The sequence below is a fragment of the Miscanthus floridulus genome, chromosome 17 (assembly GCF_019320115.1).
Source record: "Miscanthus floridulus cultivar M001 chromosome 17, ASM1932011v1, whole genome shotgun sequence".
NCBI lineage: Eukaryota > Viridiplantae > Streptophyta > Magnoliopsida > Poales > Poaceae > Miscanthus > Miscanthus floridulus.
Window position 1 is genome coordinate 18,586,387 of NC_089596.1, and position 72,089 is coordinate 18,658,475.

The window sequence follows — 72,089 nt, forward strand, 5'->3', positions numbered from 1 at the left end:
TGGTAAAGCTCGCGCTCTCTCTCTCTTCCCTACCCTTCTCCCTTCTTCTCCCCAGCGCTCTCTGTTCTTAGCAACGGCTCGAAGGCAGAAAAGGCGAATGCAGGCATGGTAAGGAGGAGAAGGACGAGGCTCATCACGTATTTATGCAGAAAGGGGATAAAATAGACGGGCGATGAAATCGGGGAAGTTTCCCTCAAATCTGGCACAGTTAATCCAGATCCGATTTAACCGCCCATGCACCCACCTTTTCCTTATTAATCGCACGCACAGTTATGTCCCATCCGCTGACACCACATCGCATCTGACCACAGCAACGGCAGGCACTGTTCTGTCTCCCCGAGAAACTACCTCAAAAGGCGCACCTGCCGTTGTCAGCCGATGGGAGGGGAATATCCCCCACCCGATTCATTTCAGACGAAGGAACTAGGCACTGAGCCCGTTACGGTCTAGGGGTTCGAAGGCTGGGCCCTGAGGGTCTTGACAGCTGCCCTAGGACAACAGAGTCAGGGATGACTATGGGTGAGCCCGTAAATGGCCGAGGCCCAAGCAAGCGATCGCTCGGGATGCCCTAAGTCATGTCCGAGACCAGCAGGGAGGTCTCTGAATGGGATCCCACCGCAGGGAGGCACCGAGCCCCCAGGGCCCATCGAACAGCCCTAGGACCCACTGGAGATGCCCTCTGGTACTTTTGGAGTGCGTCTCTGGACCACCAGCCGACCCCTATCGAATGGGGCACGGGCCTCCACTCGGACTTACCCGATAACAGCTCACCGGAGGTGTCACTGCTCGCGCCCACCGAGGGTAGCCTGGCATACTCCACCCCTCCTTCTGAATGAAAAGGATGCGTGAGGGTTGCACAAAAAAGCCAGGGGAACTCTTGATCGCCCTCTCGCTCCGTGCAGAGGCTCAGGGGCTCCTCCCGCAACCAAGCCGAGACCCAGCGACCCAAATTCGCACTCAAGGGCTCGGCAAACAAACCCTCCTTCCGAACGAAAAGGATGCGCGAGGGTCGCACAAAAAAGCCAGGGGAACTCCTGATCTCCCTCTCGCTCCTTGCAGAGGCTCGGGGGCTCCTCCCACAACCAAGCCGAGACCCAGCGACCCAAATTCGCACTCGAGGGCTCGGCAAACAAACCCTCCTTCCGAACAAAAAGGATGTGCGAGGGTCGCACAAAAAAGCTAGGGGAACTCCTGATCGCCCTCTCGCTCCTTGCAGAGGCTCGGGGGCTCCTCCTACAACCAAGCTAAGACCCAGCGACCCAAACTCGCACTCGAGGGCTCGGTAAACAACCCCTCCTTCCGAACAAAAAGGATGCGCGAGGGTCGCACAAAAAAGCTAGGGGAACTCTTGATTGCCCTCTCGCTCCATGCAGAGGCTCGGGGGCTCTTCCTGCAACCAAGCCGAGACCCAGCGACCCAAACTCGCACTTGAGGGCTCGGCAAACAACCCCTCCTTCCGAACGAAAAGGATGCGTGAGGGTCGCACAGAAAAGATAGGGAAACTCCTGATCGCCCTCCCGCTCTGTGCGGAGGCTCGAGGGCTCTTCCGGCAATTAAGTCAAATACCAGCGACCTGAGCTCGCACTCGGAGGCTCGGCAAAACGTGATAAAGGGCATCGAGCCCGTTACGGTCTACGGGTTCGAAGGCTAGGCCCTTGAAGGTCTCGACAGCCGCCTCAGGACAACAGAGTCAGGGATGACTATAGGCGAGCCCGTACATGGCCGAGGACCGAGCAAGCGATCGCTTGGGATGCCCCAAGTCGTGTTCGAGACCAGCAAGGAGGTCTCCGAATGGGATCCCACCGAAGGGAGGCATCGAGCCCCCGGGGCCAATCGAACGGCCCTGGGACCCACTAGAGAAGCCCTCTGGTACTTTTGGAGTGCATCTCTGGACCACCAGCCGACTCCTATTTAATGGGGCATGGGCCTCCACTCAGACTTACCCGATAACAGCTCGCCGGAGGTGTCACTGCTCGCGCCCACCAAGGGTAGCCTGGAATACTCCATCCCTTCTTCCGAACAAAAAGGATGCGTGAGGGCCGCACAAAAAAGACAGGAAAACTCCTGATCGCCCTCTTGCTCCGCGCAGAGGCTCGGGGGCCCTTCCTGCAACCAAGCCAAAGACCCAGCGACCCAAACTTGCACACATGGGCTCAGCAAACGCAATAAAACCCCTCGCACAACATGAGAAAAGCCCCTAAAGGAATAAATCCACTCCTCCAGGGCCTCAGGGGCTACACCCGGCGGGTGCGCTCGCGCGCACCCACCGAGACCTTGAGTACGAAACACCATCCCGTCAGGAGCTGCCGCGAGCCAAGTCTCATCAAAACCTCAGGGAGAGCGCTCACACTCTCCCCAAGGCTCGGGGGCTACTGTTGGGTACCATAAAAAGGGGTCCCCTAAGCGAAAACCGAAAAAATCGTTAGACCCTGTCAAAATTAAAGCCAAGAGACAACTACTGGCCAACCCCTGCCTTGTCCGAGGCTACCGATTCTCCGTCTCGCTCGAGGCCTCGCACGTAAGGCATCGGACAGGGTATCGATTCTCCGTCTCGCGCGTAAGGCCTCGGACGAGGAACTGATTCTCCGTCTCGCTCAAGGCCTCGCACATAAGGCCTCGGACGGGGGACCGATTCTCCGTCTCGCTCAAGGCCCCGCACGTAAAGCCTCGGACGAGGTGCCGATTCTCCGCCTCGCTCGAGGCCGGCTCGGCAATAACCCCGTCGCCTCCGCCTCGACCAATCTCCCTAACAGAACGTCACGTCCAACTAACGGACCAACCACTCCCATGACGTTAGCCGGACGATGGCTCGACACAGCGGAGTGGCCGATGAGATGGGAAGTCGCATCAACACCATGCCGTCCGGGATAGGACGGGGCAGGGGTTACCGGCCGTTGTGCTCGGTACTATGCCCACGACTGACGCCCGCGCTGCACTGTGCTACCTAACCCCTGCTCCAAGAACAATGCGGCGAGAGGAGTCAAGTCTGGGTTACTGTAGCCTCGGAATCAGTGTACTGGACCAACTGCTCCCTCCGAGCCTCGGCAATCCACTTTAGGGTCTCGGTAGCCTCGGGATTCGCGCCCGCCGTGCCCCCCATGATGGCTCGGCCTCGGTACCAACTGAGCCTTGGCTCTTTACGCTGTCGACATACAGCGACCGGCACGTCGCCCGCCATGCCCTGTGTGAAGCTATCACTGGAGCTCCCACGTCGCACAGGATCGGGCGTGACCGGCGCGTCGCTCCAGTGCATCAAGGACAAAGACCGCTCCGTCGACCATGCCGCCACAGTGACAAGCTACAGGGCTCGGAAACGCCACCTCCGCTCACAGGACGCCGCGTAGCGAACGCATGTATCACCCTTGTCCCCCCCCTTCCACTATAAAAGGGAGAGACCGGGGCCGTTTCTAGAGGGGACAGACGGACAGAGGGTCATAGACAGAAGGTAGACTTAGACGCTCAGACGAACACACGCTCTACACTCTGTAACACGCACGCTTCCCTGCTGCCTGAGATCAACATCTCAAGCAATCCACACCGCTCCACGCAGAGACCTGGGACTAGCTCACTCTCTCGCCCTGCTTGTAACCCCCTACTACAAGCACTTCGATGCAAGGAATACAAGATCGATCTCTCAGACTAGACGTAGGGCATCTATCGCCTGAACCAGTATAAACCTTGTGTCTTTTTGCATCAACATCCGGGATTAGAGGCACGCAGTACATTTTTACTAGTTGGTTGAGGGCCCGTTGGCTCAAAACACCAACAATAGTCTACAACTTTATAGTTGAAAAGCTTTAGATTTGAAGTCATTTAGAATCCCAAATATGAGTTTTAAGTTTATATATTTTGAAATTTAAAATTAGAATTTCTAAAGGACCTTGAATGTTCACATAGTAATACCAAAGTTACCGTGGCTGACTTGACCTACATGTTTGCTATTGATAATTTTTTGATTTGAAGTTTTTATTATCTCAAATATTTGTTTTAAGCTCACATATTTTGAGATTAAAATTTTTGAATTTTTTTTCAAACAATCCCGGATGGACACACCCTTTATGAAAATTGTAGAGCTCAACGAGATATAAAACTTTATAGTTATTTTTTTCATTTGAAATCATTTAGGTGCTGAAATATTCAATACAAGATTATGAAATGTTGATAAAAAAGATAGCTATCTAGATATACTCACAAAAGAGAGTGTAGCCCACTAGTAGAGAAGTGTCATATGTGTGCCGAAGGTTCGATTAATAGTGACCATTTAATAGAGGTGGATGCGTGTGTTAAGCATCTTTGAAAATAGATTTTAACCGTCTCCAAAATCCTTTCTGTAGTAGTGTTTAGCATGCTTTAGAGCTGAGCCGTATGGACGTTATTAGAAGAAGATATATGGTAGCTAGGGATTAATTGGACGAGTGGGATATAGGCATGCAGCTATGCCACAACTAGTTTTTTCAAACTTTCCAACTTGGAACAGTCTCCCTGGGGATGTCAATGTGAAATTCTCCATCGGGGATAGCTCCCCATCTCTGTCGTCGTAAGGAGAAAAATTCTCCGTCGCTGTCCTCACGAACACTCGTGGGGGCAGGGGGTTGGAGAGCAAAAGCAAATTCATGATATCAAATCAATATAAATTTTAACATGCCAAGGAGCTAATTTAGAGTAAGAGTGAGTTCGCGAGGTAGGTACATTAAAAATAGGACAGAGGATGGTTTCCCATCCCCATCCCATGAATCAGACAGCTATTAAATTTTCCCTGCTTCTATCCCCGTACGTGAGGATTAAATCGTCTCCATCTCCGTCCCCTAATCCGAAATTTTATCCCCTTGAGTTGTTTCATGAGGGGTACAGTGATCCATGGGATCACTTGTTTCAGCCGAAGGACACTCTTCTACAAAAAAGGAGCCCCGTCCGTCTACTTTTCACCACATCTCATCTTGCAACTTTGTCAGGTTCTTCCCTTTCTACCATGGCCGACAAGACTCCTTGCTTCCCAAAGGCCACCAAATTGCTTCCCAAAGGCCACTACAATAGTCCCTGTGTCAAAAACTCATTTCGTCTCTCTTCATTAATTTATTACCACATCATAAAAACCGCTGACGCTCTATTTACCGAGGATGAAACTTCCATTGGCAGTGACAGTGTATGGTTAAAGGACGTATGTGCATAATTATTGTTAGTTAATTAATTCCATGAGTTTACCAGGCTAAGCAGCTGTTAGGTCTAGTACTACACCTGTATGTCTATTCTAGATCTAACAGCTTTTTGATATGCTCAACTTTTTCTGATCGAGCGCACTTGACCAGTAGTTTATGAACTTATTATTTCCTAACTCAAGTCAAAGGCGCAAATAGGAGTTTGACCTCTTAAAATTATAATACACACCCAAATGACACAATAAAAGGATGGGAGTACCACCTAGATGTTAAGTGGGGGGATGTAATTAAGTTATGATATCCACTGGTACCCGCTAATAATGCACTTGAGTTTATTCATTTTACAAATCTGAGCAAGCAGTTCATTTTATTTTACAAGTCTAAGCTGGGAAATGAACTGGGTGTAGCACAGTTAGTTAGCTCCATGACCACTAAAGTTATATTCATTTGTTCACTGATGACGTGGATTATTAATGACCCTTAAGCTCAGTTTACATATTGAATCCTTGTCGACAATCAGACATCATAATTAGTGGAGGCATGCAATAATTTCAACAACCAATAAACAACATTATACACATCTTCTGTCCAAAAATTTTAAAATATTTTAATATAACCATATTGTGACCTTGTTAACGTGTCAGCAAATAAAAGCTCTGCTATCCGTTCGGTTGCTTGGTTTCTTGTTCATGTGCAATTGTTCCGGCCTGGTGCATGCCGATGGGTAACAAGGCATTCCAATGCACATAGTCTCTCTCTCTATCTCTCTCTCTTTTTTTTGTTCCAGATAGGAGTATGCCCAGAAGTATCCATGATGTAATTATCTAGCTAGAGATTTCATTGAGCTTCATCATGTGAAACTTATGCTAGCAGTTGACGTAGAGTGCGTTGATGTACTACGCTAGAAGTAACGTGTAGCACCTCTGGTGTTACAAGCTCGTTTAGCACTGAGATTATGGTTTGAGAAATAGATCTATAAATACAGTGAGTTAGTTACTTAAATGTGCTAATAAAAATTTTAACAAGAAAAATAGGAAAAGTACTTTTAATTGTTTGGCACGAGAAGCAATTTTTATAAACAAAATAAAATATAACTTGTATTTAGTACTTGAATAAAATTTGGAGCGTAAGTTTAATAGATGAAAAATGCAACTCTTGTTTTGGTGAATAAAAGTTGTTCAATAGTATATCTGATAGCTCAGAAATCGAATCCGATATTTAAACTAGACCTTTCGTGAATTGGCAGGAAGTTGAAATTATAGTTAGCATGCTATTTTTGACAACTTATATTAAGCAAAATAATGAAGAGGCGTTCAAATGTTTTGCTTCTGTGGGTTAGTATGGAGTATGGGCTATGCCATGCTATGTTTGTTAGTTGAAATCGTCGAGGTTTAGACCTTGCAATAATTACGGCAAAGTGCTTGGGAGTGTTATTTCTAACTGGAACGCGCTGCGAATTCAATCTGGTGCTCGTTCACGAACCAGTGTTCAGCATCGTTTACGGCCGTTCATTTCACCTACCACGGCCTGCTCTGTCCTTGCGACCTTCCCGCCATAGCCACAGTAGCAGTGAACAGCAAGGCAAGCAAGCACGCGCGCGGGCAGATAGCACAATGCTGAGCTCGCACTAAAGCCGGTGACCGCTCGACCCACCTCTGCCGCGCCATTACTCCGCATGCACGCTCCGTCGTCTTAGCGCCACCATTGTCGCAGGCAAGCGACGCTCGCAAGCCGACGCCGGGCTGCTCTCCTCCACTGCACCGAGCTGCCGAAGCCACTAGCATGCATTTAAGTAGTAAATATGCATGCATCATTAGCAGCTCATAGTACCAGCAGCGCTCAGCGGGTACACCCTATCAGCAGCACGCCATCACAGCAAGAGCAAGCCTCAGTTGCTGCCGCCCCCGCTAAGCGCCACCGTCCAACTATCAGCTTCGTCATATTACCTTGTTGCACCATCAACGCCTCTGCGCCATGTCCGCCCGGTGCCGAGGAGCCTGCCCTCGCCAGCCGCCGCGCCCCGTAGCACTACCACTGCCTGCTACCTGGAGCCGGCGAAGCAGCCGCCGGCCGTCGCGCCCGTCGCTGCGCGCGGCCGCGTCTCTGTAGGCCACGGTGGAGATAACCTTGGCCACACCCGTGCGCGTCCAGGTCTGCCGCTGCCCTGTGCCGTCTCCCCACTACCGGCGGGTGCGCAGGATGGCCAGGATTTGGCTAGCCAAGCCCGTCCCGTGCCTCCTCTATTCGTAGAAGAAGAGGAGGTGAGAAATAGAAATAGAAACTTTTCCTTGGGTCCAGATACAAAACACTAGACTCAGATGAATAGTACCACGTAGTGCCGGATGTAGTGTGGATTGAATTGTTAAAAGCTCAGGGGCCTCTTCGCAAATGAGCCGGTGCCACTCGGGTTGGGCCACGTGTGGGCTGGCCGCTTCTGGCTACTGGGTCGCCGCCTGCCCGCCTGGGCCGCCCACGCTGTTACCGCCACCGCTGGGCCGCGCCTGGCTAGCAGGCCATGCGCACGCCTGCGGGCCGAGCTTGGTCGCTTACGCCTTTTCTTTTTGTGTTGTTTTTGTTTTGTTAATTCAGTGCTCTCCAAAAATTAAAAATAAAGTGTAGAAAAATCATCAAAATATCAAACCAATTTTGTTAGGCTCCTAAAATTATGATCTATCTATTAGCGTATTTGGTTCGTCTAGTTTTAAAATATTTCAAGGGTTGCTCTAATTATTTTAAAATGTTTAATATTTTTAAAATGTGAACTTGTGGGAATTTTTGTGAGAAAATGGTGATAGTGTTGACCCTAAAAATTTTACAGTAAATTTCTAATATTATTAGCTGCTCACTGTAATTTTTGTAGCTCCAGAATAATTAGTTTGCTAGATAAATAATGATGCCCTATTTCGCATAAAGATTAAATCAATAGGATGAAATAAAGAAACACCTTAGAATTATATAACTAAAACACTTGTTGGGAAATGACATCTTTCTCGATGATGTTGATATGTAGATCAGTACGTTAGTCATTAGAGCTAGCTCGTTAGTTTGTAGTATGTGCTCGGTTTTAAGAGTTGTTGTTGCCTTGTTAATTAACTGTTGCATCATCTCTGTATCGCATTGCATACCATAATAGGGACGATGATGGATCGTGGAGTCATCTGGAGTATTGGAAAAGATGGTGTCTCGATGATCGTGTCACCAAGATGGAATACTAACTTTTGGTTATATGTTACCCAGGTAAGCCCCGGTGCATAACCCTTATTTTGAATGATCACTGAATATATATATGATGTGCATTTACGTTACAGGTATTTTATGGAAACTACATGCATAGATATACCTACCTATGAGTCCTACTAGTATAGGTCGATTAGCTGTTATGTTTAGAATTTCGGTAGCGTGAGTAACCTGTCGTTACTCACAATAGGTGATTATTAAGATCACTCATGATAAAATGGTGAAAAGAAAAAATGGAGACCAGGCAGGGATATGGTTTAGAATATTGGTGGGTGTAAGAGGTTGTGTCGTGCGGCCAACGGGGCATAACTTGGTTACACTTTTTCCCTGTCTGTGTTGGTTAAGGATCGACCGTTGTATTGGATTCTAGGCAAGTCACAGACTTATTATCCCGAGCGCCTACTTGTGTAAGGGCGCAGGGAAGGCTTGTTGCTCTCTTGTCGTGGGTTCCAGCTCTTTCCGGACCGACTGATTAGAGGCTGGGATGGTGGAGGTCTAAGCACCACACTGAGTCCGGGACTCAGGAGCGGGGGCTTGGGGTCCAAGTTTGGACGGGGACCTGGACCCCGTGACAGGAGAGTAGTGGGTTGGTCCTACTTGTGCCTAGGGTACAAGCGGAGCGTGTGTTTCGGGGTACCTAGCTGGGCACATTGATTCACGAATCGCCGGGCGATCCGGTACGACTTGTCTACAATCTAGCACCGTAGTAAGAACTGGAAGATGAAAGATGAAAAAATAATTCTGATTGTTTACCACCTGCTTGAAAGTAGCACATGTGCTTACATGGAATGGTTAGTTAATGAACTAATGATGACTGCTAATAAAATTAAATATAAGGACACACGTTTAGTAATGCTTCCTGCAGATGCAATAAACCTACAAGCCAGATAGCATTGCATATCCTTGGAGTCTTTTCTTTTCTTCTATCGGGTAAGTCTTGCTGAGTACAGTTGAGTACACAGGGTTTATTTTTCCCTGTTGTAGGTGACAGGCGGATGCTAGAGCTGACCCTTGTGTGTGGATTCCCCTGGTGGGCTCAGAGATGATTCATTTACGCTGCGATCTTAGTTTTTATGTATAACTCTCACTAAAAGGTATTATAAATAGAAGTTTTATAATCTGTTGTCATAGTTTATATATCAATGCTTCATCATGTCATAAATAAATATTTATTCTGCTGTAACTATGATCACAGGTTTATATTTCGCTGTTAAATTAAATCGTTCATAACTCTGATAACATAATAATATTCCGCTATTATAAACAATAAATATTATACTCTGATGTTACATGGAAAGTGATGCAAGAAATGATTAATAATGATGTAAGCTTTATTATCTCATTTATGATCCTGATGGAAAAATATGAATTTTTTGGTTCTCTCTTGGGGTGTGCTCGACGGAACTACGTAATTTGGTGTCCTCCCTTGAGTATTTAGTGTCTAATGAAAGACAAGTACTCCTGAGAGACCTTAGATTAGACGGTTCTGCCACATAACCATGATGTAATTATCTAGCTAGAGATTTCATTGAGCTTCATCATGTGAAACTTATGCTAGCAGTTGACGTAGAGTGCGTTGACGTGTACTACGCTAGCAGTTGAGTCGACCACACGGCTTAAATAGTTGTTAGCTGATGGAATGAATCATGTCCTAACAAATCCCCATATCACCTATATATTTTCTTATTCGCGGATGAAATTAGCACGTATATACTTGTTGCCAAGTGGAAAACTGGCAATGTCAACAGGGCTTGCAATGCAACTGGATCGCCAGCTACAGCGTATGTTGTACCAGCCAACTGTGTGCTAGTAACGACCTCCCAAGAACATAATTGTTGCAGTTAAGAACAACATGTTAACCAAAAACAAAATAGAGGCATGCATTCGTCTCTATAAATACCCTAACTAGGTGCCTCACATTGCCACCACACCAAGCATTCGCGTCTCTTTCAGCACTAGACATCACATCCTCCAATAGCAGCTTAGCCTCCTTCTAATATCCTAGCTAGCATTCTAAGATCGATCTTGGGTACGTTAATATACAAGGATTAAGGAGAGCTAGCTTGGGGAGATCATCATATATATAATAAGCTGAAGATCGATTTAAGTCGCAGCATATCATGGCGATGCCGACGTCGACGTCAACATGCAAGGCCACGCTGCTCATGGCGTTCGTCGCCGCTGCTATGCTGAGCACGGCGACGACGTCGTGGGCACAGTCGCCGCTGCAGATCAACTTCTACGGCCCGTCGTGCCCGCAGGCGGAGGCGACGGTGCGCAACGTCACCGCGGGGATCATCGCCAACGACCCCACCATGGGCGCCGCCTTCATGCGCCTCTTCTTCCACGACTGCTTCGTCAGGGTATATTTATATATGTATATATAACTTTCTTTTTAGATATATAATAAAGTCGTCAGGGTATAACTACACAGTACGTACTACTGATCATCGTCACACGAGAACACCATGTCGTTATTGCAAAATGACAAGCAGATCCCCTAAAAAAATGACAAGCAGATATGCCATGTTTGGCAACTCTCTCAACATATTTTAGTACTCGCATAGTACAATCAGCACGTACGTTGTACGTAGTATGCTAATGCATGGCTCCGGCGGCTTAATTTGCACTGCAGGGCTGCGACGCCTCCATCCTGATCGACCCGACCAGCAGCAACACGCAGGTGGAGAAGAAGGCGATCGCGCTGCGCGGGTACGCCGCCGTGAACACGATCAAGGCGGCCGTGGAGGCGGTCTGCCCCGGCGTGGTCTCCTGCGCCGACATCCTGGCCTTTGCGGCGCGGGACACGGCCGTCGTCTCCGGCGGCTTCGCCAGCTTCGATATGCCCTCGGGCCGTCGCGACGGGACGGTCTCCAACTTCATCGAGGTGCTGCAAAACATCCCGTCGCCGATCTTCAAGCTCCAGGATCTCATCAACAACTTCGCCAAGAAGGGCCTCGACGTCGACGACCTCGTCATTCTCTCCGGCGCGCACTCCTTCGGCCAGGCGCACTGCTCCTTCTGCAACGGCCGGCTGTACCCTACCGTCGACCCCACCATGGACGCCACCTACGCCTCCGATCTCAAGACGGTGTGCCCGGCGCCGGGCAGTGGCAGCAGCAACCCGATGATCAACAACAACCGGGTGACCGACCCCAACGTGCTCAGCAACCAGTACTACAGCAATCTGCTGGCGGGGAAGGTGCTCTTCGTGTCGGATCAGCAGCTCATGAACACCACCAACACGGCGGCCAAGGTGGCCAACAGCTCCGCTGACGCTGCCACGTGGATGACCCAGTTCCAAACGGCGCTGGTGAAGATGGGCAGCATCCAGGTGCTCACCGGGACGGCCGGCCAGGTCAGGAAGTTCTGCAACGTCGTCAATAGCAGCTAGAGGATCGGCCGGCTCACTAGCCTGTTGTACAATTGGTTCTAAAGATAGAACACATTTTTCCTTTTGCTTATAACTATATATATGTACTACCATGTGTCAAATTAAGTTCATACATACAGTAATATACAACCAGTTGCAATCTAAGAACCGTCACTACTACATATATACTATAGAGAACAAACCGTGGAAATGCATTATTGTTGTGGCCGCAACGGGGCGGTTGGAAGCAGCAAATGGTGCCCAGAAATATGGTACCGGAATGCACTTTAATTACTCAGTCAAGTCCAGAACTTCCACACATTTAATTTCTAGAAAGTTCCGCACTTGTGCGGAAGCTACTTTACTAAGCTACAAATACACATGACAATAGTGATATCAAATATGATACAAAGTATTAGAAGCCATTATGGTTACCCAAATGAGACAAATGCAATGAATTTGTCGACACAGAATTTTCGTCCCGTGCCGAGGACACACGCAACAAGCCGGAAGGGTCCGCTCGATGGAGCAGATCCGCCTAGCTTCAGCGCAGGGGTGGTCGATCCTGCGCAATCCTCCCGAGGCGTGCCAGTCAATTTGACCCTGCAATTGACAATGAGAGAAAGTTCATCAGTAATTAAGGGCGGAACTTGCCGGTGTTGCCAGACAGTTTCGAATGTACGGTTGTGAGAGCCGATATGAGAGGAAATCGATCAAATAGCCGATTCCAGTATGTTCATGAGAATAAGTCAGTTAGAGCTCATGGGGTTGTGTGAAGAGAATCGGTTATCATTCAGGATAAACATCATTTAAACGAATATTAATCAAAGGCAATAAGATATCAATGATGATCGGTCCATACTGAGCCAATGATTACGAGTAACCGAACTCCTTCTTATAAATAAAACAATTCAACATCACTTAATCGTTTAATAAAGATAAATCTAATAAACATGTTAGATCTCATCTATCACCATGACCAGTGGGGCATGAGGCAGAATCATGCAGGCCGTAGAAACAATAATAGACTTGACGACCCTAACTCATTACTAATATCAGTGGGGCATGAGGCAGAATCATGCAGGCCGTAATACAATAACAAGATCATGGGGCTAACACATCTTTCAACTTATATCTACTTCAACGATCTCGTGATGTGAACTGTTCGTGAAAGCATTCGATATCGGCTAAACAACCGATTCAGGCATAGCGCACAGTTAAGGTCATACCTTCTCAGGAACGGATCTATCAACCAACGATCCCCACTCCACGGTGCCAACAGTGGGGTGAGAGACAGAATCCCACAGGCCGTGATGACAGGCCATGAAACGGTTCTCGCTAACCGATAGATCTACTCAAGATCGAACATACCTTAACCGCACGCTATGCATGATTAAGATTGACGCAAAACAGCCGATAAAAAAACATAACCCATCGCTTAAGATGCAAATTAGATCAGTTCTAGATTAGCAAACGATGAGTTAAACAAGATATAAGGCCGATCCAGATCAATCTCAATCGGACAGAGTGATATTGCTGTAATTAGATAAACAATGAAAGCAATAAACAATATCGGTAACTTAATGAATCTATCAAAGACTGTCACTCTAAGATAGAGCCGATAACTTGACCTTGATCCAATTCAAGCAGTGGGGTGTGAGGCAGAATCACATAGGCCATACTTGAATTAGACAAGAGTCGATAACTAGCTTATACCAGAGCCACAGTGGGGGTCGACCGGATCGATACAGCCATACGAACAGAGGTATAAACCATGACGGTACTTACAACAAGCAGTGGAGGTCAACCGGATCGATGCAGCCATACTTGCCGAAGAAGTCACCGAGATCTACTCTACTCCTACTCCTAAGGGGTGGCCGAAGCCGAAAAAAGTAATTGACTTGTATTTGATTGATTGGTTCTCCTTTTTACAATAGCCGGTGTTTGGTATTTATACCCGGAGCCTAAAACGAACCCTACTCGAGTACGACTTAATACAATCTTTGGCATAACGAAAACATTCATAATTTAAGATAACTTGGACTCTAATCTTTTCCTTTTTGTAGAGTCCGACATGTAATTTTCCGATGCCAACCGTAGTTCATCATTGTTGTCTGCTGTCGTCACCCTAATACATCCGATTCCAGAGTTGTATTTGAATCGGCTGACATTGATCTTTCTTGACTGGCACAACCTTGAAAGCCTACGAGTTCCTGTGTTCTTTCTCCCAAATTTTGGTGTAAACACATGCCCCCCAATTTTGGGATAAAAATAGTTTTTTCCCAAAATTCCGACTCATCTGTTTATCGTGCCGCAACCATCCTTATCCGAGAAATACGCAAAACTCCTGACTTTTCGGTCTGAGCCTCACATAACATCAATAGTGCCTCTTTCGACACACTCAGCCTTTTTGTTTTCCCCTCTTTCCTGGAGCCAACTTCAACAGCCGATGCCGCCATCACCGAGGACCCAAACCCTAGCAAATCCGCCGTTCCGTCAAACCATTTACTCGAGCTAGCTCTGGCTGTGATGGAGACCTATGATCATGTTCCTAAGGTATGTTTCTAGTTTCCGTCCTCCAGGTGTCGGCCGTTACCCTATATTCCTGCTCTTTTTGAATTTATTTTATCCGATTTCTTGGAGATGAAGAATGAGATCTTGATTCCATCGGTTGTTGTTCCTAATGCTTACTTCCTCGGGCCGATGGGAGACCCTAATCCATCTAATTTTGTCCGCCACAAAACCTACCAGATCCCTTTTAAAAGGTCCGTAGTGGACTTGTCTTCTTGGAACAAAACTCCCTTCAGAAATTGGCCTAAAGCGCCTAAGGGATGGAGCGACTGGTTTTGTAGGGTGTCCACGAAAAAGGGTGGAGATTGGGAGCTTTATGATCTAAATCAGTGTCTGACACTTTCGTTGTTTGAAATGGAGAGAAATGATTCACTTCTGATCTCTGCTTCTTATTTTTGGTCCAATGCTCTAAATGCTTTCATTTTTGTCCATGGCCCGATGACCATTACCCTGGCCGATGTATACATGTTGACCGGCCTTAGAACTACTGGATCAATGCAACCTTATGAGTACTTGAGTGCTAGTTCTAAAAGACTGGCCAAGATAGCAGACTGTACCGGATGGGCAAGTTACATTCTGAATCATGTTGAGGATGGATCATCTCTTAGTGAACGAGAGTACGTGGCCTTTCTGAATATGTGGCTGGAGAAATTTATCTTTTGTGGGTCGTCTTGTGGCCCGACTTATAATTACAAACTTATGGCAGAACACCTGGCATTAGGTAAGGATATCCCTCTTGGAAAATATCTACTAGGAGCTGCTTATCATCTGATGTACCAAGTGGCTGCTCAACTGCTGAAGAATGAACCAGTATAGACTATTAGCGGCCCTTGGTGGCTGATACAATTGTGGCTCAATCTATACATGCATAAGTCGGTAAGGTCTGATCTCAGAGATCTGAGTTTTCCCTCCTCTAATTTTGATGAGGAATACAGAGGCGAAGAAGGAAGAACCCGATAGTGAATGAATTATGGTGAGGCTGCATCGGCCATAACCATTGACTTCGATGTTCGCCACTTCTTCAAAATGCTTTACAGAGGGTTTGATGTAGCCGTCCTAACTTGGCTACCTTACAAGGAGGATGATGAATTGATCTTTCCATTCAAGTTCCGATTTGAGTCTGGCTGCTCGGACGAGATAGCGGCTACGATCTTTAATACCTTTATCAAGCCCTGTGTTCTTCCGGCCGAATTTTGTCATGGTCGTGGAAAAATGGTCAAAGGCTCCTCCACTCCGGGCAATCCTCCGACCTACGAGTTTTACAACCCTTCTTTTGTGGCCCGTCAGTTCGGCCTCAGCCAACTTCCCCCCCCCCCCCCCCCCCCCGCCTATTCTTTGAGAACATCTTGAAGCCGAGGGAAGATGTCAGCGATGTGCCGGAAGCTTCCAGAATCTTTCAATTAGGGTCAGACCTTCCTTCTTTTTCTTTGCACGACTGGGTCATAGCCAGTTTCTCTTCCAGCCTCTTCGACACCTTGTGGCAAGAGTGGCATTCCCATCTTTTCTGTGGGCCAGTCCACCCTCTATGTATAGCTCTAGACAATGAATTTGCTTCTGGTAGTGAGGTAATATTTTATTTCCCTTTTTAGATAGACTACTTTGGCGAATCCTTCTACCAATCATTCCGATTGATCCTTTTAGGACGTCGAATTCGACCCTCAAAGCCTGGACAGGAGAGGGCATCCCATAGATTATCAACCCTCATGCCCAGTTTCAAGGATGGGATCAGCAGCACCTTCCTTGAAGAGGTTGATGAGAACCCCTGTTGCTCCCACAATTGTGACACGTCACCCCCAAAGCGCAAGGTGTCTCCACGAGTAACTCAGAAAGCTACTACTTGGAAGAGACTACGTAGAACGAGACCATCAGCTGTTCAGGTAATCAATTCGCTTTTTCCTCGGATTGGTGTTTAACTTTCTAACCTCGTTCCTTCATAGTTATCGAGCATTGCGTCACAGTCTACTTTGGGCGCCGGACTGCTATCCCAGGCTTTTGATTCAACCCCAACTGAACGTTCATCGGCTGATCCACGAGTGGAGCCAATCTCGACTAAAATAACCAATACTCCCATAACGACAGAAAATGTAAGTTCCATCTTTGAAATTTACTGGAGCATCCTTCTTGATTTCTTGATTCATTGTTATCCCCACCTCTTATTTGGCTATTCATTTCTAGACATCCTTTGATGAAATATTCATGCAAGAACAGGAATCTAGCAGTTAACCTATTAGCAATGATCCAATTGACATTGGGAATAATCCTGTGGTCGGTGTTCAGACTGTCGATTCCCCAATCCAGCACACACTTGATGGTAAGGAAACTATATGTCTTTTCCATCGCGACGATCGTGAACTGAAAATTTCCCCTATCATTGCAGATGCCAATGCTGGAAGTTTAGAGCCGACTCAGCTGGATGTTATTAGAGCATCATCAGCTGCCCCTCCTCTCCGACAGAGGCTGCTATAGAGAAGGTGCCATATCTTCTTCGTTGTTCACTTTGCGATAAATCGAGCCAAACCTTCTAATCAAGTTTTCTCTTGTACATAGGCATCCAATCTTCCAGCCCAGAGCCATTCTCTCAATTTTGAGGAATATTTTGATGAGGATGAAATCAAATCGTCAGCTACTTCTCCTAGTGAAGCCCTGTCGGAAGAGACCAGAAAGTGGCTAAGACATATATTGCCAATGCTCGAGAAGGACATAGCCGATCTGATCCAAGACACCGACTTGATGCAGAGAGTCTTCTTGGCTGTAAAGGGTGATCCATCTCTAACCCTCTCCAGAGTCTTGTTATATTTGTCTTCTTTTGAAGATCAAGCTCTGAAGGCAAAAAAGATTCAGAGAAACCTGTCCAACCGCGAAGCTTTGATGGCCCAAGATAGCGCCAACAAGCAAGAGGCTAAAGAGTTGATTTGGCTAATTGATGATCTGAAAAATTCCTCCTCTAGGACCGATCTGGAGCTTTCCCAGCTAGAAATCAAACGTGCTAAACTTGAGAAGGAACTCAAAGCGTGAAAACTGTCATTGACCGTCGCAAGTATACTCTGGCCCAAATTCCCGATGTCATCAAACAGAAGAAACATGAATTGCTGGCCAAAGTAAAAAGAAGCAGAGCCATTCATAGCAGCCTTGAGAACACTCCTAGAACAGCCGAAGAGTACGTGCAAAAGATTGCAAAAGTTGATGTCGTCTGGCTAGAACTATTGAAAATTATCCAGGATGTCTTGAACTTGTAATTCATAAGTTAATGCATGTATGACTATACTTTCCTGTTGTCTCGTTGTATCTTTGTTTTGACTAAAGAGCCGATTTAAGACAACTGACCTCATACTTTTGATCTTAATCCAGTTGAGTCTGCAAACATGACTTCTATTAAGAGAATCCTTCAATTTCCCTCCTTTAGCCATTTAGTACCATTGCGTATGACTGCTTTTTCTTTTGTCTTTGTCCTATAGGCGATACACACCATATCGGCTATTACTGTCTTTGAAGATTTTTCCTTTTTGAACTAGGGGCGGTACCCTCCTAGCACCGGCTATTAGAGCCGAAAATGAATTAGCTATCGAATGTTGCCCGAGTGTCAGGACAACGTACCATAGAAACTTTCACATCAAAAGTTGAACGAGCAATCAACCTAGGTCGAACATCCTGTTAAGTGAAACATGACTTCTTCAAATCCATTAACTCCGAGTCGCACTTACACTTTAACTCAGCATTCACATACGTCAGCCTAAAACCCATCTCCAAAACTTAATACTTATTTTTCCTTTGACCCAACAGCCGACGTGAAGCTGTCACTTTTCCACTAAAACAAACTCTCAGAGCCGATCGCCTGTTGGCTTTCATTGCTGATCTTAATGAAGCCTCCTTCCCATGTCTTGCTAGAGAAACATTCAAAATCTCCTAGTTCCCAAAAGACTGGATCAGCTGCTGCGATGCTTATGGACTCATCAGCACGAACCAGTTCGACATCATCTCCATGCCATTGAATCAAACACTAATGCATGGTCGATGGTACACAGCAATTCGCATAAATCCAATCTCGACCGAGGAGTAAACTGTATGATCCTTTTCCATCAATGACAAAGAATGTGGTGAGCAGAGTTTTACTCCCGATTGTTAGTTCGATGTTTATTGCCCCCTGGGTCTTGGATGTATTTCCTCTGAAGTCTCTAAGCATCATGTCGGTCTCAAGCAAATCCCCTGGTCCCTTGCCAAGCTTACGAAAAGTGGTGTATGGCATAAGATTGACAGAAGCACCTCCGTCCACCAACATTTTGTTCATTGGCTTCCCATCAACAAAACATTTCATATATAAAGCCTTTAAGTGCCGATGCTTGACTGGCTTATCAAATATTGCTTGCTACACAACTGTTAACTTGGCAACCATCTCTTCATACTCTGACTCGTCGTAGTCTGAATAAACTTCCCGATCTGCTGGAACTTTGAATTCTATTGGTAACAGAAAAACCATTTGGATATTAGCCGATGGTTGCCTCTTATCAGCTATCTGCTTGGTACGCCATACTTGAGTTTTATCGAGTGCCTGAGCCTATTCCATCTCTCTATTCCTTAGGCGCTGCACCCTCCTCTTTTGGCTTCTCATCAAATCTCCTGGGCACCACTGGCCTTTCTGCCACGTGTATCTTCTTTCAGTGCCTTCCTCTTTATGATCAGCCCAGTCCTGTCCAATGACTCTTTTTCCCAACCGATCATGAACACTTTCATTTTTTAAGCATCGATCCATGTTGTTATGATGATATGCATCTTGAGCATGGATAGACCGGTGGTTGGTTCGAGATTGCCTATACTCCCGATATTGATTGATACATTCTAGACAGTCGTGTCTGGTTGGCAATTTCAAACCTTCATTCCAGCAATGCCTAAAGAAGGGACAATTTCAATGTAATTCAGCTTGTTCCCTTTCATACCTCCCTTCTTCTAATTGATGCTGGTATGCTTGATCTTTTAACCGACGTTGATAATCCTTTTTCCTTCTGCCGCTGCCATTTATTCAACAGAATCCGAGATGTGACCCGCGGCTTTGACGTCTCTGCTTTCGACGTCTTTCTCTGCTCGTATCGGCTCTTTTGTTCGGCACGACGTCTTCTAATCTCTCTATACTCATCAGCCGATATTTGCATTTCGGGATCGACTGTCCCAGCTTCTCTCGATTTGGACGATGTTAGGACCTTGGTTTTTCCTTTGAGCAGACTAGCATCAACCATGCTCTGATCTCCTGGGAAAGGATTATCATCGATTTTCATCTTCTGAGGTGTATCAAATTTGAGCCTCCCTTGCTGAATAGCTCTCTGTATATGCTGCCTGAAGATTCTGCATTCATTAGTGGAATAAGAAGTAGCATTATAGAATTTGTAGAACTTCTTGTTCCTCAACTGATTAGGGGGCAACATGACATGACCATCGGGCAACTTGATCTGCCCCTTCTCAAGCAAGAAATCGAAGAGCTTGTCCGATTTGGTAACATCAAAGTCATAACTCTCCTCAATTCCTCTTCCCCAAGGATTTGTCACCATCACTATCTTCTTGCCCCAATTCCATTCAGCTACAGCAACCTCTTTTTCTTCATCTTCATAGCCGTCATTGACCGAATATGGATCGTAAGCTTTGGCTACTGTGGTGTTCTTCTGAAATCGGGTATCTCTGCACATACTCTGGAATTGGCTATTGAGCGCTACTATCCGTTGAGCCAATTGTCCCAAGTTGTCAAACTCTTGTCCTAGTAGCCTTTCTTTCCACATTGGCAGCATTCCTTGGACGGCTAAAGCAGCCAGTTGATCATCGGCCAAGCTTAATGAGAAACACAGATTCTTAGTCTCTCAGAATCTCTGAAGAAACTTAGTGCCCGATTTATTAGTCCTCTATCTCATGGTTGTCAAATCGGTTATTTTCTTCTCTCCAGTCCTAGTGTAAAAATATGTATGAAACTTCTTCTCTAAGTTGGCCCAATTGGCAATGGAGTTGACTAGTAATGACGATAACCAAGTGAAGGTCGGCCCTGACAAGGACAAGGAGAAGAAACGAACTCGATGGGCATCCTCAACTGATGCTTCGCCCAAATGTGTAAGATACCGACTGACATGTTCTATTGTGCTTGTACCATCTTGACTAGTGAACTTGGCGAACTCTGGGAGCCTATAATTTGCAGGAAGAGCGACCAAATCATACCATTCTGGATATGGACATTTGTATAAAAAAGTCATTCCTTTTGGCTTTAGACCGAACTGATTCTTCATCATCTCGGTCACCTTGAGCAGCAACTCGTTAGCTTGCAGATTTGGATTTCTTGGTACCCTCTGACCCATCTGTGGATTGAAATCCCGTGTGCCTTGATATCCTAGATTTGGTATCATGTGGAGGGTGTTATAATCTGTGCCATAATGATAGCCTTGTGGAATCTCAATTTGTTGGGTCCTTTGCTAGCTTGCTGCTTGAAGTCTCTGATTATAGACATAATGATCTATATCTCTACGGATCCTCTGAACGGATGGTGCTACCTTCTGAGCCGACGACGGTATGTAGCCTGATGTGCCAAAATTGATCATCTGGTTTTGACTTTGCCCCGCCGGCTGCTGCACATGCTATACTGACGGTCCAGGATTGTATTGTATCTGATTTGTAGCAATACCCAGAGTTTGTTCAGATGAACCTTGAAGTGTCTGGATGCCACCATTACTAGTTGGTGCTGCTTCTTGATGACCGGTACCAACTTGATTAGTCCCTTGGGTTAACGGATTTAGAATATTATAACAAGTCGATCCAACCTGACCAACTAGAATTCCATGAATCGCCTCTTTCATGGCGTTGTGAAACGCGTCAGCGAAAGCTTCGTGGCTTGATATGGCATCATGAACAGACTTGCCTATGGCTTCCATAAATAAACGCCTATCTTCAGCTTCGACCGTATCTGTCTGCCCATGTAGTAGAACTCTTGGTAGTGGAAATTTCTGAATAATTGTGCTGTCACATGTTTTGGTGTAGGACAACAAACACTTCTTCTAAAATTCTTCCGTAGCTTTGTTGATGGTATCCTTATCTTCATTAGACAGGTCTTCATGATGTACCATAAGAATGCTGTCGTTGTTGTGAACCGCCATAACGATTGTGGTGTCCCACCGGGCATGCCAGAAATGTGTGTCGACACAAAATTTTTGTCCCGTGCCGAGGACACACGCAGCAAGCCAGAAGGGTCCGCTCGATGGAGTAGATCCGCCTAGCTTCAGCGTAGGGGTGGTTGATCCTGCGCAATCCTCCCGAGGCATGCCAGTCAATTTGACCCTACAATTGACAAGGAGAGAAAGTTCATCAGTATTTAAGGGCGAAACTTGCCGATGTTGCCAAATAGTTCCGAATGTACGGTTGTGAGAGACGATATGAGAGGAAATCAGCTAAATAGCCGATTCCAGTATGTTCATGAGAATAAGTCAGTTAGAGCTCATGGGGTCGTATGAAGAGAATCGGTTATCATTCAGGATAAACATCATTTAAACGAATATTAATCAAAGGCAATAAGATATCAATGATGATCGGTCCATACTGAGCCAATGATTACGAGTAACCGAACTCCTTCTTATAAAGAAACAATTCAACATCACTTAATCGTTTAGTAAAGATAAATCTAATAAACATGTTAGATCTCATCTATCACCATGACCAGTGGGGCATGAGGCAGAATCATGCAGGTCATAGAAACAACAATAGACTCGATGACCCTAACTCATTACTAATATCAGTGGGGCATGAGGCAGAATCATGCAGGCCATAATACAATAACAAGATTATGGGGCTAACACATCTTTCAACTTATCCCTACTTCAAAGATCTCATGATGTGAACTGTTCGTGAAAGTATTCGATATCGGCTAAACAGTCGATTCAGGCATAGCGCATAGTTAAGGTCATACCTTCTCAGGAACGGATCTATCAACCAATGATCCCCACTCCATGGTGCCAATAGTGGGGTGAGAGGTAGAATCCCACAGGCCGTGATGATAGGCCATGAAATGGTTCTCGCTAACCGATAGATCTACTCAAGATCGAACATACCTTAACTGCACGCTATGCATGATTAAGATTGACGCAAAACAGCTGATAAAAAAACATAACCCATCACTTAAGATGCAGATTAGATCAGTTCTAGATTAGCAAACGATAAGTTAAATAAGATATAAGGCCGATCCAGATCAATCTCAATCGGGCAGAGTGATATTGCTGTAATTAGATAAACAATGAAAGCAATAAGCAATATCGGTAACTTAATGAATCTATCAAAGACTGCCACTCTAAGATAGAGCCGATAACTTGACCTTGATCCAATTCAAGCAGTGGGGTGTGAGGCAGAATCACATAGGCCATACTTGAATTAGACAAGAGTCGATAACTAGCTTATACCAGAGCTACAGTGGGGGTCGATCGGATCGATACAGCCATACAAACAGAGGTATAAGCCATGACGGTACTTACAACAAGCAGTGGAGGTCGACCGGATCGATGCAGCCATACTTGCCAAAGAACTTGCCGAGATCTACTCTACTCCTACTCCTAAGGGGTGGCCAGAGCCGAAAAAAGTAATTGACTTGTATTTGATTGATTGGTTCTCCTTTTTACAATAGCCGAGGTTTGGTATTTATACCCGGAGCCTAAAACGAACCCCACTCAAGTACGACTTAATACAATCTTTGGCATAACGAAAACATTCCTAATTTAAGATAACTTGGACTCTAATCTTTCCCTTTTTGTAGAGTCCGACTTGTAATTTCTCGGTGCCAACCGTAGTTCATCATTGCTGTCTGCTATCGTCACCCTAATACATCCGATTCTAGAGTTGTATTTGAATCGGCTGACATCGATCTTTCTTGACTGGCACAACCTTGAAAGCCTGCGAGTTCCCACGTTCTTTCTCCCAAATTTTGGTGTAAACAGAACTATCGGACACACCGATTGAATCTTTTTAGCACAACAACTAGCAAACATGATGATTCTTAACAAAAGACATACCAATAATTTTGTACGTCAATCAAGCTGCCTTGCAAACTAAACCTAGAAGTAGGCTCAAAGGTGGCAACCACTATCAATGCAGACAGAGATATGAACAAATAGAACTAGAACCTTGAGCCAGTTGTATGACTCAAGATACACATAGCCACAACAACTAGCATGGTAGCACTGCCTAGGCTGAACCGAATGTAGAAGACAACAGTAGATGGTACAAATGTGCTTTGTACCTCAAACTACCAACACTGTCAAAGAAGAATATCAAAAGCCATACTCAACCGGTTACAAATGTGGCCACAGTAAGACTAACCCACATAATAACTCTTATGCAAATCTTCTGAAGCAACCTTGAGAACAAAGGAAGCACCAAGTATAGAGTTGACTAATAGGGATAAGTCTTATTTCCGTTAAATTATCAAGAGATAGCAAACAAATAGTTCAAGCTTGGCTGAGATACTTCTCATAGCTTTTGGATAGATCAAATGCACTATCAAATTTTGTGTGTAAGTGAGTTCAACACAAGGTGCTTGCAAAAACTAGCTCACCAATTTATCATTCCCTTTCACCAAATCATCAACATACCAAAGAACACATATGCCTCTCATGTGAACTTAATCAATATGACATTGAACTCAAATAACTCCAACAAATGATACCAATAGCAAGCAAGATAATAACCAATCAATTTATATGGTAAGAGGAATATCGAACCACAAATAGACACAAAGATTTATGTGTAAACTCCTTACGGGGAAAACCACAAGCGGCAACAATCAAGCAAGAAATCCACTATGAAGATGAAGGTATATTACAGATGGGAGCCAAAAAGGTCAGGAGAGGCTTTGAAACCCCATCAAATTCACTCTCTAATGGTGGATTAGTAGGTCAAAGCCTCACACTTCAAATCTCATCTCTCCCTCCCTCTCACTAACCCTCAAAGGGGAAGAACAAGTCATACAACAAAATCTCTATGTTTGGGATGGGTTTTGTACATTACAAAGGGCCCCTTAAAGCTGCATAGTGTTGCACCATTATATGTGTTTGATATGCAAACTAGCAACCAGTTATATAATCGTATTGGTTCTAGAAACGGAGCACAATTTGCCTTTTGCTTATTTATAACTATATATATGTACTACCATGTGTCAAATTAAGTTCATACATATAGTAATATACAACCAGTTGCAATCTAAGAACTGTCACTACAACATATATACTATAGAGAACCAACCTTGGAAATGCATTATAGTTACCCAAATGAAACAAATGCAATTAACTATCGAACACACCGATTGAATCTTTTTAGCACAACAACTGTCAAACATGATGATTATTAACAAAAGACATACCCGATAATTCTGCACGTCAAGCAAACTGCCTTGCAAACTGAATCAAAAAGAAGGATCAAAGGTGGCAACCACTATCAATGCAAACAGACGATATGAACAAATAGAACCAGAACCTTGAACCACTTGTATGACTCAAGATACGAATAGTCACAACTAAACATGGTAGCATTGCTAGGCTCAACCAAATGTAGTCAGCGATAGATGGTACAAATGTGCCTTGAACCTCAAACTGCCAACACCATCAAAGAAGAATATCAAAAGCCATACTCAACCAGTTACAAATATAGCCACAATAAGACTACAACCCACATCACAACTCTTATGCAAAACCTTTGAATCATCCTCAAGAACAAACGAAGCACCAACCGTAGAGTTGACTAATAGGGATCAGTCTTATTTCCATTAAATTATTGAGAGATAGAAACAAATAGTTCAAGATTGGTTGGGATACTTTTCATAACTTTCAAATAGATCAAATGCACTACCAAATTTTGTGTGTGGCTTCAACACAAGGTACTTGCAAAAACTAGCTCACCAATTTATCATTCCCTTTTACCAAATCGTCAACACCAAAGAAAACATATGCCTCACATGCGAACTCAATCAATATGACATTTAACTCAAATAACTCCAACAAATGACACCGATATCAAGAAAGACAACAACCAATCAATACATAAGGTAAGAGGAAGATCAAACCACAAATAGACACAAAGATTTATGTGTAAAGTCCTTGCAGGGAAAAATCACAGGTGGCAACAAGTAAGAAATCCACTATAACGATGGAGATATATGAGGTGGGAGCCAAAAAGGTTGGGGAGGATCCAAAACCCCCACCAAATTTACTTTCTAGTAATGGTGTATTTGGTAGATCAAAGCCTCACCTTCAAATCTCATCTCTCCCTCCCTCTCGCTAACCCTCAAAGGGGAAGAACAAGCCATACAAGAGAAGTTCTGTTTTTGGGATGGGTTTTGCACATTACAAAGGGCCCCTTAAAGCTGCGTAGTGTTAGAAATGAGTCCCTGGATACTTAACCCAACATATAAGGAAAAATTTGCATAATGTGATTGCCTAGAGCCTGCTTCCATACTATAATAGATTATATAGATGGAGGTATCTTCACTCTCGGTCCAATACACATGAACCATTTATGTAAATGGCATTACACAATTAGTTCTTAGAACAATTGACTTCGATAATCACTTATTTGTACAATGGGTTCTAGCTTATACCATCACTGATAGTAGATTTGATCCAAATTTGTAGCTCTACTTTTCTAATTGCATTCATAGTCCCCATTGCATCTATCGCACCCTTATATGTGTTTGATATGTATTTGGTTGAAAACTTAACATGAGCTATTCATAAGTCACAAAAAAACATGAGCTATTCATATATGTATGTAAGTAGATTATTTATGGTTACTTCTGATCATTTTCATAATGGTAGATTTGGAAATTTAGATCCAAATTTAAAGGTGGTGATGACTTCACATTTTTTATCGTGGTACAAAGTAGGTAATTTAGATGAAGGTATGTAGCCTAATCTGTCTAATTTTTCATCAAATGGTGTGGGTAATTTATATATAGATTTGGGGACTTACTTTAGACTAGTTTTTGGTAATGGGGACATGGGGAATTTTAAAAATGAATTACTCATTGCCAATTGTTTTCTTTGATGACTAGAGTGTCTTAAATTGATAGCCAGATGATAATGTGTTTTCATGAGAATTTCTAGTATTTATCTCTTATCTTAATCACATCTTGTGAGGGTCAACATGGAGGCCACAAGTGATCTTTAGAAAGATACATCACTGGAAAATATTTAAAACCTTAGCTGGTTAGACTATTCGTGCATTCTGTCCTACAATTTAAGAGAAACACTACCAAGCCAGCTTGTCTTTCAAAAAGTCATTATTTTGTTTTTATGTCATTTAGATAGAAAGAATCTAGGCTCCGCAAGTGAACTCGATAGCATCCCCCAAGAGTTTGGATTGCTAGTTTGCTTTCAATATGTACTACTTTCTTCTTTCAGATATATTTTTCAAATAAGACTCTGCCACATCCCATCTTCATTAGCTGGCTTAAAAAATCCACTTGCCTATTACTACATATGCATTTATTTCCAAATTTAAGTTCTTAATACCCAAACCCTTGCTCTTTATGTTAGCATAACATGGCCCACTTAATAATTAGCAGGTCTATATTTTTGTTCCTACATCACTTTGCCAAAAGAATCTGATCTACAGCATTCTTTTAAAATTAAGTGATTCTACCTTGCATGGCAAGTGTACCAAGAAGAGAGACAAAAGAGAAACCCAGGTCCACACAACAATTAATATGTATTACGTGTTCTAACGACACTCTTAAGCCTGAGAGAATGACTAAAAAGTACTTTACAGCCTGAGATCTACTTCCCTAAACAAATTAAAGTGATAGCTCGACTCGATCAAGCAGCTTATCTTGTTCAACCAGCCAAGCTGTGATTTATGCCATTTGAAATTCTTGCGCAGTTCAAATATACCCATGCAGGCTATATACTATAGCCAAGAGCCATGTGTTAGCTAGTTCATCCTAAACCAAATGGCCTTGTGATCGAGTATATACATACAGGATAGCATAACAAAGGGTGCTCGTTCTCGGCGCAAGAGTTCATAAATTCAAGTCAAACATCAGCTATCTCGATAAACTAGAATTAGTCTTGTCCTCATTTCATGGTGGCCTAGTTATCTGTCATTTTTATAGACAGTACGTACATGAAATTGTCAAATGCATTGAAAACTAAATAAAGCTTCAAGCGGCAATGTCGGAGGAAAGCACGCATATATGCTTTGACTCTATGCTCTCCCAAGTGGCAATATAATATGTTGTCATTTGATTGCATTATTATATGGTACCGTGGTATGTGTGTGTGTGGTACTAATCTCTCAATTATCGTTTTAGTAACTGTTTCAAAAATAAATTAATATGCAACAAGTACTCTCTGCGCGCATGTATGATTTTAAGGTTTGTGCTCATCCTCATCATGTCCTCATCCATAGATACAGATACCCTTGGTTGGGAGGTCACCAATCTCAAACATTCCCAGCACGTCTCTCTTTGTAACAGGCATCAGCATTGTCAAATAGCTTGATTTAATTGTGAGTGGCGACTGGTGGCCCACCTGGCTGCCTAGCTACACAGCTGTTCAAAAAATGCCACATGGCATTTCAAATAGGAATTTAATTTAGTTTCTGCCATTACGATAGAAAGATCAATAGTCTGTACCTTTTTTTTTTTGGAAAGAAACTATACTTACGAAGTAAACTCCAACTTTCATTAAGCATCCCCAAAAGTTTGCATTATAGTTTGTTTTCAACATGAGCTTGTTCTTTCATGCACGTATGTTTTGTTTACAAAAGATTCTACCACATCCATCTTGATCAGTAGGCTTAAAAAATCATCTTGCTGATTAGGCATTGAGTTTGCTTAAAATACCCAAACCCCCTTGCTCTTTAGGTCGTTGGCATGATATGTGCCATCTATTTATTAATAAATATGTATCAGCGTGTGCTACACTTCCGTTCAGTTGACATTCTTTGAATCACCTGACCCAAAGAGTAGTTTACGGCTTGAGATCAACTTCCCGGCCAAACAAACTAAAGTGATTAGCAACTGGAATCTAGCCTGTTATGTTCAACCTAGCTGTGTTTTATGCAGTTTATTTAAAATTCTTGCACAGGTCATATACACGCAAACTAGCCTAAAAAACATGTAGCTAGCTCAACATGAACCAAATGGGCCTTTTGTGAGTGCATACTAGCAAGGACACAAATAGCAAGGGAAGAGTGCCCAGAGCAACTGGCAAAGTCTTCAAGGGTGGAGCTGCCGGTCCGGGGTTCGAACCCCGGCTCCCCATGCTGGCCTCCAAGAAGGCCGCGCCCAAGGTCAAGGTGGCACTTTTCAAAAAAAACAAAGGACACAAATAACAAAGGGTGCTCGTTTATGGCGTGAGAGTTCCCCCTTTTTCCTAAAAGAAAAAAAATGCTACAGTAACTAGCTATCGCATCGAATCTTACGATATGTGCATGAAGCATTAAATATTTGCACAGTTTGATTGAAAATTACGAGACGAACATTTTGAGCCTAATTAGTCCATGATTGAATACTAATTATCAAATAAAAACGAAAGTGCTATGATAGCCAAATTCCTAAAATTCACGAACTAAACACGCACTAACTTTAAACTAGAATTTCTCATGTCCTCCCTTGCTAGTGGCCGGGTTCTGTGACATTTTCTTACACAGTCCATATCTGGAGTCAAATGCACTTAAGACTAAAGAAACCTGACGTGCCAATAACGGAGGAAATCATGCAGTAATGCATGTGGGCCCCAAGTGGCAAGATAACGGTTGTTATCTGTAAATAATCCAAACAAACAAGAGAAGTGGCATATCTAGTGGTGGATCGGAAAAAAAATTACCTGCAGCGCGTCTGCAAACCGCATCTATCCCTGCATACGCGAATCAGACGGAAGACAACGTTCGCGAGGACAAGCAAGCCGCCTCCCCATGTACCACGCACACTCGGCTCGGCTTCACTCGTACGGGACTTGGTTCCTACACAGCGAGGCAAGCAGCACCGTAGCAGTGGATGCGGGTTGCACACGCGCTGCAGGGAATTTTTTTCTGGTGGATCTAGGGCCAGGCCTGGTCCAAGGTCCAAACACGCAACTTAATGTGCATCATCTTTGCAGAGCTATAAAATAAATGTAAAGGTACAAACACTAGGGCACACTACAATAGAGATGTTTTCCTCACTATCAAAAACGATCTTTAGAGCCAGTTCGTAAAACCGTCACTGTGCCATCGATTGTAAAGATAGGGTTTTGTAGCATCAGGTATTTAACCATCCCTGAAAAGCATTTCTATAGATGGTTGTGTTAAGCAATTCGCCCTTGAAAATTTGTTTTTAAGGGGCGGTTGGTCTAGCAAATAGATTTTTTTTTTGTGTTGGTTGCTCTATAACGACCACCCCTAAACCATGTTTCCTAATGCGGCTGCCTTAACGAAACCACTTTTTCAATGACAGTTGCGGTAAGGCAACCACAATTGAAACATTATTTTCGGGGGCTGTTGGCTTAAACAAACTGTTCCTAAAAATCTATTTACAAGGATGGTTCTGCTCAAACTGAACCGCCACTGAAATCCTATTTAAAATTTTAAAATTTTGCACCAGATTTAAAATCTTGGTTTCCCAGCAAATTCAAAACCCTATTTCATTTCATTTCATATTATTCAAAATAACTCATTATATGTATACATTATTAAGGTACTAGTTAATTAATACACACTTAAGGCACTAATTATTTAATACACACTTTAAGGCACTAGTTAATTAATACACACTTGCTTAGTGTGTGTTTGGATAGAGGGTTGGTGTGGGTTGGAGTAGGTTGGACCTAGTTTTCCTGCTAAGCAGATCTGGGTCGAACCCACATGGGTATATTCCCAGAAGATGCGGGTTGGACTCATCTGCTCAAAACCAAGGAACCGAGCCGACCTAGACGAATGGCGTCGGTCTCCGTCTTCTATCTAGGCGCCATGGCCGCAGTCGTGATGTCCGCTTCGTCTCCTCCGACGTCAAGCTCCTGTCCACGTCCGCCTCCACGCTGGCCCCGTCCCCGGTGCCCGCACCCGTGCCAGACCCGTTCCCGGTGCCCATCCCTGGCACCCACGCTAGACCCAGCCCTAGCATCGGCCCCACCCCCATCAATGGCGTCGACGCTAGGCGCCCCGCCCACATCCTCGTCCCCGGCATCGGCGCTGGCCCCGCCCCGTCCCCGACCCCGACGCCCACGCCGGCACTCTAGATTTCCACCAACAAAGCAGTGAGTGTGGCCAGGAAAAGCAGTGAGTCGCGGCAGTTTGCTTCCATGGGCGGGCAGCGCCGTTGACGACATGTGCCAACCACCTCCGATTTGATACTGCGAATCACGGCGGTTTGCTTCTGCGACACTCCCGTTCACACCTAGGCGCCTGCTTCCCCCACCCTCGCTATGGCACAGGAGGTAGAAGAAGCTGACATTGTGGGCCCTATGCTAACGTTGTGTAAAATGTCATCCACCCCAACCCACTCAATGTCTCATACCAAACAAAAAATTGGAATGGCCCCGACCCTCAAACCAAACATGAGATGGGTTCAATCCAACCCAAAAAACCGGGTTGGATCCAATGCAACCCACATGACCCCATAACCAAACACATGCTTCATGTACAACAAAGTATTTTTTGGATACTTTAATTTACAAACTATTAACATTATGTTTCATGTTAACAATGAACAGAAGGGCCTTTTGGTCAAAGCGTGAAGGGCCTAGTAACTAGAGATTGATGTGAGCCAAATAAGTTGGGCAAAAAAATCAGTCTAAATTGCTAACAAATTTTTTAACAATGCCTTTCTAACTGAGAACAAAAATTAGTAAAATAAATGTGTCGGTGTTTCGAGTTACCACCGATGAGTAAATTTGTATTATTGCGCGTCTGGCTTAGATGGTGTGCTTAGAGGACATGAGGTTTATATTGGTTTGGGCAGAAAGTCCCTACATCCAGTTCGTCGCTGTTGCTCGTGTTACTAGCACCGAAAGTTTGTAGTAGGGGTTACAAACGGACGAGAGAGGGAAAGGATCCCAAGTCTCTAGTGAAAGGAGTGAGTGGGTGCTGAGAGCTCGATCGCTGCTCAGCTGTGCATTCGTGTCATGCTCTTGTGCGGATCTGTATCGGATCTTGATGGGTCGATCGGTTTGGGATCCCCTTCATGAGGTGCCCTGCTTTCTCTTTTATAGGCCAAGGGAAAGCGTGGGTTATAGCGGAGGAAAAGGAGAAGAACGAGAGATAGGAAGGCCTCTAGGATCACCGGGTCCTTCTTCTACTTCATGTGTGTCATGCTGACCCTGTAGATGTCAATAGGGATGGCGCCACGTCGTGGTCCTGTCCGTCACTGACGCCATGCGCAGGCGTCATCCGCCGATCATAGCACTCTACTCCATCCGGGCGGATATCGTGGTGAACTGACATACCTATCAGTGTTCGTACGAGGGTTAGGTAGAACAACACAGGTACGCCCGATGCTCTTCTTGATGTGAATCCTCAGGTATGGCCCGTCGTGGCCGTGGGTTACATCGGGGTGTGCCGGTCTCTCCCTTGGTGTTAGAGTTTTGACCCAGGCACATATGCTTGGACCTGGAGTGGTTGGCGGTGGTATGGGTCCATGTCGGGTGAGACGGAGCTCGCACCCTAGAGGTTGGGTGAGGCGGAGATCATGGCCTTAGGATCGGGTGAGGTGGAGCCCGTCCTTGGAGGTCGAGCAAGGCGGAGCCCGCGGCCTCAGGGTTGGGTGAGGTGAAGCCCGCCCCTAGAGGTCGGGTGAGGCGAATCCTGCCCCTAGAGGTCCGGTGAGGCGGAAATTGCGGCCTCAGGGTTGGGCGAGGCAGAGTCCGCCCTCGAAGCTCAGGTGAGGCGGAGCCCATGGCCTCAGGGTCAGGTGAGGCGAAGCCTGACTAGAGAGGTCGGGCTAGGCAGAGATCGTGGCCTTAGGGTCGGGCGAGGTGGAGCCCGTGGCATTGAGGTCGGGTGAGGCGGAGACCGCTCCTAGAGGTCAGGCTAGGCAGAGATCACGACCTCAGGGTTGGTCGAGGCGGAGATCATGGCCTCAGGGTTGGGCGAGGCGGAGTCCGCCCTCGAAGCTCAGGTGAGGCGGAGCCCATGGCCTCAGGGTCAGGTGAGGCGAAGCCTGACTAGAGAGGTCGGGCTAGGCAGAGATCGTGGCCTTAGGGTCGGGCGAGGTGGAGCCCGTGGCATTGAGGTCGGGTGAGGCGGAGCTCGCCCCTAGAGGTCAGGCGAGGCGGAGATCGTGGTCTCGGTGTCAAGTGAGGTAGAGCCTGCCCCTAGAGGTCGAGCGAGGCAGAGCCCACGGCCTCAAGGTCAAGTGAGGCGGAGCCTGCCCTAGAGGTTGGGCAAGGTGGAGATCGTGGCCTCAGGGTTGGGTGAGGCGAAGCACACTCTCGGAAGTCGGGCGAGGCAGAGATCGTGGCCTCGAGGTCAGGCGAGGCGGAGATCATGGCCTCGGGGTCAGGCAAGGTGGAGCCTACGCACCTGGGGGTTGGTTGGAGCTATAGGTGCGCTCTTGACTGCTCGGTTGAATCAATGTTGATGACCATTAGCTCCTCCTCTTCGGGTACCCTAGTATTGGTCTCCGACAGTATCCCCCGAGCCTACGGAGGAGTAGAATACTCCTTCGGAGGCTTTTTCCGAATAGGACTCTGAGGGCCTTGGCCTTTTCTTGTCACCCACAGCATGTCCTAGGGACGGTGATTCCCTTTAGTCATGATCGGGCCTCTCGGGGGTATAGCCGTGAGATTTGGTGGGTCAAAAAAGGTCTTTCCTGATTTTGACCTCCTAGTGTCTGTCGTTCTACGACCGTGCATTCGGTCTCCTTGCGAGTCCAACTTTCCTAGAGCCTCCGCATGTAGTAGGGGTCCAGTTGAGGGTCAACTCATCTTTGTGATCTTTACCCCATCCACGGTTTTTGCAACCGGAGGGGTTGAGCTAACATCACTTGCCTCGATGGCTCGAGTGACACGCTCGGTGAGCTTGCTAACAGGCATGTTTGAGTGGAATCCAGGTCCATCGTTCATCATAGGGTTGGCATAGCCCTCATGTGGCATTCCACTGCTCCTTAACCCCCTCCCGGCAGATGCCCGAGTCCTTCTAGAGACCGACTTAGGTGGCCCGTTGGCCTCCCCTCGATGGAGATTCTATGGGCATGGCTTGAGGTTAGGATCGAACGAGAAGGTCAAGATGACCCTGTTCGCTTCTGAGTAGGTTAGGCAAAGGCCGTTGGGGCTCATCTACATTTTCTCTCCTAGCTCTGTTTGACATGAGGTAGCCTCGAGCCCTTCGTGGGACAGCCTTCGAACCTCAGTTGGTCAGATTCCTGAGTTGGGGTCAGGAGGCTCGAGCCCCTGAGCCCCGTTGGGCTCGGTAGGGGTCGGCCGAGTTTTATGCGTCACCCCGTCCATAGTTTTTGCAACCGAAGGGGCTGAGCTAACGACACTTGCCTCGATGGCTTGAGTGTCGCGCTCGGCGAGCTCGCTAACGGGCATATCAGAGTGGAATCCGGGTCCATCATTCATGACGGGGTTGGCATAGCCCTCATGTGGCATTCCACTACTCCTTAACCCCACCTCTTGATAGATGCCAAAGTTGTTTCGGAGACCGACTTAGGTGGCCCATTGGCCTACCCTCGGTGGAGATTCTGTGGGCATGGCTCGAGGTTAGGAATGAATGAGAAGGTCGAGATGACCCTGTCTACTTCTGAGCAGGTCGTTCAAAGGCCATTGGGGCTCATCTGCATTTTCTCCTCTGGCTCTGTTTAACGTGAGGTGGCCTCAAGCCCTTCACGGGCCGGCCTAAAAACTCGGTCAGTCGCCACTCATATCGAATGAGACAACTACCGCTTAGTGACGTGACACGACGTGAAGCATTGTGATGCAATAATTGCATATGCGATGCTTGAATATATGGGATGGATGTATGGATGAATGTATGAAAGCATGCATGGGAATGGATGAATGAATGATCATGCATTGGAAAAGCAGAATGGGGGTTTGTAAAGTTACCTCAATGGCTTGACTGATAGGTTCGGGGAGCTCTTATCGGATATGTCTGAGTGGAATCTGGGTCCATCGTTTGAGATAGAGTTGGCATAACCCGCATGGGGCCACCCACTGCTCCTTACCCATCTCTCAGCAGTGGCCCAAGCCATCCGATCGACTTGGGTGACCTACTGGCCTCTCCTTGATGGAGATTTCATAGGTAGGCCCCTCCAAACCCTTCCTGGGAAGGTGGAGGCTAAAGCTCGGAGTGTGGGCAACTAACTCTGATCACGCTGGTGAGAAAAAATGCCGTAGCCACTGGGGAAGAGGTTTCTTGTGGTCCGACCAATTTTACTCAGCGTTTGTCTCCACAAACCTTGCCTCTAGTTTTTCAACATGAAAAAGAGTCGAGCACAGAGAATGTATACCGAATAGACATAATCTTACTAGCCCTTGAGTGAGGGCTGACCCCTAGCCATTGCTGGAGTTGGGCGTCACTTAGAGATCATGGAGTAGATAGCGAAACCAATAGGAGAAGACGTGCGTAAATTAAGGGTGACCCATCTCTCGGCAGCGGCTCGGGCCGTCCGATCAACTTGGGTGACCCGTTGACATAGGACTTACCTTGATGGCTCGAGTGATAGGTTTGGGGAGCTCTTACCAGATATTTTTGAGTGGAATCTAGTTCCATCGTTCATGATGGGGTTGGCATAACCCGCATGGGGCATCCTACTGCTCCTTGCCCATCTCTCAATAGCGGCCCGAGCCATCTGACCGACCTGGGTGACTCGCTGGCATAGGACTTTCCTGTAGAGATAGAGGATGAGATCATCCTCCCCAAAAATTTTGTTAAGCAAATAAGCCAGGCAGCGAACATGGAACAAGTGAACAAGCTCTTAAATTTCGTTATGGCCAAACGGATTTTTAGGCCTTCTCCCCTTTTTGTATAAAAAGGTTAATGCATTCTGACCCTTTCCATCATTAAGGCTATAAAGCCTAGGGTGTGGGTGAACAAACTCTGATCATGCTGGTGAGCAAAAACATCATAGCCACTGGGGCATAGGTTTCTCGTAGTCCAACTAGTTTTACTCAGTGTTCATTTCCACAACCCTTGCTTCTAGGTCTTAATGTGAGAGAAGGTCAAGCACAGAGAATGTTTGCCAGGTGGATATACTCTTAGATGCGTACTGACTCTTTCCGTAGTTAAGGCTAGAAAAGCTTAGGGTGCAGAAAAACTTTGATCACGCCGGTGAGCAAAAACGTCATAGCCGCTGGGGCGTCGGTTTCTTGCAGTCTGTCCAGTTTTACTCAGCATCTATTTCCACAACCCTTGCTTATGGGTCTTAACGTGAGAAAGGGTTGGACATAGAGAATGTCTACTAGATGGATATACTCTTAGATGCATACTGGCTCTTTCCGTAGTTAAGGATAGAAAGCTCGGGGTGTGAAAAAAACTCTGATCACGCTGGTAAGCAAAACGCCATAGCCACTGGGGCATAGGTTTCTTGCAGTCCGACCAGTTTTACTCAATGTCTATTTCTGCAACCCTTGCTTCTGGGTCTTAACATGAGAAAGGGTCAGGCGTAGAGAATGTCTACCGGATAGATATGCTCATACTAGCCCTCGAGTGAGGCCTGACCCCCTGCCATTGCTGGGGTCGGGTGTCACTAAAGATTGGGGAGTTGGTAGCAAAACTGATAAGAGAAAGTGTGCGTATATTAAGGGTAAAAATGATGTAGTTGTGTGATGTTCCAAGCGTTGATGAAGACTTCGCCATTGATGGTCTTGAGCTTGTAGGTGCCTGGTCAGAGCACCACCATGACGACATATGGTCCCTCCCATGGCGGAGAGAGCTTGTGGCAGTTCTTGTTGCTCTGGACGAGGCAGAGCACCATGTCCTCGACGTTAAACGCCTGACCCCACACTCGACAGCTATGGTATCGCCGTAACACTTGCTGGTACTTGGCCAAGCGAAGGAGGCCAACATCATGCACTTCATCTAGCTGGTCCATGGCATCCTCGAGGGACGCCTTGGCTCCTTGTTCATCATACGCCCTGACCCTTGGCACTCCATAATTGAGGTCGGTATGGAGGATAGCCTTAGAACCATAGACCATGAAGAATGGTGTCTAGCTGGTGGCTTGGCTCAAGGTCATCCTCAGGCTCCTGTGACCACGGGAGCTCCGCGACCCATCATCTGCCAAACTTGTTCAACCGGTGGAAGATCCTAGGCTTGAGGCCTTGTAGGACCATGCCGTTTGCGCGCTCGACCTGCCCATTCGTGTGGGGGTGTGCCATGACGGACCAATCGACGTGGATGTGGTATTCATCATAGAATTGGAGGAACTTCTTTTTGGTGAACTGTGTGACGTTGTTCGTGAAGATGGAGTTCGGGACCCCAAAGCGATGGACGATGTCGAGGAAGAACAGCACTGCTTGCTCGAACTTGATCGTGGAGATTGATCAAGCCTCTATCCACTTTGTAAACTTGTCTACGTTGACAAGCAAGTGCATATAGCCCCCAGGCGCCCTCTTGAGAGGTCTGTCCAGATCGAGCCCCTAGACCACTAATGGCCACGTGATGGGGATCGTTTGGAGTGCTTGGGCCGGTAGGTGGGTCTACCGAGCGTAGTATTGACACCCTTCGCAGGTGCACACGATATGTTCAGCTCAGCTACCGTGGTTCGCCAGTAGAAGTCTTGCCAGAACATGTTTCTAACTAGGGTTCTAGGCACAACATGGTGACCACAGATCCCATCATGGATGTCGCTTAGCAATCACTTTCCCTTGTTCGATGGGGATGCAGCGCTGTAGGATACCGGTGTGGCTTTACCTATAGAGCTCACTCTCAATAAGGACAAAGGGCTTGGTGTGACGCGCTAGCCACCGAGCCTCCGTTTTGTCCGTCGACAGCGCCTCACGGAGGAGGTAGTCAAGGTAAGGTGTCCTCTAGTCGGCCAGAGGGTTGGAATCTGTCGCTAGATCCTCATGAAGCTCCATGACTTTGGGTTCAGATGGAGCCAATGGATGGTTAGCCCCCAAGCCTAGGGTAGGTGTCCCATCACCGGCTTGTTCCAACTCCTCATAGCAGACCGAGGGCTTGTACTGATCACTAGCGAAGACACCCATCGGCACCAGCTCTCGGATGGACGCCGTTTTTGCTAGCACGTCAGCCACCTCGTTGAGACGCCTCGGGATGTGATTCAGCTCGAGACCTTCGAACTTGTCCTCTAGCTGGCGGACCTCTTAGCAATATGCAGTCATCTTGGCGTTGTGGTAGCTTGATTCCTTCATGACTTGGTCGATAACCAGCTAGGAGTCACCCTGGACATCAAGCTATTAGATACCTAGCTCGACAGCGATGTGTAGGCCATTGATGAGTGCCTCATGCTCGGCCACATTGTTGGAGGAGGGGAAATGGATGCAAACCATGTACCTCAAGTGTACCTCAAGGGGCAAAACGAAGACCAGCCCCGCGCCGACGCCTTTCTTCATCAGCGATCCATCAAACTACATCGTCCAATACTCTTGGTCGACAACTGCTGGCGGCATTTAGACCTTGGTCCACTCTACAATGAAATCAACCAGCACTTGGGACTTGATGGCCATCCAAGGAGCACACAAAATGCCTTGACCCATCAGCTTGAGTGCCTACTTCGTGATACTTCATGTGGCATCCTGGTTTTGGGCGACCTCGCTGAGAGGGAAGGACATCACGACCGTCACCGGATGCGACTCGAAGTAGTGACATAACTTCCTTTTGGCGATGAGGATGGTGTACAGGAGTTTTTGGATTTGGGGGTGGCGAGTCTTAGAATCAGACAAGACCTTGCTAATGAAGTACACCGGACGCTGCACTTTGAGGGTGTGTCCCTCTTCTTCCTGCTCCACCACTAGGGCGGCGCTGACCACTTGCATGGTGGCCACAATGTAGAGCAGAAGCGATTCCCCATCGGTCGGAGGGACCAGGATCGAGGCCTTCGTCAGAAGCTACTTGACCATGTCAAGTGCCTCCTGGGCCTCGGGCGTCCATTCAAAATGGTCAGCCTTCTTCAGGAGCTAATAGAGGGGAGACCACGTTCGCAGAGGATCGAGATAAAGCGGTTGAGCACGGTGAGGCACCCTATAACTCGTTGTACCCCCTTTAAGTTCTGAATCAGGCCCATCGTCATGATGGCTGAGATCTTCTCTGGGTTGGCTTCGATGCCACGCTCGGAGATGATAAAACCTAGTAGTATACCCCTTGGGACCCTGAAAACGCACTTCTAGGGGTTGAGCTTAATGTTGCTTGCTTGGAGTTTTGCGAAGGTCTACTCTAGGTTGGCTATGACCTAGTCAGCCCGTTTGGACTTGATCATGATGTCATCCACGTAGGCCTCAATGGTTCGCCTGATGAGGTCCCCGAAACATTTGAGCATACAACGCTGGTACATAGCCCCCACGTTTTTCAAACCGAACAGCATTGTGACGTAGCAGAACGATTCGAATGGGGTGATGAAAGATGTTGCGAGCTGGTCGTACTCTTTCATCGTAATTTAATGGTACCTAGAGTATGCATCAAGGAAGCAAAGGGTTTCACACGCTGAGGTTAAGTCGAGTACTTGGTCTATGCGTGGCAAAGGAAATGGATCCTTTAGACACGCTTTGTTGAGACCCGTGTATTTGACACATATTCTCCATTTCCTACTCTTTTTTTGTACTAGAACGGGATTGGCTAACCACTAGGGGTGGTATACTTCCTTGATGAACCCAGCTACCAAAAGCTTCATAATCTTCTCGCTGATGGCCCTATGCTTCTCCTCGTCGAAGCGATGCAGGCGCTGCTTCACTGGCGCGGAGCCTGGCCTGATCTTCAAGGCATGCTCGATGACTTCTCTTGGAATACATGGCATGTCTAAGGGTTTCCACGCAAAGATGTCTTTGTTGGCACGGAGGAAGTCGACGAGCGAGCTTTCCTATTCGGAGGAAAGCGTGGTGCCAATGTGCACCACTTTGCCCTTGGAGCCACTGGGGTCTATGAGGACCTCCTTGGCATCCTCTATAGGCTCAAAAGACCCGACCGACCACTTGGGGTTGGGTGCTTCTTTGGCGACCTCCTTCCTGATGGCCGCAAGCTCCTTAGAGGCGATGATTGTCATGGCGTGTTCGTAGCACTCGACCTTGCACTCATAGGCGCGCTGGAAGGAGGTGCCAATGGTGATGACCCCGCATGGTCCTAGCATCTTCAACTTCAGATAGGTGTAGTCGGCGATGACCATGAACTTCACATAGCATGGATGTCCTAGGATGGCATGGTAGGTTCCATGGAACCCGACCACCTTGAAGGTAAGGGTCTCCATTCTATAATTGGTTGGATCCCCAAAGGTGATGGGTAGATCAATCTACCCAAGTGGCACAGCCTGCTTTCTAGGAACGATGCTATGGAAAGGCGCTTCGGTCGGTCGGATGCGCGATCAGTCGATGCCCATGGCGTCGAGCGTTTTGACGTACATGATGTTGAGGTCACTGCCTCCATCCAACAGTACCTCAGTGAGCCGCTTCGTGCCGATGATTGGGTCGACCACGAGCGGCTATCTCCCTGGTTGTGGGATGCTCTCCAGGTGGTCGGTCCAATCAAAGGTTATGGTAGTCTTTGACCATCAAATGAAGATAGGCACGGCCAGCTTGATCGTATAGACCTCACGGCATGTGAGCATTTGGCGGCGCTTGGAGTCGTAGGCCGCCGACCTTTCAAAGATCATGAGGCTGCCATCCAGCATCGAAAAGCCAAAGTCCTTCCCCTCGGCATCGTCCATGGATGGTTTGGGTCCCTTCCTATGCTCCCCCTTATTGTAGCCTCTGGACAAGAACCACTTTATGAGACTATGGTCCTTGTATAGATTCTTGATGGGGAAAGCATGGTTCAAACATGGTCCTTCGAGCAGCTTCTTGAAGTGGTCTAGGGCTACCCTCGGTGGGCTTCTGACCCCCTTGTGGTCGGCAGCGGCCACGAACGAGCCCTCACACCACTGCTTGTTCTTCTTCTTGTTGGGACAGTTGGAGGTGCCTTCGCTGACGTCCTCGTCCCGCTTTGCCTTGCCCTTAAGGCGGTCGAAGATCGCTCTGACCGCCTCTATGCCTGAGGCATGGCTAGTGGTGATGTCGAGGAGCTCCTTGGTGGTTCGTGGGCCCTTACATCCTAGCTTGTGAACTAGGGACTCGCAGGTGGTCCCAGACAGTAAGGCTCCTATGACGTTGGTGTCGACGATGTTAGGCAGCTTGTTGCACTACTGGGAGAAGCACCAGATATACCAATGAAGAGTTTCCTTGGCCTTCTTTCAGTAGTTTTTGAGATCCCATGGGTTTCTAGGATGCACATATGTGCCCTAGAAGTTTTCCATGAAGATCTCTTTCAGGTCCGCCCAACTTTGGATTCTATTGGGCGAAAGGTGTTCCAACCACGTTCGCGTCGAATCAGCCAGGAACAATGGAAGGTTGTGGATAATGAAATCATCATTATCTGCTCCACCAGCTTCACAAGTAAGCCGATAATCCTCGAGCCACAATCCAAGGTTCATTTCCCTGGAGTATTTTGGGATGTTGGTCGGCGGTCGGTACCGTGGTGGAAAGGTGGCATTGAGGATGTGTCGGCCAAAGGCCTAAGGTCCCGACAAGTCGGGGCTTAGGTTTTGGTCCTCGCCGCTGTTGTAGCATCCTCCACAATGAGGGTGGTAGCCATGGCTGGCCCCCTCCCTTGTGTCACCGTGGGCACATCTGCGGGCATCTAGGGTGTCGCACACATCACGGTTGCGGTCGAGATACTCGTGCACTGGGACCGCGGTGCGTAGCCTACTGCCTCGCAGCACCTAGTGGACTGACACGTCCATGTTGGGTCGCTCTGAGGGCACGCGATGGCTGGCGTTGAGGTCACGTCGTTGGGACAACGAGCTCTCAGCCTATTACACTGATGGGCCCGATGATCCTCAGGCATCATGGGCCCTAGAAGCCCTCGGAGCAAGGCCGCCACAGCAGCGATGTTTTGGCTCGCCCGGGTGAAGTGTGGGAGGGCTTCATCGTCCTCGAGGATCCTTCGGTTCACATCACAGGCCACGGTGCGCGCACGCCCATCGTCTTCGTGGCGCTCGAGCTCCATGTGTTCCTGCTCGAGCTGGAGTCGTGCTTCCTCGAGCTCTTGGTGCTGGGCCTTCAGCTGCTCCACCAGTAGGTGAGGTGGGGCCCCTACATCCCTCTTGAAATTGTCATCGAGGTCATTCATTGGGGTAGCCTCTCCCTCATGGAAGCTTACAACGTGTCCCTTGGGGGTACCTGCCACAAAACATTCATGAGAAGGGTGATGACTCCCCCCGCTGGAGTTAGAGTCATAGGGCGATCCCAATTCTCCCACGAGGAGGTCGTGGAAAGATTCTGTGACATATTCGATCATCCCCATGAACTCGTCGTTCTCGGGGGATGGAGGCATGCGTTGCGCCACAGGGTGGCTAATGGTCTCTATGGTGTTGCGGAGATCGGACAGGAGCGCTGTCGGGGCACTCTAGATGAGGTATTCTAGGGAGAGCGGCTCTCCTCCGACAAGCTACATCATGATGTTGGCGAATGAGAAGGTGAGGTGGTGCAAGTCCTCCTAGGACGGTCGGGGTCCTAGGAAGGCGCCGAGCTAGCGCTCTTGCCTCCTATAATTGAAGCCAAGGAGCTAGTCTCTCATGGGGGTGCGGGTGTTCGGTGCGTGCATCTACAGCTCCTCAAGCGCCTCGGCGATTGCGTCAAGGCCGGTGAAGTAGAGAGGTTGGATGGCGGCGGGAGCCTGCACCAACTCTCCCTCCATCGTGACGATGAAGTCTAGGTTCCTGAAGCGCACATGCGCACCTGGGACCTAGCTGATGCCATGAATAGCCATTCAAGGCCTGGTGTGGATGTTGAGATGCGCAAAAGGCCCCTACCTGGCGCACCAACTGTTGGTGTTTTGAGTTACCACCGATGAGTAAATTTGTATTATTGCACATCTAGCTCTGATGGTGTGCTTAGAGGACATGAAGTTTATACTGGTTCGGACAGAAAGTCCCTACGTCTAGTTCGTCGCTGCTGCTCGTGTTACAAATGGGTGAGAGAGGGAAAGGATCCCAAGTCTCTGGTGAAAGGAGTGAGTGGGTGTTGTGAGCTCGATCGCTGCTCAGTTGTGCGTTCGTGTCGTGCTCTTGTGAGAATCTGTGTTGGATCTTGATGGGTCGATCGGTTTGGGATTCCCTTCATCGAGCGTCCTACTTTCCCTTTAATAGGCCAAGGGAAGGCACGGGTTATAGTGGAGGAAAAAGAGAAGAATGAGAGAGAGGAAGGCCTCCAAGATCATCGGGTCCTTCTTCTCCTTCATGCGGGTCCCACCGACCCTGTAGATGTCAATAGGGATGACTCCACGTCGTTGTCCTATCCGTCACTGGCGCCATGCGTAGGCGTCACCCACCGGTCATGGCGCTCCACTCTGTCCTAGCGGATGTCATGGTAAACTGATGTGCCTGTCAGTGGTCGTACGAGGGTTAGGCAGAATAGCATCGGTACGCCCGACGCTATTCTTGATGTGATCCTCAGGTATGGCCTGTCGTAGCCACAGGTTACATTGGGGCGTGCCTATCTCTCCCTTGGTGTTAGAGTTTTGACCCAGGCCCATACGCTTGGACCTGGAGTGGTTGGCGGCGGTATGGGTCCCCATCGGGCGAGACAAAGCCTGCACCCCAGAGGTCCGGTGAGGCGAAGATCGCGGCCTCGGGGTCGGGTGAGGCGGAGCCCACCCTAGAGTTTGGGCTAGATGGAGATCGTGGCCTCAGGGTCGGGCGAGGCGGAGCCCACGGCCTCGGGGTCGGGTGAGATGGAGCCCACCCCCTGAGGTCGGGCAAGGCGGAGATCATGGCCTCAAGGTCGGGCAAAGGATGAGCCCGCCCCTGGAGGTCGAGCGAGGCGGAGCCCGCCCCCAGAGGTTGATCGAGGCGGAGATCGTGGCCTCGGGGTCGGGCGAGGCAGAGCTCACCCCCAGAGGTCGGGCGAGGCGGAGATCACGGCCTGAGGGTCGGGCGAGGCAGAGCCTGCCCCTGGAGGTCGGGCGAGGTGGAGCCCGTGGCCTCAGGGTCGGGTGAGGCAGAGCCCGCCCCCAGAGGTCGGACGAGGCGGAGATCGTGACCTCAGGGTCGGGCGAGGCAGAGTCCACCCCCGGAGGTCGGGCGAGGCGGAGCCCATGGCCTTAGGGTCAGGTGAGACGGAGCCCGCCCCCAGAGATTGGGCAAGGCGGAGCCCGCCCCCGGAGGTCGAGCGAGGTGGAGATAGCAGCCTTAGGGTCGGGCGAGGCGGAGCCTGCGCACCTAGGGGTCGATTGGAGCTGGAGGTGCGCTCATAACTGCTCGGTTGAATCAATGTTGATACCCATTAGCCCCTCCTCTTCGGGTACCCTAGTATTGGTCCCCGACAAAATGTAAAGGTAAATTTTGAAAAGACTTTAGGGATGGCATAAACTTACCTCTAAAACCCAACTCCTTTAAAGATTCAAAGGACAAACCTCTATTTTTGCAATTTCTTGCCTCCAAGTGAACTCAACAATAGCATGAAAGCTATAGTCATGCATGACCAACTACAATTGCGAGGAGCAAGAAGGGTATTTGCAGGGAGTTCTTTTATATGGCCGGTTGACTACGCAAACCACCCCTATTAATAAGGTTTAGACACAGTTCTCTTGACATCACCACCCCTGATAATCTGGTTTTTTATTGACGGTTCAGTTAAGATAACTGCCCCTAGAAATCCTATTTTCAGAGACGGTTCTGTTACCAGAACCGCCCTAAAAATAGAAACGTCTCTAGGGACGGTTTGCTTAACAAAACCGCTCCAGAAAATAGATTTTTAGAGATGGTTCATGAGCTACAGTGCTCCTGACCCAAGTTGCTAGCGGTTTCTTATGTCATCCATTTCTGTTAGAAATGAGAGCCGTCTATAAAAAAGATTTCTGCCATCTGTAAAAAGATTTTTGTACTAGTGATAGCAGGCTCATCACCGATGGTTCCAAGGCCAAATAAGCAACTTACCGGAGATCATCGTTTGGGCCTCCAATTTGCTTGTTTGTTCCTCTGATTGGATGAGTACAATTTGTCCCGCCCAATGGAAACTGGCGTTAGTATGAGGTCCCCCAACCCAAACTTATTTTCTTGTCCTACCACCTCTTGCATGACTTAGCTGCACTCTAGAGAGAGCGACACTACTACACAACAGACAATCCCTACTAGCCCATCATTGTCGGGTATGATGGAGCCAGGCAGTAATCTTGCTTCACTACCGAGTTGTAATGTAGGATCCAGTCTGTGATTGCCGACCCGTGAGACCCGATAGCGACACCAATCACGGCCAGGTGGAGGAAGGACCTGACAGTAATAGATACCAATGCCGAATAAGAGGAGAGACAAAAAGAGAACCATATATAATATGCATATTCAAATGTGGATTACTCCCTCTGTCCCAAAAAGAAGGACGTTTTTTACTTTTAGACATTGGCCCCATTTGGCTTACCTTATAATCCGTACTATCCAACTTATTTTTTAGCCAGAACATTATTTTTCTCTCACACCAATTCAGCCAGAACAGTATTTTTCAGCCAATTTAGCCAAGTTTCAGCAAGCCGAACAGGGCCATTGTGTTTGACCATTCATCTTATTCAAAAATTATAAAATAAATAAATTATTATTAAAGTATCTCTAATGATAAAATAAGTCATAACAAAATAAATGATATTTATACAAAAAATTTGAATAAGACGTGTCGATAGAATATCGTCGGCAGTTCTCCGACGGGTATCCCACGAAGGTAGATTGATCGGTAGGGGAGCGTGAGATCAAGAACAAGAAGGCAACAGAGACACACGAGTTAGACAGGTTCAGGCCGTCAGTATGATGTAATACCCTGCTCCTATGGTCTGTTGGTTTATATTAGCTATCGTATGATATTGCCTATCTTTGGAGAGGGTCCCTGTCCACCTTATATAGTCCGGGGAGCAGGGTCACAAGTCGGTTAGATCTGAGAGATAACCAGAAAGTAACAACTGATTACAGAAATCTTGGGATCATACATATCCTAATAGATCTCGTAGTATCTTTGGAATATCTTTCAGATGTCTTGCGGAAGGCGCCGACCAGAGTCGTGCCCCGCAAGGCTTCGTCTTGTGGGCTGGGCCGCCCCTGAGGGCGCAACCCATGTGGTCTGCCGTAGATACCGGCAGCCATACCCCCACAGCTAGTCCTCGAGCCTGACAGTAGGTGACGTAGTTACGTGGTGCCAGGGTCAGAAAGTATAAGACCAGCCGAGCTGGCAGCCAGTCCCCGAGCGTAGCCACGAGATGAGAACAAGCACATTCACCGCAAGGTGAAGTGCGCCCACTTAGTCCCCGAGCCTGCTGGAAGATGAAGAATGAATCTTGTAGCAGGGTCAAAGAAAAAGAAGTCTAAAAGTTTGCTGACATCGTCTGACATGCGCATATCAAGACCCCAGACGTGTTGCCCAAGATCAGTACCCTGATCCAAACAGCATGGAGCAGCTTGATAGCACACCGACAAGACGTAGCAAGATCCGACCACCAAGGGAGCACCAAGGAGTCCCCGGCGTCGCTAGCGATGACCGAGAACCGAGGAGTCTCCGGCGTCGCTGGCGATGACCGAGCACCTAGGAGCGAGGAGTCCTCAACGTCGTTGGTGATGTCCGAGCACCGAGGAGCGAGGAGTCCTCGGCGTCACTTGCGATGATCGAGCACCGAGGAGCGAGGAGTCTCCAGCGTCGCTGGTGATGTCCGAGCACCGAGGAGCGAGGAGTCCTCGACGTCGCTGGCGATGACCGAGCACCGAGGAGCGAGGAGTCCCCGACATCACTGGCGATGACCGAGCACCGAGGAGCGGGGAGTCCCCGGCGCCACTGGCGATGTCCGAGCACCGAAGAGCGAGGAGTCCCCGGCGTCGCAAGCGATGTCCGAGCACTGAGGAGCGAGGAGTCCCTGACGTCGCTGGTGATGTCCGAGCACCGAGGAGCGAGGAGTCCCCAGCATCGCTGGCGATGACCAAGCACTGAGGAGCGAGGAGTCCCCGGTGTCGCTGGTGATGTCCGAGCACCAAGGAGCGAGGAGTCCCCGGCGTTGCTAGCGATGACCAAGCACCGAGGAGCGAGGAGTCCCCGGCATAGGTGGTGATGTCCGAGCACCGAGGAGTTCCCGGCGAAGCTGGCGATGATCGAGTACCGAGGAGTCCCCAGCGAAGCTAGCGAGGTCCGAGCACTGAGGAGCGAGAAGTCCCCGGCATCGCTGGCGATGATCGAGCACCGAGGAGTCCCCGGCGTAGGCGGCGATGTTCGAGCACCGAGGAGCAAGGAGTCCCCGGCGTCGCTGGCGATGACCGAGCACCTAGGAGCAAGGAGTCCATGGCATCGCTGGTGATGTCCGAGCACCGAGGAGCGAGGAGTCCCCGGCGTCGCTGGCGATGGCCGAGCACCGAGGAGCAAGGAGTCCCCGGCATCGCTGGCGATGACCGAGCACCTAGGAGCGAGGAGTCCGTGGCATCACTGGTGATGTTCGAGCACCGAGGAGCGAGGAGTCCCTGGCGTCGCTGGCGATGATCGAGCACCGAGAAGCGAGGAGTCCCGGCATCGCTGGTGATGTCTGAGCACCGAGGAGTCCCCGGTGTCGCTGGCGATGTCCGAGCACCGAGGAGCGAGGAGTCCCCGGCGTCGCTGGCGATGACCGAGCTCCGAGGAGCGAGGAATCCCCGGTGTCGCTGGCGATGACCGAGCACCGAGGAGCGAGGAGTCCCCGGTGTCGCTGGCGACGACAGAGCACCGAGGAGCGAGGAGTCCCCGATGTCGCTGGTGATGTCTGAGCACCGAGGAGCGAGGAGTCCCCGGCGTCGCAGGCGATGACCAAGCACCGAGGAGCGAGGAGTCCTCAGCGTCGCTGGTGATGTCCGAGCACCGAGGAGCGAGGAGTCCCCGGCGTCGCTGGCGATGACCGAGCACCAAGGAGCGAGGAGTCCCCGGCGTAGGCGGCGATGTTCGAGCACCGAGGAGTTCCCGATGAAGCTGGCGATGACCGTGCACCGAGGAGCGAGGAGTCCCGACGTCGCTGGCGATGACCGAGCACCGAGGAGCGAGTCCCCGGCGTCGCTGGCGATGACCGAGCACCGAGGAGTCCCCAATGTAGGCGGCGATGTTCGAGCACCGAGGAGTCCCCGACGAAGCCGGCGAGGTCCGAGCACCGAGGAGCGAGGAGTCCCCGGCGTCGCTGGCGATGACCGAGCACCGAGGAGTCCCCAGCGTAGGCAGTGATGTTCGAGCACCGAGGAGTCCTAAGCGAAGCTGGCGAGGTCCGAGCATCGAGGAGTCTCCGGCGTCACTGGCGACGTTCGTGCGGTGAAGTGTGCCGACTTACTCCTCGAGCATGAAGAAACCGAGCGCTGAGGAGTCCCCGACGTCGCTGGCGATGAAGCACGAGCGACGGACAGTCTGGTCAACTGGTCGGTGGTGAAGTGAGCATTGAGTAGAAGCAACCGGCGAACAGTCCGATCAACTGGTCGACGACGAAGTCCATGAACCTAGCGGTCCGACCAGTTGATTGGTGGAGAAGTCCGAGCACTAGGTGGTCCGATCACTTGGACGATGATCCTGCAATACAAACATGTAGAACGAGTATTACATGATGTAAAAATATATGAACTCCGGAGAAAAAATAGCGTATGTAGCTTGACAATCAGTTGGAGCGAAGATGTATTTAATATAAACCGCTCGAACAGTTAGTGTGTAGCTGAGTCTCCAGCCCTAGCTAGCCCATTAACCATAACGCGGAGCGCGGAGCCCATGCACGTGTAGGAGGAACAGGCGTGACCAAGGAGCCGCTGCCGACCACCCATAACGCAGAGCGCGGAGCCCATAGCATGTGTAGAGAGGAGCCGGAGACAAGGCCATCTCTGGAGGCGTCCGAGCATCAACAGGACTGTTCGGGGGTTCAGAAAATCGTTTGGAGAGCAAATATGGAGAAAACAGTTCGGAGAAACATTGCGGCGATATATGGAGACTGGAGAATATTTAGAAAATATTAAAGCGTGACTTAGCTTTAGACAGAAAGTCTGGTCGGTGGCGTATGGCGCTATCTGGTCGGCGAGAGGATGGACGTCTTTAACCTAGTCGGCGAATCTGCTCCTCAGGGCATGTTGGTAAGCGGCAGCGGCGTTGGTGAACCCGAAGGGTAGGGCCGTAACCCCTGGAGTTTCCCGAGCAGCCTCCGATAGATGAAGTCGACCTTGGAAGTGGTTCCAAGATCAGATCTGCAGTTGCAGGCGCGGGGATGGTCGGCGCAGAAACGATCTGCACCGGCTCGAGGAGCTCTCCGACTCCGTCAGCGTTGATGACCCACGAGATGGATCCGACCATGAAGATCTTGCCGGGCTACGGAAGGGACGAAGAGCCTGCGGAAAAAGTCATCTTGTTCGACAAGTAAACAACACGCACAACCCCTACCTAGCGCGCCAACTGTCGACAAAATATTGTCGGCAGTCCTCCGAGGGGTATCCCACGAAGGTAGATTGATCCGCAGGGGAGCGTGAGATCAAGAACAAGAAAGCAACAGAGACACACGAGTTAGACAGGTTCAGGACGTCAGTATGACGTAATACCTTACTCCTGTGGTCTGTTGGTTTGTATTAGCTATCGTATGATATTGCCTGTCTTTGGAGGGGGTCCCTGCCCGCCTTATATAGTCCGGGGAGCAGGGTTACAAGTCGGTTAGATCTGAGAGATAACCGAAAAGTAATAACTAATTACATGAATCTTGGGATCATACATATCCTAACAGATCTCGTAGTATCTTTGGGATATCTTCCAGATGTCTTGTGGAAGGCGCCGACTAGAGTCGTGCCCCGCAAGGTTTCGTCTTGTGGGCTAGGCCGCCCCTGAGGGCGCAGCCCATATGGTCTGCAGTGGATACCGGGGGCCATACCCCCACAAGACGGATAGTCAAACAAGATGTCCGAAAGTAAAAAAAACGACACTCTTTTTGGGACGGAGGAGTATGTGCTAACGACCCGCCAGTTGGTGGACATTCTTGTTAACAAACAGATGCAACAATAATTAGCGGAGAGAATGTCGGCAATATATACTTAGCTTGTCCCCAAATCTGCAAATAATAAGATATGTCCACATATAATCATATGCGACCTCAATCAATAAAAAGATACATTGTCTTAGATAAGTAAATTAATAAATGAGACAACGTTCTTCATCGGACACATGTATGCTTGTCCAACAATTAAAGTACACGGCCCATTTCATTCTATCGTTGCTTCTGTTTGTCTGTCGGTAGAGAGTTCCCGAATCGAAGTCAACATACAGCTTGATTAGGTACATGGAATCTTGCCCTAAGCTAGCTGCGTTGTCAGTGATATTGAATTTCTCACTCTTCACACCATAATGTCAGTGCGCTCAAACTAAAGTTTTCCAATCCTGAAAGTGATTAAGCACGTAGGTATGATCGATCGGCAATGTCAAGTGTCAACACGCCAAGAACTAGCCGCATTCTGAACCTACCAATAGTTGTAACCAGTTTATGGTGCAGCATTACCTCCCAAATCATTGTTTCGGTAGTTGACTTACATTATCGAACGCAAAACAGAAAAAAAAAAGCAGTGAACTTGCTCCCTGAACTGGAGAGATGGATTAGAAACGTTTGTTTCCTCGCTTCTTTATCTATAAATACCCGCAGAGACCACACTGGTGTCACCATCAAACACTCCATTGACACCTCTTTCATCACACACACACACAGCCTGAACCTGTCTCCAGGTTTTATTTCTGAAGGCTTTGCATAGCTTACACCGATCAGGACATGGCAATGGTGACCTCAGCATGCCAGGCCTTAGTAATCATGGTGATAGCCGCAGCTGCGCTGAGCATGCAGCCTGTTCGGGAGGCCGTATCGTATCGTGGATTATTTACTGCTGGCTGGTTTGGTGTGAGAGAAAAACACTGTTCCCAGCTGGAAATTTACGATCGTTTACGAGCAAGCGAACAGGCTGATGGCATCTGGTACGGCATTGCAGTACAACTTCTACAGCTCGTCATGCCCAGAAGCCGAGGAGGCGGTCCGCAATGCCACTCAGAAGATCATCTACAACGACCCCACCATGGGCGCCGCCTTTGTGCGCCTCTTCTTCCATGACTGTTTCGTCAGGGTAATGATTAATTGGTCTTCCTCTTGTGACACATATACATACTTTTATATGAAATTGTGAGTGATAATGCATGGTTACAACAAAACATCGTTAAAAGAAGATGTATAGTGTCTGTATGTAATAGCACTACAAGCACACGCATACGTAATTGACCATAGATGAATTGGTTTTTTTCATTTCAGGGTTGCGACGCTTCCATTCTGCTCGATCAGTCCAATAACAACTCACAGCCGGAGAAGTTAGCCATCCCGCTGCGCGGTTACGCCGAAGTGAACACGATCAAGGCGGCCGTGGAGGCCGTCTGCCCAGGCGTAGTCTCCTGCGCCGACATCCTCGCCTATGCGGCGCGTGACTCCGCCATCCTCTCCGGTGGCTTCGCCTTCGCCATGCCCGGCGGCCGGCGCGACGGATTCGTGTCCAACATGAACGACATTTTCGGAAACCTCCCTGCTCCGAACATGCAGGTCCAAGACCTCATCACGAGCTTCGACAAGAAGGGCCTCAACCCAACCGACCTGGTGGCGCTCTCCGGCGCGCACTCCTTCGGCCAAACGCACTGCTCCTTCGTCACGCCCCGGCTGTACCCCACCGTGGACACGACCATGAACGCCACCTTCGCCCAAGGGCTCAAGGCAGTGTGCCCATCGCAAGGCGGGGGCGGCACCGTGCTGAACAACAACCGTGTGACGGACCCCAACAAGCTGAGCAACCAGTATTACACCAACTTGGCCACCGGGCAAGTGATGTTCACGTCGGACCAGACGTTAACGAGCAGCGCCACCACCAACAAGATGGTGAAGGACAATGCCGCCAACCCGGTCACATGGATGGCACGGTTCGCGGGGGCGATGGTGAAAATGGGAGGCATCCAGGTGCTCACCGGCAGCCAGGGTGAGATTAGGAGAGTCTGCAGCGCCACCAATAGCGGTAACTGAGGCCGTGAAGCAATATCCACACACCAGCAGTTGCTGCTACCGCTGCTACTCGTACATTGCATATACGAGTTGCAGATTAATCCCAATGCAACATGATGTTGTTTCTGTTTTGACCTCTTGTTGCTTCTTTTATCGGTTCTTGCTGTTCTTCTACCTTCAAAGGTGTACAATTAATTGATCGTAGTTTCATTCTTTTTTCCCATTTTTGATTTAAATCTGTTTCTAGTGCCATTTATATAATGTTCCATGGAGGTGCACAAGTTACCATACATGGTGCAATTAACAGGTTGCCCTTTTTTAATCTTGACATCACACTATGCTCCCAAGTAGCAATGTAATGTTTGTTATGGCTATAATTATGTTTAAAAGCTCTGTTCCTTAATAAAAAAAATAAGAGAACTGGCGATATTCTCAACATGCCAAGCTGCTGCTAAGCTATTTGCAGCCTAATAGAAACATTTTAGGTCGGGGTATGGTGGTGCGTGTGGTACTACTAATCTCTCAATTATCGTTTTAGTAACCATTTCAAAAATAAATTAATATGCAACAAGTAGTCTCTTCATGTATGATTTTTAAGGCTTGTGCCCATCCTCATGTTCTGATCCATAGATGCCCTTACTTGAACTTTCAAAAAAAAAAAGATGCCCTTACTTGGGAGGTCACAACATAGTCACTATATATCAAACATTCCCATCACGTCCCACTCGATCTGTAATAATAATTAGCATGGGAGGCCGAGGGAGACATGGGAGGCAACGGCGAGTGGGGAGGCAAGAGAGGTGGCGGTGGTGGCAAGTTGGAGATGAGGCCGAGCCGCTGGAGCAGGAGGTGTCGTCGCTCCTCACTGGAGCAGAAGGATGGCTGGAGATAGAAGATGACAATATCAGGGTGTTTTTTTGTATAAAATATTATTCTAGACAGCGCACCCGGAAGGGATATGGACTTGCAGTGCACAACATAACAAGTTCAAAGAGACCTATTTCGATTTTAAAAGTTCGTGGACCTAGTGGAACATAGCCACAAGTTTAATGGCCGCTAGTGTATTTTTTTAGATAAAGGATTTATAAAAAAAAATCCAGCTTCATCTACACAAGGTAGAATCAGGCCACTTATTACAGACTACTTTGAACCCATAGCCCAAGCAAACATGTGTTCAAGCTGAAATTGAACAGACACCCGAGTTACACTAATGGGGACCAATCCAATGAGTAGATAACCATCCACACGACGCAAAAAACGCAACGCAGCCTCCTCTAGTAGCCGAGCAGCCTGTAGGAGCATCTCTTGGTCCTCATGGCGCTGTAGCTGTGCCGACTGCCGAAGCCAATGTGTTCCCCTGCAAAAATGTTTTTGGTCTACATCTGTCAAACACCACTTCATTTCTTGTGACCCAAATAGTCCAGCACAATGCTGCCGCTGCAGTATAAAGGTAGATTATGTTTGTCCTCCACCCCCCAATTTACACAATCTATTAAATAAGTCATGTATATTAATTGGTCTTGGGATTCCAAACAATAAATGAACAGCTCTCCACAAGAAATTAGCATATGCACAATCAAAAAGCAGGTGTTGAATAGATTCATTTATATGACAAAACGAACAATTTAACTCAGGATTGTGAAAGAAAGAAACTATACTTATGAAGTTAACTTCAACTTCCATTAAGCATCCCCAAAAGTTTGGATTGCTAGTTTGTTTTCAACATGAGCTTGTTCTTTCATGTATGTTTTGTTTTACGAAAGATTCTTCCACATCCATCTTGATTGGTTGGCTTAAAAAACACTAGTGTAGGACTGAGCATCAGTCCCGGTTGGGAAACCCCTTTAGTCCCGGTTTCTCAACCGGGATTGAGAATCCGAGACTAAAGGCCCCCCTTTAGTCTCGGTTCTGGGAACCGAGACTAAAAGTGGACCTTTAGTCTCGGTTGCGACTACCAACCGGAACTAAATGTGCCCCTAGACATTGCACGGGGGCTAGCACGTTTAGTCCCGATTGGTGTTTCCAAATGGTACTAAATGTTCTTTTTTCTATTTCTTTCCTTTTCATTTTATGGTTTCTTTTCAATTCAATTCTTTTTTGTTTCGATTAGCTTTTCGTATATGAATTCTACGCTGCTAATATACGTCCATATATACATATGTATAAGGTTCCGTTCGAGAATTATACATAAATAACACACTAAAATATATGGAACTATATATATACAAATATTTCAAGAGGTTGTGCATGCATGGAATATATATGTACATAATAAAGTCACAAAAACCTTGTACTCATGTCCATGGGATTTCTTGCAACCCTAATCTTTCGTCGTTTGGATACTAGGTATGAATTCTTTAGGGTCATAGTAGTACGCGCCCTTGGGATCTATGACCTGCTCCATAAGTAATCCTGACAATACATCTTGAATTGCTTTGGTCTGTTCACATCGCAGGACCTTTTGCTTCCTTCGTTCAATCTTCAATTCGAATGAAAGGAAAAGTATGAATATATATGATTATATATATCAATACAATGGTAATAAATAAATTGTGTATATTTTTACGTACTTCGAGGATCTCTTCACTTGTTCTCCTTGAGTACTCCATGAGGAACTCACAGACGTAGTATCCACATAAGTTGTTCCCCGATCCCTGCTACAGACACCACTTTACGAGAAAATGATTCATCATCAACCAATGAAGCATGGTAATAATGAATTGAACTAAATAAAGATACGGTAACCTAGCTAGTACTTACTGAGTATTAGACTATATGCAGAGACACTTCCCAATTACCATAATGGTGTTTCTCGACGAATGTTTTCCAAGCACTGCTCAACAAAATAAATAAATAGAGTTATATCATTAAAATAGCATAAGAGAGTATACAGTGTGTGCGAGACCGAAATTACCACTAGAGTATATCGAGGATTTCTTGGTAATCCGCTCGGGGTCTTGTCGCTAAGTCAAAGATTTTTACACGACTCCTGGTCATATCGATGACCAGCAGTATCCAGTGAAAGCTACATGTTTATACGTAGGCATAACTCATTAACTAAAGTCAACATTGAGTAAGCAAAATAAAATGGGCACAAGACATTCGCATTCACTTGAAGCCATATGGGAAGAGTATCAGTGTCTTGTTGGCGTTCTTATCTAAGAACCTGAACAGAAGCTTCTCCACTTGAGGTCATCATCTATCATATGGAGTAACCCTATCCTTGAATACGTGATTCGGATCAATGAAACCAACATTAGTCATCCCTTTTTTCTTTAGTTTCAGCATCTCATATCTGCATATATATAGTACAAAAGAATATATATAGTGTGAGGATAACTATATATGAACAACGAACTAACATGCAAGTTACTTCAATTCAATTGTAGAAAGAATCACTTACACACACCAGCAGCTGAGGAGAGATTTGTCGAGAGTGTCCCTGTTTAATAGTTGGTGTAATTCATTGAACTCAATTTGTACAATGTCATAGCCCAAGTAATGCTCTGGTCTCACTCTGGCAACAAGCCATGCTGCTTCATCATTAGCAGTCACTTTTAAGTACCACTTGTTTAACAAGAACATTTGCGTACCCAGTGATGAGTAGTACTTAGGGTTGACAAGACTCTGGCCATACACATAGGTCCGGTAAATATCAAAGTTGCCTATTGGTATTGATGCTCCCCCATGAGTTGTTCAGTTGTGAGACCTATGGTGGCCATGAAGTCTTCAAGTGCCTCCCTATCGATTGGACCGCCTTGTGCGTTTGTACAATCACCCTCAACAATTAGCGGGTCGATAGATTGCTTAGATTGCTGCCCGAGCTGTGCAACATCTTTCCCTGCTATCTTTGCTTTCCTCGACTCCTTATATGACTTGTCAAGAGAGTGTTCATAGTTTGATAATGGCGAGGGCTTAAGTGCCTCACACTTCTTTTTCTCGTGCTCATTGCTTTTTTTCCTTAGTTCTTGTCGAGCTATGTAACACGGCTTTGGCTAGTTTATCTAAAGTTCCAACCTCTTTGCTCTTGATTCTGCTATACCTCGCTTCTAGTTATCTAAAACTCTTTGTACCACCGCTTTTGATTCCTCTTCAAACTTGTCGTAAGGCAGCTTCTCCAGAGGGGGCTTTGTTTTACGACCACTAGATTTCTTCTTCACCGAGGACTTCACCGGGGCCGAGGGCCTCTTCTGGCTCTTTGGCGCGGGAGGCGGAGGAAGGGGAGACCGCCATGGTGGAGATGGAGATGGAGATGTAGTCATGCCATGGAACGCATGATCATCATCCAGAGCATCATCATCGTCTAGAGCACTCTGATGATCATCATGGGATGGAAGAACTGGACTTAGGTTGGGAGACCTATGAGTACAAAAATGTTTGGGAGTAAATGGTTATTATGAGGCGATAAGCCAATAATTGAGAATGATTAATTATTGAAAAACTGTTTCGTTCACTTTCATCCGCACCTTTCATGAGGTAGTTGAGGAGGAGGCGATAGTACCCTAGCCGCCTCACCGGGAATAATGATGTAGCGCTTGTGCCATAAAATGAATGAATGCTTTGCTTGTCCTAGGGTCTTCTCCCCATCACCTCCAAGGAAGTCAAGAGCCACTTCCCTATAATCTTTGATAACTCTATCCACTAAGACGCTACAATAGCCAGGTAGAATTGGATTCCCATGGCTTCTTGGTGTCTTATCAGGGACCACAGGAGAAACAATACTGTATGCCACCAAGACTGTGGCATAGGCATTGACCATGGGAATGTGCAGCTCACATGGCGTCAATGGCACGGTGATGTCATCCACAGGGAAGTGTTGCAATGCGTCATCTTGATTTGGGCACTCAGTGGAAGCGTAGCTGCTTCTTAGCTGAGGGGGGCTAATGTTAAGTCCATGCTATGATGTTGATTGCCTCTGGCTCAACTATAGTGCCACTTGTCGTTTGATTTCCTCTTGCATTCTCACGTCCACTGTTGACGATCACTAACATCAATTATAAAATGTCAACATAACATGTATTTATACTTAATTCCATCATCAAACATAGGTATAGAGGTTTAAACTAATAAATTTCATGAGTTTTGGTGAATCTGTGTTTTTAGCAGGGTTTATCTAGAAATTCGCCAAGGGGGACTTATTCGTCATAGGAAATCGCGTAATTCAGTAGCGAAACCAACGTGGGAAGACTCTAGAAGACTACAAGAGGCTCTCCACCAAAGTAGAGCCTGAGACACTGACATGTGGGGACGGCCAGCCTCACATGTAGGCTGCCTAGCCCTTGGGGTCCACTAGTCAACCCCTCGTTGCTAAGTTGGTTCTCCACCGTCTCCTAGGTTGCATCTATGCTGTCCTTTAAGTCGGTTTGATCCAAGGCCTCATGTTGGACACTCCGGCCTATATATCAGCCCCTGCCACCCTCCCTGGACCCATCCTAAAACCCTATTTCATATTCTCCTTGTTAGAATCAGAGCCATCTATCAAGAGAAGATTAGTGCTCTATAAGATCTAGTCTTATAAATAGAAATAGTGAGATAGAGAGTGAGAAAAGAGTTTGCAGGAAGTACTGGCCTATCGGTGCTCTCTCTATGGCTTGTACCTTGGTGGATTTAAGTTCTACCTAAGCTTGCTTCTAAGATTTCTCTAGTAATCAACTTCTGATTCAAGTAAGCATTTTGTTTATATTTTTCATCAAGTTTGTGACTCTTTTGAGTGCTTTATTCTCTACATAGTGGGAGTAAAGTATTAATCGTAAGTGTAAGCGTGGTGCTTAGACTTAGGTTAATCGTGGATGCAGCCTGCATTCCGGAAGGTGGTATATCACATGAGTGACATAAGTTTTATATAGCCTGTACTATATAGCTTCGTTGATCCTTTATAGTCCACCTCCCGTCTGTAGGCGTATGTAGGATGCGGTTGCAAAGGAAAGCATCATCTGCTGGTGTCTTTCCCTAGTAATATTCCCAGTTGAATAGTAGAAGACATAACTTACCCAAGTTAGAACTAGAGAACCTTAGTTTTCCTCTCTATGCTCCTATTTATTCTTAGCCTTGTTGCTACTCCTAGTTAAGTTAACCCTTAACCTAGTCGCTACCCCTTGTTAAGTTAGACCGTAGTTAGTCTCACATGTTTTCCTGTGGATACGATACTTGAAATACTTTTCGGTGAAAGCTACAGCGGTTTCTGTGCGCTAGCGGAATTATCTGTGTGCGTTAATAAATACCAACAAGTTTTCTAGCACCATTGCTGAGAAAACGGTTGTTGAATTAACTTTGAGCCTAGCTTAACATTTTATCTTTTATTCTTTCTTTGATTTTACTTTTTATTTTAGCATGGATTCCACTCCTATCAATCAATATGCTATACCCATGAGAGCAAGCCTAGAGCCACCAAAATCTTCAAAGCCTATCCTAACACCTGGCTATGAGCTGCGTCCGTGTTTTATAAAATTGATACAGAATAAATCCTTCTCGGGAGAAGTCAATGAAAACACATACTCACACCTACAAGAGTTTGAACAGACCTGTGAATTCTGGCGTATCACTGGTATGTCTGACAAAACCGTAAGATGGAAGTTGTTTCCGTTTTCTTTGATGGGAAGAGCTAAACATTGGTACAGTCAAACCATAGGAAGTATGCAAGGAGATTGGGAAATGTTATACTCTAAATTTTGTTTACGTTTCTTTTCCATCTCTAAAGTGGTCAGCCTTCAAAAAGGGGTTCTAAATTTTAGACAACTAGAAGACGAATTTCTTTGTACATCGTGGGATAATTTCAACGAACCCATCATCACTGGCTCGGACATTGCCATTCAAGACCCTATACTTCTTCAACATTTTTACATGGGTCTTAGCAAGGACTCCATGGAATCCCTTGATGTAGCCTTTAGAGGAGCTTTCCTTCATCTATCTGCTAGTGAAGCAAGGTCTATGCTTGATAGAATTAGTGGAAAGACTCCCTGCACTAGCATTCATAATGAACTCCCTGAGGAAGAGAAGAAATCATCTCCCGATCAAGTAGAGGAAGTTTTGATAGCCAAATTGCAACCACTCTAATCCCAAGATTTAGCTATCAATCCTGAACCACCAATACTCCAAAATCCTCCAAGAGAAGAAGGAATTCCACCTTTGAAAATCCATGTTGAAATCAAGGATGACCTCTTGGTGCTGATTTTGGGAGAACATTAAATTCTCATCTTCATAAGAGACCTTCGAGTGAATATAATTCAAATTCTCTCAAGAAGGGATCTCTTAGAAAGTGTCCTTATTCCCATGTAGGACATTGGGAAGAATTCAAGGATGGCATGACTAGTAATGCCATAGAAGGAGAGCCAAGCCATTTAGAAGCCACTTCTATCCTCTCCCCTTCTATGCCCATATTAGATGTCTTATCTAAACACATCTTTGACCCCAATGATCCCTTTTATGTTCTTTCTCCTAAGTCTCATGATGACCCTAAAAATTCAATAAGACAACCAAAGCATAGGAGTCATGAAGACCACAAGGATGACCAAGAAGAGCAACGACAATGGCTGGAATATATGAAGAACTCATATGTCGTTGCTAAAGAATGGATGGACAAGGACGAAGCCTTATGAGTAGAATCCAAACTTGGTCTGGATTCAAATAGTAAGCTTAAATCAATCTCTTTAATAAACATGACTCATCCAAGTTTGGAGGAAGCCTTAGACAAGACCAACTCAAGAATCACCAATCCAAGGGAAATCTTGGATAATAAAATAACTAATAAATGTCATAGGCATGGAATGATGGAGACAATGTTGTTACCTATAGACATTCATAAAGAATCAACCCTGGATCTTGAAAAGGAAGATTACATCATCGAGCATGGAAGCCATTTCATTAACACCTCATCAAATCCATGCTTACATGAGAAATCTCCTAAATTAATTGGTCTCTCTAACATTGCCACACACAAGATCTTCAATCCCCTCATACTCCCTGTTCATAAAGACTTTGAAAGGGTGGTTGTAGATGCATATGTTTATCATAAATATTGCAAATCTCATTGGCATGAATCTTGAGACAGGTACACAAACGTTGATGTTGGAGGAAACCACTTCACCAACTTGAGTGCAATTAGAAGGTTTCCCAAGGACGAGCTTCTATCCAAAAACAAGCACTTTCGAGGAGACAACATGAGCTTTCACCTTTTTCTATAATACCCTTGTGAAATGAGCATAGAAATATAATTATGAAAATATTCCCTTGGATATTTTTGTAACTAACCATTCTAGGTTTGAACCAAAAAGGATGAACGATGATGATTCAAGGTATGTCCTACCAATCATCATGCAGCATTGAATCACAACCATCCAAACTTGACTTTGCCTTGCAAAATTCAAGTGTGGAAGATAAACTTCTCTGCAAAATCTTATGCCATGTTGCTAATTTTGGTTGTCTCTACTTTCAAGCCATGCTCAATTTGCTAAACAACAATCATGCTCTTTCATATATATTTGAATAAATCTCTATAATGCTTTCATGCCACCTTTGTTTACTATAGTATGTTCATGGCTTGGGGTATGTTCATACATCTCATAAATTAAGCATGGTGCTTAGTTTAGGAGTGTTGGTCTTACATTCAAAGGCTTTTTAAATTAAGCGTGGTGCTTAGGTTAAAATGCATTCCTAGATTAAATTAGATGAGGTGTCTAGTTTGATTTTTGAACCAAGAATATGCTATAGTAGATATTGGTCATTTTGTTGGACTAACCCCATGCAAGAAACTCTTAATTCAATATTGATAAGTCATGAGATGAATTCAAATCAGAAATGAAGCAAGTCACATGACGAACCTCAATAACTTGTACAAGAAGACACAGCTCATTCATCATAGATGTAAGAACTACACCCCATTCAACATGGATGAAAGAATTGTAAGTACCAAAGTTCATTCACTTTGTCTTTTGCTGCAAGTTACCTTTGCCTTGAGCCATACTTGTATAAAACATGATCTCTATACTAAAGTAATCCCAAAACCATCTTTTCATTAGCCTAGAGGGAAATTACAAAATTCTAGACAAACAACTCATCTTTCAAAATTGTATATTTCTTTGGGTATGTGTAGTCCACTAATCCTTTGTAGGCATAAAACAATGAGTGAGGTGGAAGGTTTAACAAGGTGTCAAAAAAATCAAAGAGCAGAAAGATAGCATGGCAAAAGAATGAGAAAGAAAGGGTGCAATTTAGGAGACAAGAAGCTCATGAACAACTCGTACTTTGAGATTGGTCGAACAAGGAAAACTTCAAGCAAAAGGGAAAGACCATCACAAGTCATCTACCCTTCATCATATGGTGTCATCATGCTCATTGACAAAGGTAATATCCTAAGGTAAATGGTCATTATTTAAAAAAAATCCTTGATTCTGGTAGGCACACCAATAAGAAACAAACATGTTTGAGTTACAACTTACTTGATCTAACCTAATTAACTCAACATGTTTAGTTCTTTAAGCTTGTTACTAGCACCATTTTCTTGATCTCATAGCCTCAACCAAATGTACTTAAATGCTACATTCATGCTCAATCTTTTGATCTTACCACCTATGATATAATTGAACACAGCACATAACATCAACTTCATCTTGTTCAATGCTCCTAAGGGTTAGAGAGGAAAGTTTTGGTTCTATTGGTGTTTTCCCACCAATAGAGCCCATGCACTTGATCTCTACCTTGTCTTTATGAGCCGGACATGCTTCAAGCAAAGTGTGGGGGAGTTAGTTAGTTCACCAATTTCTACAAGTAAAAGTACTAATCATGTCAAACCAAAATCAAAACTCAAAATCAAGACAGGTTTGGTAGAAAAAGGTGACATTACCATTGGAGACGTCATCACAAGAATTCTCATCTTCAGAGCAAACCGAGGAACTCGATCAATAAACTTCACAAAGAGAAGTCTGGTTCAAAGGACTTACAATACCGAACCCTCACCAAAATTGCTAGCCTGGGGGAGAAGCACTCCCATGTATTTAGGTAAGTATTCTTTTCCTTTTGTTTTAATTCTAGTTTCTTTTTAATAAAAAATGATGAATGAAATAAAATAAAAAGTTATCTTTATAATAAATATATATAGCTATAGTAATAAAGTGTGATCTAGTGAAATTGAAAACAAAATAAAAGGTGTGTCTAGTTTGCTTTAATTTGTTTTTAATAGCTGAATAAAATAAAGAGAACTCAGAATAAACTCTTAAATGGAAATGATAAATAGTTGCTCTGTTGTAATTCCTTACAAGTACCTAGCTTTCAGCCTCGAATTCTTCCGAGTTTTGGATAAGATTGTTTTGACATAAGGATTTACTCTGAACTTGAAACTTGTGGGTAGCATATGCTTGATCTAAGTCTAGGTAATTGATGGATATGATATGAGAAGGTCTAAGCTGTTGTTTATCTTGTTCCAAGTAACACTAAAGTTCTAGAGATTTATCTTTTAAAAAACACAAAAATGCTACATGATGAGTTCCTGTATAACAAAGTTTGAATTCCTACTAGAGCCATACATATTATTTAGGCTAGAAAAACTTCCACATATATGCTACTTGCTTCTCCATTGAGTTTTGTCAAGCTTTGTTGACCCTTATGAGAGATTTGTCATGCTCTTAAAATCAAGATTACATACACAACACTCAAATATGCACTACTCCTACACTAGGGATAGGCGCAAAAACATGCCTTCCATCTAGATCCACCCAAAAATGCTTTACTCCTACACTGGGAGTGAATACAAAAACATGTTTGATAAGATTTTCATCCACTCAAAATAAATGCTCCAAGTTCTTGTTGCTATCTCTCAAAGTTTTGATGCAGAAAAGAGACATGGGGCTATGCAAAAGTTATTCATAAAAAAGAAGAAAAAATGGACAAGTGTCCGAGATATTTAAAACAATGGGTACTTAGATGCCGGCCTAAAAAAGAGAAGAGAAAGAGAGATGAATAAGATAGCCCCTGCTCTCTCACAAAAATGTTTCCAAGTTTCAAGAAGAGATATGTTTTTAAGGAGCATAGTAGAATTAGGTTAGCCACCATATATATCCACCTCATATATCCACACACATGCACATCTTGATTTGATTGTATGACTCAACTCTCTTTGGATCCGAGGTTTGACTTTACAATATATGCATTGCAAGTATGCTCTAGCTTTCTCCCTACCTATGAACTCCACATAAACCTTAGTGGTAGGAAGAGAAAAAGGCATAACATCTTCATGGCCTTGGTGAGGATCCACAAATACCACATATATTGAGAGACTTGAGAGTTTCATACAATGTAATCTCTGAGTTTTATTTTGAAAACTTATAAAAACTCTGGGACATAGTGCTTAATTTGATCGTTCTATCTTTTAATTGCTCAAGACCTAAGTTAAGGTTAAGAAGCCCCATGGTTAAAGGTAATATGGGTAAGTTTGAAAGTTAGATCAGTTTATTCTAATTTGGAGGAGAATTCTTGATTAAACGCATGTGTACTTTTGAGGCGTAAAAACATTGTCGCAACTCCTGATCCATTGATGAGTTTACCTTTGCTCTAGGATTGGCAAAGGTTAAGCTTGGGAGAACTTGTTGATGGTCACTAACATCTATAAACCATCAACATAACCTATATTTATACTTAATTCCATCACCAAACATAGGTATAGGGGTTTAAACTAATAAATTCCATAAGTTTTGGTGAATCTGTGTTTTCAGCAGGGTTTATCTAGAAAACCACCAAGGGGGGCCTATTTGTCATAGAAAATCACGTAATTCAGCAGTGAAACCGACGTGGGAAGACTCTAGAAGACTCTAGGAGGCTCTCCACCGAAGCGAAGCCTGAGACACTGACATGTGGAGATGGCTGGCCCCACATGTAGGTTGCCCGGCCCTTGGGGTCCACCAGTCAGCCCCTCATTGCTAAGTCGGTTCTCCACCGCCTCCAAGGTTGCATCTACACCGTCCTTTAAGTTGGTTTGATCTAAGGGCTCATGTTGGACGCTCTGTCCTATATATACCAACCCTTGCCAACCTCCCTAAACCAATCCTAAAACCCTAATTCATATTCTCCTTGTCAGGATCAGAGCTAGATATCAAGAGAAGATTAGTCCTCTATAGGATCTAGTCTTATAAATAGAAATATTGAGATAGAGAGTGATGGAAGAGTTTGGAGGAAGTACCGGCCTTTCGGTGCTCTCTCTACGGCTTATACATTGATGGATTCAAGTTCTACCTAAGCTTGCTTTTGAGATTTCTCTGATAATCAACTTCTGATTCAAGTAAGCATTTTGTTTATATTGTTCATCAGGTTTGAGACTCTTTTGAGTGCTTTATTCTGTACATAGGGGGAGTAAAGTATTAATCGTAAGTGTAAGCGTGATGCTTAGACTTAGGTTAATCGTGGATGCACCCTACATTCTAGAAGGTGGTATATCGCGTGGGTGACATAAGTTCTATATAACCTGTACTATATAGCTTCGTTGATCCTTTGTAGTCCACCTCCCGTCTATAGGTGCATGTAGGACACGGTTGCGAAGGAAAGCATCCTCTACTGGTGCCTTTCCCTAGTAATATCCCTTGCCAAATAGTTGAAGACATAAGCTTACCCAAGTCAGAACTAGAGAACCATAGTTTTCCTCTCTACACTCCTATTTATCCTTAGCCTTGTTGCTACTCCTAGTTAAGTTAACCCTTAACCTAGTCGCTATCCCTTGTTAAGTTAGACCATAGTTAGTCTCACACGTTTTCCTATGGATATGATACTTGGAATACTTTTGAGTGAAAGCTACAGTGGTATCTGTGCACTTGTGGATTTATCTGTGTGCATTAATAAATACCAACATCCATGTTTAGTTCTCGCTCCTGCGATCGAAGCATCGCCTCCTCTAACCTGCAGATCTGCTCTGCCTCCTCCTCCTTCCTTCATGCCTCCTCATCCTTCTTTCGCTGGTGGCTTCTATAGGTAGCGGCGTCCTTAGGGAAGCCATGCCACCATGAAATCAACCCTTTGCCTCACGTTTGACCTAGATGTTCAAGAGTCTAGAGGGCATACGTCAGCTCATCCTTCTCTCGGTTGGGCACAAAGGCACCACTGACAGAAGCATCTACAATATCGATAAGTCTTTGTGTTATTGTTCCAATTTTGTCATCAACAATTGGCTCCCTGGTCTCTGGGTGCTTTGATCCCCCTTGTGCAAAAAACTAATTCTTAGAGCGTTCGGGCCATTTGAGTGAAAATGAACGGATCCCTTTAGCAAGGAGGTCTGCTTCCATTCTTTGCCACCTTGGAATGGCACTCCTATAGCCACCTGATCTCATTTTATGATGGTTTACCTTCTATCGTGCATTCTGTTGGTTCCTTCTCACCTATTTCTCACCCTCTTCTAAGGTCTTGTACCTCACAAATTCAGCCAGTCATCCCTAACTTTTTGTACGGGCTATTTTCACTGAAATCTAGAGTCAGATTCTTCTTGATAAATTCATTGTACAACTTTTTCTTCCAGGTCTAGAATTGTGTGGCCATCTTCTTGAGAGCTCAACTTTTAACTAGTTTTCTTAAATCTTCACCTGCTGGTAGATTAAAAATGTGCAGTGACTAAATCCCAAAGAAGGTCCTTCTCTCGCTCGAAGACAAAACTGATCAGAGGATCACCCTTCTTCTATTTCCATTCATGGATACTAATTGGGACCCTATTCCTAACAAGAACCCCATAGTGGTTTATGAATTTCTTTGCATTGTTTTTTGGCAGGACTGGATCGCCGGTATTAGGATCGACTTCTGTGATTATGTAGTGGCCCTCCAATGGTTTTGTCGGGCCTCGTACACTTTTACTACTTTACATCGACATCATCGATCCAGAGGGCTACATGCGTAGAAACACAAAGATTTAGAAATACATATATATATGAATTATTGGAACTATATTTAATTTCATATATATAAGACATGCAAGATTAGTAACAAATATACCTTGCCAGCATTTTCTTGCATAGGATTTCCTTGCTCAAGAAGTTCTTGCTCATCTTCAAAATTCAATAAGTATTGAGAGCCATCATCAAACTCCAGGTCGGCCTCGTTCTGGTTGGGGCCATATTAAGTGCCGGCATTGATAATGTTCATCATGGCCTCATTCTAGTCATAGTCGTCTTGTGGCTCAGCCATCTTAATTACCATAACTATATATAAATGAAAACCATACACAAGTTATGCATATGCAAATGTAGCAAGTCAATGGCTTAAACTTAAATAACTATATAGACTTTAGGGGTTATTATATACGCCAAGCTTGATCTGGTAAGGGTTTGCGCCTTGGTTAGGGTTTGGAGCGAATTCATGTCACACTAATTATGAAGATTCAAATTCAAATATATATAACTATAGAATTCAGGGTTATTATTTACGCCTTCGTTAGGATTTGGAGCGAAGCTCGGCTAGGTTATGATTTAGAGTGGAGCTCAGGATATTAGGATATATATCAACATTAGTGTATATAAATATATGAAAATTCATGTCACACTAATAATGTCAATATATCAAAATTCATATATATATATATATACCAAAAAATAATAGCACTAATAAAAATAATATTTTCAATTGTGACGAAGGTTCAAATATATTTCTACAACTATTTACGCCGAGCTCTGGTTAGGGTTTGCATGCGCGGAACTCGATCAGGAAATATATAAGGGTTTGGAGCGGAGCTCGGTCGGGTTAGGGTTAGGAGCAAGTTCAGGATATTAGGATATATGTCATGATCATTGGTTATATAAATATATCAAAATTCATGTCACACTAATAATGTTAATATATCTAAATTTAGATATATATATATATATATATATATATATATACCAAAAATGTACTATAGCACTAATAAAATCAATCCTTAATTTTCAATTTTGAGGATTCAAATATATTTCTTCAATATTATTTTCTACAACTATATTGCTTAATTTTCTATAATGTATTACTATATATATTATACACTACAATATTTCTATCTATTTTTCTTTTTTTTTCTATGCCAAAAAATATTTTATATGCACACGCAGAGCACACACACTCACACTCACTCATCACACACACACACATGATGTACACGCATACACTGTTGTTGATCACTCCGAGAGGAGACAAGGATGGATAGGATTACGACACAGTGACTTCGAAGTGGACAATGAACGGCGTGAGACGGCGATGCGAATTCAAAGAAGAGGGGCGCACAGCACGGCTAGATCCTGCCAGTGAAGATGAAGATGGAGTGGGCACACATGCTTTGGGGCCGGCTGGTCGGGAGCCATGGCGTGATGAGGTGAGACCAGCCGGGGTGCTGGTGGCCGGGCCGAGGGCGACGGTGCTAGATCCGGTGGAGATGAGGCGACGACGTGGCTTGACACGGCCGCCGAAGATGAGATCGAGCTAGCTGTAGAGGCGCATGTGCACTCCGGCGTGGACGAGGACGAGCGAGGCAGTGGCGGGGGACAAGGATAACCCACGCTCTGGCGAGGATGAGCAAGGCGGGCCGGGGACGAGCGACGCAAGCTCCGGCGAGGATGGACGAGGATGAGCGAGGAGCGTGTGGGCCGGCTAGAGAAGAAGTGCGTGAGCACGTGGGGCTCAGGATGAAGCGCGTGTGTGATGAGGAGAGGCCAAGGTGGTGGCCGGGGGGCAGCGGCGCTGCTAGATCGGAACCGATGGAGATGACAAGCCGACGGCGTGGCTTGGCGGCTACTGGACCCAGTTGAAGAAGAAGGAACGCTACGAGTTGAGGCAGAGATGATGATGAACGGTGTTGGGACGGCGGTGAAGATCGAAGCGAAGCACGGCCGCAGCAGCGCGGCTAGGCTTGGATCGATCGAGCGGCGGAGACAGAGAGGAAGAGAAGGGAGAAGGGTGCGGTTTATAAAGGGGGAACCTTTAGTCCCGGGTGAAACTATGGCCTAGGACTAATGGTCCTTTAGTCCCGGGTGATGGTTAGAACCGGGACTAAAGGTCTAACCTTTAGTCTTGGGAGCAGCCACAGCCCGGGAGTAAAGGGGATTTTGGCGGGCCGCAAAAATGTAGCCCATCACCCCAGACTAAAGGTGGGCTACAGTTTGGCTTCCCGCCAGTTTCCAGAACTTTTTCCTTTTTTATATATTTCTTTTATATAAATATCTAGAGAGTTGTTAATTGCCTAGTAAATAAAATATTAGTCAAAAAAAATACAAAAAAATCCTAGACCTGGTTTTGTGTTATTGTACACAAGAAAAATCTGTAACCTAAACTCTTTTGTTTTACCGTATAAATATTTAACATAGTGTAAATAATAATCACAATTTCCACCATGCAAAAATGTACTTCTTAATTAAAATCATTAAAACTATTGCTTTTCGATAGTAAAATAGTTTTCACATCTTATTAACGTTGATCATTTGGTTTTTTATCGCACATTCTTCTTAGGAAATCCAACGTCAAGTAGAAAATTCATTTAAACCATAGAAAATATGAAAAACATGACAGAAAAAACTGAAGTCATAATTATTACATAATAGGTCTAATACATCACCATATCAAGTGGGAATAGCAATGAACTTCTTCTTGACGTATGTCCCTTGGTTATGACTGTGTTGTAAGGAAAATAGATCCTAGGCCTATTTACTTTGGATTTTAGTGTTTGATGATCAACAAAACCAAATTGGACTAATGTGTTTGCTAGTGTCTATTTTATAGCTCACTAGGATGCAACGCGGACTTGGACCAACTTTGGAATGTGAAGAAATTGATCAACACTCAAGAGAATACATTAGAGGAGGTGTTGATAGCTTAGGAGAGAAGTAAGGAGTCAAAGACGTGAAGACGGTGAAGCCCCGACGAAGGAACACGAAGAAACAGCAAGAGGAGGCACCACCCTGGTCACCACCCTAGGCATGGAGGTGCATTACCAGGGGTGGCAGTGCCACCAAATAGAGGGCTGCTATAGCTAGAAAAAGGTGGGCATCGGACAACACTGTGTGCACCGCCCTGGTCACCGCCCTAGGGTGGCGGTGCACTGGACAAGGGGTGGCAGTGCCGCCGCCCTAATTTTCTAGAGAGCGGCGAAGGGGGACTCGGGCACCACCCTGGTCACCGCCCAAAGGGTGGCGGTGCACCACCCTATGAATAGTACCCCAATGGTCGGTGTGTCAGTCAGCAACGGCTAGTCCACATGGCGGTCACCACCCTATCCGGTGACCTCGTAGAGAAGAGGATCTCGGCCACAACGGCTAGTTTTGACTTGGGGGCTATAAATACTTGCCCCAACCGGCCATTTGGAGAGTGAGGGAGCTAAGGGAAGATAGGAGGGTGTTGCTACATCTCTTTTGTGCTCTCCATATGCATAGAGCTTAAAGATTACTTGGTGATTATTGTAGGTGCTTTGTGAAGTGCTTAGGTTAGTTAGACCACGCTCATATGTGCTTGCTCTAGGCTTAGGTCTAGTTGCTAGTGAGGTTTGCATACCTCTAAACCTAAGATGCTTGCGCGCACTGTGTTTGTAATCAGTGCAGCTTATAGTCTTGCGATACCACACCAACCACATTTGTGGTGTGGCCGCCACCATGTACGGAAGGGAACAAGGCCCGCGGCGTTTCGGCCAGAAGCTTGATAGTGAAGATGGTGGGGAGCGGTCCAAGAGAGGCTTGCCCGAAGGCACACCAGAGACCCACGTGCGCATGGGGAAGGCCTAGGGCTAACCACGGAGTTACCCAATCAAGAGCTTGGCCCTTGTGAGGGATTCCTTGCGAGGGGCTCCAACGAGGACTACGGGAAGCTTGAGCGCTTCTCGATACCTCGGTAAAAATACCAGAGTCGTCGATGGGAGTTTGAATCTCTACCTCATCTTTACCTTCTGCATTTACATTGTTACCTAGGTTGTGTGCTTTACTTTCCTACCTTAGTTGATAGGGTTGGAACCTAGGTTGCAAGACTCTTTTGTGGTAGAGATAGCAACATATTAGCAAAACCGTAGTTGCACATTTAGACAGATTATTTTCTTACATGGGTTTTGCTAAGGTGGAATTAGAGACCATAGTTTAGAGTAGATTTTTAAGTTGCCTAATTCACCCCCCTCTTAGGTGTCACAGTCCCTACAAGTGGTATCAAAGCCGGTTGGCTCAATGTGGACCTTCGGCTTCACCGCCGTTGAGCCGACGCTATTTAAAGTGGTTTGGATGGATACCTCTAGGCTTCCACACTTTGATGGCACTAACTTCTCCTACTATAAAGCTAGAATGGCTTGTCACCTTGAGACAGTAGATTTGGGTGTTTAGAGAGTCACTCATGATGGGATGAAACCCATTTAAAATCCCGATAAACCCACAAAAAGTGAAGAAAAAGAAATTCATTTTAATGCTAGAGCTAAAAATTGCTTGTTTGAATCTTTTTGCATGGATGTGTTTAACCAAGTGTTCACTTTAAATATGGCACATAAAATTTGGTTAAAATTACAAGAGCTCCATGACGGCACAAGTAATGTCCGTGAGCAAAAACATTGCCTAGCTCAACAAAGTTATGATTCTTTTGAAATGAATGATGATGAGCTTGTTCATGATATGTATTCATGATTGAATCCAATTATCAATGAGCTCAATTCTATAGGATTAACAAAGCTAGGTGATGCAGACATCATGAGGAAGATCATCCCCGTGCTACCACAAAAGAAATATGCAAGCATCATCACCACCCTTCACAACATGGAGGACTTGAGCACCATGACCCCAGCCATAGTCATTGGCCGAATAGTGGCATTTGAGATGTCACATAAGATGGGTCATGAAGAAGCCTCTTCATCAAGCAAAGGCAAAGCTCTCGCTTGTAGTGAGCATAAGAAGATGAAGGGCAAGCAAGTTGAGACAAGCTCAAGCTCAAGCTCCTCAAGTGAAAAAGAAGATGATGATGAGGATGATGATGATGATGATGATGATGATGATGATCAATCTTTCTCCTCCACCTCTGACCTTGATGAAGAATCAATCAAACTTATCAATAAGGTGGAGAAGATGATCCAAAGGCTCAATGTCAAGGGTGTGCCAATCCAAATTTAAGATTTCATTTTCACCAATCAAAGAAATGAGCAAAGGAAGAAAGGATGCTATGGATGCGGCAAGTTGGGGCACTTTGTGGAAGTTTGTCCAAACAAGCCCACACCCAAGACGAGGAAGAATGTATGCAAGGACAAAGCCCTCACATCAATAAGGTCATGGGATGATTCTTCAAGTGAAGAAGAAGACCATCACAAGAGGCGAGGGTACAAGCACTCATTATCAAGCACTTCACGAGTGTGCCTTATGGCACGAGGTAACAAAAAGTCTATCCCTGGTAGGGATGAAAATGGTATGGATATTTTCCGACCGTATTCAAAACCGAATCCGTTTAGAGGGGTTGAGATCTATCCGTATCCGAGTCCGGATATCCAACATCCGATACCGTATCCGTATCTGAATACTCAAATCGCATATTTATGATGTTGATATCCAATCGTATCCTATCCGACATAGTTGACACTATCCATATTCGAATCCAAATCCGGATAGAAATATGAAAACAAATGTAATATCGGTGATATCCGTCTGTATCCGATCCATTTTCATCCCTAATCCCTAGTGATAGTGACAATAATAGTGATAGTGATGATGAGCTACCTTCTTATGAGCACCTTATGCAAGAAAATCTTAAATATGCTAAAATTTATACTAGTCAACAAAAAAAGCTAAAAATATTACAAGAAAAGCTAGATAGTTCACAAGAAGCATATAAAACCTTGCTTGAACAATATGAGACATTTGCTCATCTCACTATTGAACTATCTACTAAAATTAAGCAACTTGAGGCTAGTGCAACAACAAATACATGCACAATCAATGATGAGCAACTTATAAAGAAAAATAAAAAATAAAAATAAAAGTTAGCTAGCTCACAAGATGCCTATAAAAGTTTGCTTGCTAAAATGGAAACTATGTGCAAACATTGTGATGAGCTAACTAATGACGGCAGCGAAACTGTTCTTGATACATTAATCCAAGCAAAACCCAAAACCTAATGATGGCAGCGGCATATGATTATAAAGGTCTTAGGGTCGTCGCCTACCCTGCACGCACCCCCTAATGGGCCCAAACACGATACATGGTCCAATTGACCAAAAGACGGTGTCGCAACACCCTGACAGATTCTGGATGCTGACTTGTTTTGATGATTCCTATTGATTCTGAAGGTCTTTTGATGTTAGACCACTTGGATTAGCTTCCTTATCAAATTAGCTTTCCAACCATATGTGGATCGTCGAAAATGGAGTCTGGATGCGTCTTGGGTGACTAGTTTAAGGCACACTGATCCTAGAACCCGAGATGGGCTCCAACTTCAGTTGGACTGGGCCTCCACCATGAGAAAGATGAATTGGACGCCCAAGCTAGACCTCCTCCTCTCCTTGGCTTGTATGTGATGAAGAAGTGATGTCCTCATCATCCCCCTTTCTTGAATTGAAGTCGTCCTCGACTAAAGTAGATCACCTCCTCCATTGCATGACAGCAACGATGGCTCTGGAAGAAGACGTTCATCTTGGCGCCCAATCCTTCACAAAGGCAGCTGCCATGGTGGCTTCCTGGCTGGGA

At 46.0% G+C, this 72,089-nt stretch overlaps 2 protein-coding genes across 2 annotated transcripts; both read left to right on the forward strand.

Moving 5' to 3' along the window:
• The first annotated feature begins 10,513 nt into the window (after window positions 1-10,513).
• Window positions 10,514-11,787, forward strand: LOC136516246 (peroxidase 2-like). Its single transcript, XM_066509603.1, has 2 exons — window positions 10,514-10,756; window positions 11,029-11,787. Exons 1-2 carry the CDS (start codon window positions 10,514-10,516, stop codon window positions 11,785-11,787), a joined length of 1,002 nt encoding a protein of 333 aa, XP_066365700.1.
• A 38,427-nt stretch (window positions 11,788-50,214) lies between these two features.
• Window positions 50,215-51,495, forward strand: LOC136514963 (peroxidase P7-like). The gene is made up of 3 exons (XM_066508661.1): window positions 50,215-50,306; window positions 50,401-50,560; window positions 50,743-51,495. The coding sequence occupies exons 1-3, from the start codon at window positions 50,215-50,217 to the stop codon at window positions 51,493-51,495; spliced, it is 1,005 nt and encodes a 334-aa protein (XP_066364758.1).
• Window positions 51,496-72,089: the final 20,594 nt, after the last annotated feature.

What these genes read in the sequence shown, in the direction of transcription:
- LOC136516246 (XM_066509603.1), top strand. Translation starts at nt 10,514, where the DNA reads ATGGCGATGCCGACGTCGACGTCAACATGCAAGGCCACGCTGCTCATG. An exon ending in TCCACGACTGCTTCGTCAGG is followed by an intron (nt 10,757 to 11,028) that starts GTATATTTATAT and finishes TTTGCACTGCAG; the next exon opens with GGCTGCGACGCCTCCATCCT.
- LOC136514963 (XM_066508661.1), top strand. Translation starts at nt 50,215, where the DNA reads ATGGCAATGGTGACCTCAGCATGCCAGGCCTTAGTAATCATGGTGATA. An exon ending in CCTGTTCGGGAGGCCGTATC is followed by an intron (nt 50,307 to 50,400) that starts GTATCGTGGATT and finishes GCAAGCGAACAG; the next exon opens with GCTGATGGCATCTGGTACGG. An exon ending in TCCATGACTGTTTCGTCAGG is followed by an intron (nt 50,561 to 50,742) that starts GTAATGATTAAT and finishes TTTTCATTTCAG; the next exon opens with GGTTGCGACGCTTCCATTCT.